A 60,280-nucleotide genomic window follows, 5' to 3' on the forward strand; every position below is an offset into this window, starting at 1 on the left:
CACTTAGCCTATATAAACTTTGCAATTTGGACGCCTGTCTAAGAGAGACAGATTCACACTGGGACTATTGTGTTGTGACACACTGTAGATGTTACATGTACCGGCTTTGTGCTACATTTATGTTGATTATGCAAGAGGATGTTGAAATTCGCCAAGCTATGTGAAAAACTACTATTTTTCACATTGTGAAATGTCTGTACCTGTAGGGCATAACTGGCTCCGGTTTAAAGTCTAAAGCCATGCAAGCTGCTCCGTGAGGCAGCAGAGCAGTGCTGTAAGCTAATGAAAATGCTAACATGTTGAGGTCAGCAGGTAATGTGTACATGGTCACCATCTCAGTTTAGTGTGTTGGAAGACTAGCATTTGCTAATTAGCATTAAACACAAGCTGAGGCTGATGGGAATGTTCATTAGTTTTACAGGTATTTTGTCATTAACCAAATTATTAGACAAATATAAAAGCTGCTAGTGGTGGTGAAGGAAAACTCAGGGGATCGCAAGTTATTAGGGTTCATCTGCTTGGCACCATTTATATCTGTAGCAAATGTTTGCCAAAGCTTATAGCAGATGTTCATTTGCTTGTGACCTGATGTTTTTGCTAGATGAAAAGGCAGGAGATCATTGAGTCAATGGCACTCATGAACATGAATGCCTGAACCAAATTTCATGGCTGTCATGAAAAAATAAGAGGCAGGTCTTTATAGGTACTGCACAGTTACACTGAATATAAATGTCCTTAGTATGGTATTCATTCTAGATTAATGTTGCAATGCAGAGTCAGCACCAGTTTGTTTAAAAAATCATGCTTTATGTGATCTTGAAGCCAACTGTTATGTGGGCATACTGTACACACTTCACCAGTGATTCACCTTACATGAGGTTGAGTAATACAAAACTTTTTCTGGGTAAATACATCTGAACATGCTTGACCCCTATACAAACGACCTCCCATTCCCATATTATCACACCATCTTTCTGATAGGCTGGCCTCTGCTCTTTTGTATTGCTAGCTGGAGGCTGAACAGATGATGGAGCAGCTGATCTACTGGGTTCAGGTGGACTCGTCAGGCCTGGGCAGGCCCCAGCTTCCTGGAGATCTTCCCACCAACAGCATGGCAGTTCCCATGATGCTGTTGTGTCTGGTCCAACAGCTAACTGAAGGCCGGGGGCAGGACGTGGTCCAGAAATATAGAGAGCTGGGCAGCTGGTGTGTACAGCAGATTCTACAACATATCCAGGTACGGACACATATAATACAACTGATGCGTTGTCGCTAATGTGAGTACAAGTATGGTTTCATGAAGTGATGGGATTAAGTGAAGTCAGTTTGTGGTGTACATTCAGCAAAAGCTGAGGTATGGCTAGGTCATGTTATGCTGTAGCATCAGCACTGTAGACAAAAAACACAGCTTGAAAGAATATTTTAGACAAAATGTATCTTTTGAATGTCAAATACTTCTCCAATGAAAGTCAGAAGGTGTGCCTGAAAAGCTTGTATCTTCTCTCAACTGTACTCAGCTTGGATTCAAAGCAGTTAGAGCCCGGTCACACCAGAAAATGGCACAGTTCATTGGCACGTCTTCACAAAACAGGTGGTGCTAGACTTGATGATGTAGTTACTCACAGGATTAGTTGGTGAACTACTGTATGTGTGAACATGGGAACATGATATCACAATAACTTTTCAAGCCGACATCATGGAAGTACTGTATTTAGCTCTGCTCGGGAGAAACAAGGAGAGCAAGCTCATTGTGCAAGCTATAAATTTTTAGCTTTGGTAAGGCAACTGCTTTGAAACACAGCAAACCAAACAATTCACCTTTCAAAGCACCTTGATCTATCTACCTATTGAACAAAAGCCAGAAGTTAAAATTTCACTCTTCCTCAGTACTTGAAAATTGCCCAGTAAGTGCAAGCTCTTTGCTATGATGAATGTACAACTTCCTATTTCTTCTCTTGTAACTTGACACAGAGAGACGGCACAGCTATCTTAGAGAATGTGTCACTGGAGGGAGCAGAGCTGCCGGGTTGCCAGGGCCGACTGCAGAACCCAGGTAAACTGCCTGCTGACCACAGCACAGTGAGCGCATGGGAAAGCTTGGGTTGAGCTCTTCTCCGGTTCTTTGTTGCCTACCTCAACATTTTCCATTTGACTTTGGTCTTCCCCACATGCTAACTCATGCTGACTCAGGCCATGCCCTGGAAGCAGGCTGGTTCCTGCTTCAGGTCAGTGCAGAGCAGGGAGATGAGGAGCTCCAGAGGACTGCCATTGACAAGTTTGTGGAGCTCCCTTTTCAGTACGGCTGGGATAAAGAACAGGGTGGCCTCTTCTACTTCCTGGATGTGGATGGTTACTGCCCCACACAGGTGAATCAGTCATATGCGTACACGTTGGTGTTTTCCTTGAGGCAGTAGATGCTGTTGCATTTTGATTGTAATGGTAGATATTGTGTGTATTTGGTTCATCACTAAGTTTTATACAATCATCAGATCAGGCTGTCTGATCCTGCCTGTGTGTTTGAGCAGTTGGAGTGGAGTATGAAGCTGTGGTGGCCTCACTGTGAGGCTCTCATCGCTTTCCTGATGGCCTACAGTCACACAAAGAGGCCAGAGCAGCTGGAGAGATTCTTTCAAGTTTATGAATACATCTTTAGTCATGTGAGTTTACACTACAGTGCCAACAAGGCACATTTTTCATTGCTTATTTTAAGGAATCGTTCAACATTTTGGGAAATACATGTATTCTCTTTCTTTTCGTGGTAAACCTAGCATAGAGTAATGACTGGAAGTGATGGGAAAACAGTTAGCCTGGCCATAGTTAAAAAATACACCCACCAACACCTATGATTGTGCCTTGTTTGTTTAATCCAAACACAAGCAAAAATTTAAAAAACACAGTTTGTGGGTTTGAGTTGTTTGAGATTAAACAAAACAGGATTCATCCACTCATTTCACTCTGAGAATTAACTATTCCTTTAACCATCCACAGTCATACAAACCAGCTCACTTCAAGACATTCAAAGATCACATATACTGTACTTTATGCAGGTGACTCACAGTAGATAGAACCTTGAAAGCTTGCTAAATTTTGGTTTTGTGAATATGCAAAACATATATATATATATATATGTGTGTGTATTTCAGTACACTAATATACTGTGCATGTGGCTCTGTGCAGTTTCCTGATGCTAAGAGTGGTGAGTGGTTTGGCTATTTGACACAAGAAGGGAAAGTGGCATTGGATTTTAAAGGAGGCCCCTTTAAAGGTAAGACCATGATTGAGATGCAGAATTGACTGAATGCTAAAACAACAGAAGAACAAATTACCACAAAGTTGTTCCCTCACGGTGAACATAGAGCCTAGCTTTGCTGGTAGGATAATTGTTTCTCTTCTCCTCTGCAGGGTTCTTCCATGTGCCTCGCTGCCTGTACATGTGTGAGCGTATGCTGGATAATCTGCTGGTAAACAAGGACTGAGCATTCTTCTCTGAATGTTATAGTAATGGGATATAATCTGATTTGTGGGTCTGTTCATTAAAGAAATTCAAAATAATCAGGTTATAAAGCGAAATTGCACACATTCCCACAAATGCATTGCTGTAAAGTTACCTGTGCCATCTCATGACATACATCCAGTCACTTAATCATGTTTTTCATACTTTGTATCCACCTGATGTTCGGGATGGGCCATAAAGAAATTTCTGTCATTGTTATGGTGATGTATTTTATCATGGTATTTCAAAAATAAAAGGGACTCTACTCAATATATTATTTTGCTTCTTTTCACTCTATTAACAATGTAAGGCAACTCATCTTAGGAAAAAAAAAAATATTTCAAAAAATGGATGTGTAGGCCAACCAAACAATTTTATTTAAGTTCAACACTCAGTGTACCACAAGCATGTCTATCAAGTGCATTTACATCCAGGAGTAACATATACACATACCCACACAGCACACACCAGAGGGGCTTTCCTCTAGAAAACAAAACCAGCAGAGCCTGTGTTACATTATGAAGTGTGGAGACAATATTAGCTCTGTCTATGTGAGAAAACACATATATCAGAATCAGAATCAGAATTCCTTTATTGATCCCTGAAGGGAAATTGTTTTTGTTGCAGGTGCTCCTTACAAGGATAGAATTAGAATAAAATTAGAAAAGATAGAAAAGAGAAAGAAAAAAAAAATATATATATAAAGCAAATATCCATCCATCCATCCATTATCTATACCGCCTATCCCTTTCGGGGTTGCGGGGGGCTGGAGCCTATCCCAGCTACAATGGGCGAGAGGCGGGGTACACCCTGAACCGGTCGCCAGCCGATTGCAGGGCCACATGCAAAGACAGACAAACATTCACACTCACACTCACACCTACGGACAATTTTTTAGAGTCATCAATTAACCTAATGAGCATGTTTTTGGTCTGTGGGAGGAAGCCGGAGTACCCGGAGAGAACCCACGCATGCACGGGAAGAACATGCAAACTTCACACAGAAAGGCCCCGCCTGACCCGGGGATCGAACCGGCAACCTTCTTGCTGTGAGGCACGCGCACTACCTGCTGCGCCACCGTGCAGCCCCTAAAGCAAATATGAAAAACAAAATATTTATATTGAGAATAGATATATATATATAAAACAAAATATATATACTGAGAAAAAATAAACAGAGTGTATACAGAAGGATGTGCAAAGTTGAATTTGGTCAAATATGTATCAGTATAAGTGAAAAGTCCAAGGGCCATTCAGAGGGAGGAGTTGTACAGGTTGATGGCCACAAGAAGGAATGATTTCCTGTGGCGTTCAGTGTTGAGTTTGGGTGGGATGAGTCTCTCACTGAACGTACTCCTGTGCCTGACCAGCACATCATGAAGTGGGTGTGAGACGTTGTCCAAGATGGTCCGTAGCTTAGTCAGCATCCTCCTCTCTGACACCACCGTCAGAGAGTCACACTCCATCCCCACAATGTCACTGGCCTTGTGGATCAGTTTGTTGAGTCTGTTGGCGTCTGCCATCCTCAGCCTGCTGCCCCAGCACGCAACAGCGTAGAGAATAGCACTTGCCACCACAGACTGATAGAAAATCCTGAGCATGGTCCGGCAGATGTTGAAGGACCTCAGTCACCTCAGAAAATAGAAACGACTCTTCCTGTAGAGAGCGTCAGTGTTCTTTGCCCAGTTCAGTTTAATTTCAATATGTAACTCCAGGTACTTGTAATCCCCCAGAATGTCCACACTGACCCCCTGGATTGAAACGGGTCACCGGTGCCTTGGTTCTCCTCAGGTCCACTACCAGCTCCTTAGTCTCTGCCACATTTAGCTGCAGATGGTTCTGCTCACACCACGTGACAAAGTTGTCCACAGCAGCCCTGTACTCATCCTCATCACCCAGATTCAGTTCATTGGCCCTGTCAATGCTGCCTTCAACTCCTCTGCTGTTGGTCATTCTGAAGCCAGTGATGGTCCTCATACCACTCCAGACCTCTCTCAAGTTGTTCTGCTTCAGTTCCTGTTCCTTCAGTACATGTAACCTTCAGTCCTCTGTATCGATATAAAATGTGTATAAACAGTTTCTCACATCCATCCTACTGTGCTGACTATTTAATTGGCTTCAAATGAGGCTTAATGATCACAGCTTCTCTTCACTGTCCCTCAGTATTAAATATGCCAACATTGCTCCAGCATGTGGGTCTACTATACTATTACTTTCATTATTACTAGCCACACTACCTGTATGCTATCACAGCCACTAGTAAAGGAGATTATGTTTCATATTCTAACACTTTTACCACATTAATGACAGTATTGAAAAATCCATCTCTTTGCAGAATGTAACACTGGTGATGGTGACGAAACTGGTGTACCACCCACCTCTACCCAACGTCTTGTGAGATGAGAAGATATCCTACCATCCATTCATTCATAGAGTTCACATTATTAACCATCTTCCCATAATGAATTAATCTGTTCAGTTACTGAAATCTCCACATAACGGGAAAAAAGTCCAGAATACTTAATATGACAGTCTTGCATCAGGGCTAACAGTTGGACATTTACACTCACACTGACACCTGTTGACAATTTATATCTCCCACTTTACCTGGCTGGATGTCTGCAGATGGTGAACGGAAACCCATGCAGGCACAGGGAGAACCTATAAACCCTGCCTCATAAAAAGACATTAACACAAACAAGCAATATTTTATGTCAAGATGTGCATTCTGCATGCATACTGAACTTCTGGGCCAGATGTTTTAAGTGCATATATCTTTACATCCTATTCATTCCAGTTTAGTTAAGTTTAGCAGAGTAGCTAAAGCAGCTTACTAGTTAGTGTTCTAACATACTGGTGAACAACAATGTGTATTACAGATCAATTCAAGCTACAATATCACTTCTTCTTTTTGCCCTACCTGTCTTACGACTTCCACAGTGGATTTACCAACTTTTGTTACTGTCTGTGGACTGGTACCTTTGCCTTAATCCTATACTATCCTATATATAATCCTATAACTCTAAAGCTACCTGGTCCTGACAGTAGTATAGCCCAATTCCTTCATGAAGCTTTGATTGTGGACTTTCTTTTCTAGTGAGTGACGGCTCTCTCACCTGGCTAGCTTAGCTAGTGCTAGGATTGTTTTTAGTCTGGTTTGCTTATTGCTATTGCTAGTTGGGCTCTGAAATAGCCAAACGTCCTCATGGCTCTTTAAGATTAAGATTAAGATAAGATTAATCTTAATCTTAGCCAAACGTCCTCATGGCTCTTTGTGGACACTGCCTGCTGGCATGCTCACATTTACAAGATGACAGTCTGTTTGAGGAGGATCTCAACGTTTCCTTGCAACTGTTCAAGCCTAACACCTCTACACATTGGGCTCCTCCTGCAGCAGCAACAGAGGCGCCAACCATTCATTGAGTGCTCAGCCTCTGTTGCACCCAACAATGTCACTCTTCCCTGGTCTGGTCCTGCCACCACTGGAGGGGATCCAATCCTTTCAGTGATGTCCTGGCTTCGGGTGACGACACATGTCCCCTTCTTGCAGATAAACCCAAGTCTCAAGCCTGCTCCACTCCCTGCAACTTGGAGATGTGGGTCCTGGTCAGTGGCAGGGGTTGTCCTAAACACTCCCTCCTACCATTTTCATCTGAATCTCTTCAGCTAAACAATAAATTCCAAGGACAACAGGGATGGACTGCACTCTCCGTCGTCGTTTGGCCCGGCTCCTTCAACCAGAGTGCTGCTCTGTCTACACTGCCTGACTGCCACTCATTTGAACCATCTGGAGGAGTCTGTGCTTGGCTTGGCTCCTGCTGTTTGTCAGGACTCCACTGCTACTGCTCCACCTGGTTGCCTGCCCTCTGCCATCACCTCAGCTTCCTGCAGTGCTCATAGTTGGTACATCTATGGTCCAGCATGTAGTGGTATCTGAAGAAAGAATGTAGACATGTAGAAAGAATTACAGTACTCCCCAGATTTAAGCCTGGTGGCCAAATCTTCTGCTATCCAGGTGTCTGCATGAAATACATTACATCCACCCACAGTTTTGGGGTCAGTATCTTGCCCAAGGACACTTCGGCATGTGGAAACAGAGGCCAGGGATCCAACCGCTGACCTCTGGATTGGCAGACTACCGCTCTACCTCCTGAGCCACAGCCACTCCCTGCCCTTTGTTTTAATGAAGTTCAGTCACTTATACGAGCTCCACGTCTGGAGGGCTACTGCAGGAACAGAAATATCCCCCTTGTTGACAATTTTGCTTTTTTTTTTAAACAGGACTAGATGGACTCCACTCCTCCCCGGAAGGTTCATGCCCCTTATTAACCAATGTTGAATTGACTTTGCACTCCTGTTACGTTTTTACACCCTGACCTGCATTGATTCCACCTCATTTTATCTCCCTGACTTCATACAGTATTCCTGTTACGATGATGCCTAGATGTAATAACCACTACCCTATACATTCTGTGTTCTCAACTACTGGTCAGGGAATCTGATCAGTCTGCTGTAGTAATTTCAGTCCACCTAAGACCCTTTGTTAGAGCTATTTTTTCTATTGTATTATTTTCTATGTGTGTTATCTTTGGTATTTACCCCTGTTGCCCAGTAGGTGGTATGTGGAGTAGGGGAATGTTCAAATAGGTGATGCACTAATCACAATCAGGTGTGTTGGTAGCCGGTAGAGGCAAACAGTTTTTTGACCGTCGTCTGTGTTAGCATCACCTGTGTGAGCGTCGCCATTTTAATAGTTTTGGTTTAAATGCAAGTTATCACGTGTATAAGTGCATTATCGCTGTCTGCGAATGGCTCTTTGGAGTATAAATACACTTTAAGTATGGCTGTACACACGTTTGGACTGTGAATTATTCACCTTACACGCTGCCAAAGGAGACATGTCAATTTGGCAAGTACCGGTATATCAGCTCCTCCGTGGCTTGTAGGTTTCATATTTTTGTCACTGCACCCTTATTCCAGTTGCTCTTTTAAAAATCTCAGTATGTGTCTAATAAATCTTTCATCCTCAATGATCTAATTACATTCTATAACCCAGACTTCCTATTCCTTACTGAGATGTGGCTTAAATCTGGGGAGTGCAGTCTGGCTTTCATTACATGTACAGTACTGAGACACAGTCCTTTACTGAGAATAATCATTATGCCTGTAGAGAAAGGTGAATACACTGATCATGCCATTTTACTTGATAAGTGTGTAACTGTGTTCTGGAACAGCTTTAAAATTGTTTCATTCCTATTTGACAAAACACCAATTACGTGTCCTCCTCTGCTGTGGTTTCCCTCGGGGTCAGTCCATGGACTAGTTCTTCTTTCACTGTACATGCTTCCTCTGGGTCATTTCTTCAGCCCCTTTCAGGACGTGTCATATCACTGTTATGCTGATGATACACACATCTATTTCTCAGCTTAACCCAATAACCTGAATGAACTGTCCTCCCTAAATCCTGGCAAAACTGATTTTTTTTAACTGGTCCTGATAACTTTTCCTCTGCAGCTCATCAGTTTTTTGGTCCATTTCACTCAAATATCAAATCTACCGTTAAAAATTTTGGTATTATATTTGATCAGTATACTTTTGACCAACATTTTACTAAATTTGTTCAGTCAGCTTTTCTTCAGCTAAAAAAATTTGCAACAATCAGATGTATGTTGTTTCTACAGACTATACTAATATCCTCCTGAGACCCAGCCTATTCATTTGTGTCCTCTGTAGTGGACATTTGTTTTTGGTCTATATCTTTTGACTCATTTGAGCTACCCTACTAAGTCCTGGTGTGCTCAGTAGAGCACATCCTGGCCTTTCCAATGATATAAGTTTACTTTCATGCTGAGACGAAATGGAGACTGCAGCAAAACACAAATGGCAGGAAAAGAGAAATGGCAAGTCAAATATTGTTAAGATATTGTTGTTGTTGTTTTTTGTTTACTATGGTAATCATATTTATATTTATATATTTATTTATATGATATATATTTATATTTTCTTGTATATGAATATGTCAGGAATAAATCAAATAAATAAATAAATTGGAGTCAGAGTTCAGTTAAACTTTTTGTAAGGAAAAATAATAGCAATTGTATGAATGTTTAATAATGCCAATTTTGTTCAGCAGTTCAACAAAAGATAGAGGCCCGTTCAGTTTCATTTAAAAAATGGATTGACAGATTGGAAATGGATTGTTTTCTTGTCAGCCTATTATGATTTTGTTGTGTTATGGTAAAATCGTTTTGTTGTCCACTACAGTGGACATGCTGGAAAATCTAAAATAAAAATATTTTTTATAAAATTCTAAATTGTGAGTTGTTGTTTTAGCACCAAAGAGGAAGGAAATCACACAAAAAAATTTAATTGAAAGATATTTTTTTCCCTTGGTTCTCAGGAGGATACATGAATTCACACTTCATTTTCTCCCACTTGGATCACTGTAATTCTTTCTACGTGTTCCACTTCTTGGCCCCTCCAATCCCTTAATCTCTGCCTTTTATTCATCCCCTGCTCTAACTGCAGAACAAAAGGTGAGTATGCTTTTGCTGTTTTAGCCCCAGACCTCATCTTCCCCCATCTTCCAGATTTATCGAATCTTTGGACCATTTCAAGCAGTTTCTAAAAACAAATTTTATAGGCAAGCCCTTTTATAGATCTCCATTCTGGGGCTTTTCTTTTTCTTGGGGTTTTTATTGTCTGTTCTGTCGCTCTGCTGTATTTTATATGGTATTATAATTGTAACATCTTTGTCCATTCATTTATATTTTTTGGTGTGTGGAAAGCACTTTGCAACTGTGTTTTAAGTGCTGTAGAAATAAAATTCTATGTACTGATATGACATACATACAGAGTTTTTTGTGGGGATCTACAGTTTTCCTCTCTTTTTCCTATTGTGTCTGTCGTATGTTTCAGTGTAGCACTTGGCTGACAGATTTGATCTGGCCTCTCCTCTCCTGAGCACAGCTGCTCACTATCAGACAATCAAGACTCACCTGCTCACTTGCTGTTTCCACCCAGTATTGGGGTGCATTTCATTACATAAATTGGTCTCCTCGTCTCCTCCACTCGCTTCCTCTCCTCGCGTCTTAGCTCCGCCCAGCGAGGACATGAAAGAGGGATGCGAGGAAGGGACGTGAGGACGGAGGAGACGAAACACCGAAATGAAAAATCCTTGCTCCACAGCATCAGTCCGAAGCGACGTCAATTACTGATGACGTTTGCACAGCTGTAAAAGCTGTAAAACGTGATATTATGGTCAGATCTGCAGTCAGACTGTTCTACTCCTGATTGCCAGGAGGTTTCAATTATATGCCGTTAGAGGCATAACAGAGGACGGCTGTGTGGTAGATTAAACCAACAGCCTTGTAGCCTTGCTTTAAAAAAAAAACGTAAATATATACCAAGAATTTTCATTAATTTCTTGGTGACAGATACAATTGTTAAAAGGACACAGTTGAAACAAGAATCAAGATTACATTTGTGAAGACCTGCTCCCGCCATGATTCAAACGTGTGCCACATACGACACGCCCCTTAAATAATAAAAGACTTCCGCGTAGGCTACACCGGTGTATCCTCACTCTGATCTCCTTCAGAAGCCTCCTCTCTCCTCGCTCCTCGTCTCCTTCAGGTGCATTTAAACAATTGGAAGATCCTTCATCATGGCGGAGGGGAAACGACTTCCGGGTCGACGAAGGAGAGAGGAGACGAGGAGGCACAATTAAATGTAATGAAAAGCACCCTTGGAATTGGAGGGTCTTTCGATTACAGCAGGTAGTGCGCATGCCTCAGAGCAAGAAGGTTGCCGGTTCGATCCCCGGGTCGGGCAGGGCTTTGTGTGAAGTGTGCATGTGGTTTGCATGTTCTTCCCGTGCATGCGTGGGTTCTCTCTGGGCATCCCAGCTTCCTCCCACAGACCAAAAAATATGCTCATTAGGATAATTGGTGACTGTAAAATTGTCCTTAGGTGTGAGTGTGAGCATGAATTGTTTGTCGGTAGATTGTCGGTATATTGCCCAGGGTTTACCCCGCCTGCAGCCCCCCCGCAGCCCCGGAAAGGGATAGTCAGGTATAGACGATGGATTGATTGATCAGGGGATAAAAAAAAAATACCTGGGGAGGGTGCAGAGGGAAATCGTGAACTGAAAATGCGAACAAAACAATGTCACAACAATAGGGGGAGATTAACCGATGAACGAAACCACTTTTTACAGCGGAAACAGAACATGTAATGTTTTGGCGGATGTTAGAGGAAAAGAGCATTCACAACATTAATGGTTCTAGAGCACCGGGGTTTGACAACACTACTGTATGCATATCGTATGGCGTTCCGTGGAAATAGACGCCGGGAAAAAATGACAATTATGTTGACCCAAAATAAACAGTTTGTGCGTAAAATACGCACTAATCGGCGATCTTAACTTCAAAACAAAACAGAAATTGATTTGCTACGTTGAACGCAGCCTCTGTAACAGACCGGAAGTTTGCTGTAACAGATGGGATGCAGAAACGGAAGCCCAGAGGTGAAACGCTGGAAGAGAATTGTGGGGTGAAAATTGAGCTCGTGCGAATAAAACGGTATTTTCTTGTGTTAGTTGATGAATGACCATGGCGAGGCAGCCCCTTTATACTCAATATCAGGAAGCAACGTCGAAAATAACTCGCGTATTTTCACGTACCAGTAACGTTAACTCTTCATGACATGGCTTCATGTAAACATAGTTAACATTAGCGCGTTCCAGGAATTATTCTTCCTGTGTTTCATTGAAGTTGCTGTCTTCGTTTCATTGAACTGCTGGTTGTGAACATTACGAGCCAAGTTTCACGTGTTTTCCCGAGCGATGTATCCAGCAATGAAAGAAATGGATGCGGTCCAAAGGTACAGTAACACGGAAGTTAAATTACACGTTACACTCCAAAGTTAAACTAAGCCGCTGGGAAACAGGTCGGGTAGAAGGTACCATTCATAGTCATAGTTATTGTCAAGAGTTGGAAACTTTCATTGTTTTTCCTGATCCAAATTCAGTAAAGTAACCACGAGTCAGGACAGCATCATGAATAACACACATAGTTATTGTCGGTCTGTGGTGTAAAACTAACTTAAATCTCTTCCATAATCATGGTTCACAATAAAACAGTCCTTATGACATGGCTAAGAGTAGAAAATCAGCAGTTACTATCAGCTGTGATTGCAATACGGTGCTTCTGATGAGAAGTTATGTGTTTATGCTTATTTGAGTTGGAGGTTAGGACAGCTCAACTCAGCTCAGCAGGTTAGCTTCATGCTAAACAAGCATGCCCATGTCCAGACTCCTGCTCTGTGAGTTTCAGAGCAGACATTTAGCCTCTGTTTACACATAGCAGGGTATTTGGAAAACGAATATTTTGGCCCCTCCGTTTTCAAAAATGTTGTCGTTTACATGAACCCTGATAAATTCGCCGTCGAGCGCCATCATAACTATGCTAAACCTATAGGCGCGAGTGTAAACATAGGTCGCTCACATGACATTAAGTATTCAGTCGCATGTTGTGACTTTTTGGAACCTAAAACGCCGTTTAACCCAGTTTACACGCCAGCACATAACCGGCGTTTTCAGAAATCTCCACTTTGGCCTGAGTTTTAAAAAATGATCGTTTTCCGTAAAAAAAAAACAAAAAACTCCGTGTAAAGGCCAAACCGCATGAAAACATATGCGCTGTCCCTAAGTGTAAACGTAGCCTTAGGCTCCTCATAGAAGGACAAGCAAAGCTGTTACTAACGATCATCATCAAGGTCTCTGTTGGAGCAGATGTAGCACTTGAAGCAGTTCAGCATATTTGATTAAGTTGCTGATTATTCCAGACTTGTGGCTTTGGATAAAAACATCAGCTAACTGATTATATAATGACAGTGTGACAGTGAGTCAACATGCACGACACCAGAATCCCGAAACAGGCCGCACATTCACTTTATTTACACCTGTGTTTTTCCTACTGAAAAAAAGACAAATAAGCTTCTTTCTCAAACTGCTGAACTAAAACCTGTTCTAAAAGATCTAGATCTCTATTGTTTGGGAATGTTGCCATTTGACATGTTAATTGATAAAATTTTTGTCAATTTGGACAGAAGAGTCTGCTAAATTAATTCATATAAATGCATTATGTAAGTATCACTAAATCTTTGCTTTTTAATCTTTATCGTTCATGACTAAAATGTGTTGTTTTTCCTCACAGTGGGACTGGTGTCTTCTACCAGGCAATGCCTGCTGTTGGAGCCGATGGCAAGAACATCATGAAACTGATTCCTGTACAAATGGTCAATGGACAGTTTGTCCAAACTCAGACCAGCAAACCTAAAATGGATCCTATACAACAGAAAACTGTAACCATAAATATTGGCTCAGCACCTGTTCAGATGGGGGAAAAGACAACTTTGAATCCTTCTGCCTCTCAGCAAGTTGTCATGAAGCAGGTTTCCCTTGTGAATGCCTTGCCTAATCAAGCGGGCTTGGATCTTCGTAATTCATTAAGCAAGCGTCCACTACTGCAACAGGCTGTAAATTTAATGACCAAAGTACCTCTGAAGGCAACACCTGCAACAAACCATGAGAAACCAGGAAGATTTCCAGGGCAGCTGCCAGTGACAGTGAAATCTCCAGCACTCCCCCGAGGACAGTACCTTCAGATTCCTCCGAATGCCCAAGTCCGAACAGTCCCAGCGTCTGAACTCCCTCCGGGTATCAAGAAACAGATTTTCACCTCATCAGCCAACTCCCCTCCAGGCTCCGGCTTACCCAGTGTGGTCTATGTGTCACCTATCACGACCGTCAATCAAGGCATCACTCCACCAAGTGATTCTGCACTTCCCTCGCTCAAACTGCTTTCCAAGACATCAAATACAACTTCATGCGGGCTCCCATCTGAAGGATCAAAACCACATTTAAAATTGATTCCAAAGGTTTCGCAAAGGCCTAACAGCCCCATAAAGTGGACCATTGAAGAAGAGTACAGCACTATGGCTCAGAGTCTCGATCCTCTGAATTCCCCCTCTGTTACATCAGAGATTCTTCGGACCGTGGCAGAGAGAGAAAATGCTGGCAAGCGTTGTGACGTCATTACAAAACCAGTTTCTCAGTTGAGTGAGGGCAAAAGCGAACAAGGACAGGAAAATGCCTTGGTCATGTGCAACGGGAAGGTGTTTTTTGTAGCCAAAAAGTGCAGCCTGCCAACTAAAATGGGAAACTCACCAAGAGCAGCAACAAAAAGTTATGAATTCAACAAAGTTATGGTGCCCTCATCCCAATTAGCACATGAGTCTGAAATACGGCCGGACCTCAGAATTATCACTCAAAATGAGTCAAACGAAGTGATTGACCTTTGTGATGATGATGCTCAGGAGGACTTGTCCCAGCAAGCAGCATCAGGCAGTATGTCAGCGGTCACTCATCTGGATGAAGACAACGTAATATTTGTGTCATATATTCCACCTAAATCTGACCCTGGTTCAGGACAGGATTTGATACTAAAAAGACAAAAGGAACTTGTGAAGGAAACAGACCAGATGTGCGCAAGCAGCTCAAACAGTGTGACAAAACGAAAGAGCCTGGATAGTGCAAGTGTCAGTGATGACAGAGATGAAAGTGCTCCTCTTAGAGGTAAAAAACCAGGCCAGACCATGTTAGTCAGCACAGTCCAAAATCTCACACGTGTCAGTGGTTCAGCAGTGATGAACAGTCAGCAGGGAACCTCTACCCAACAGCCAGAGAGCATGCAAGTTTCTGTTTCTGAAACAGAGCGCAACACCTCTGACAGCAGCAGTGGAACATGCTGTCGAATAGAGAAGGACACCCACAAAATGAAGGTGAGCTCACTTCTATGCTTCATTACCTTGGAATACTTTTCAGCGTTCTCGCTAAAAAATGTTTTCAAGCAGGGAATCATGTCGCAATATTAATATCTAGTGTAACTTTCACTGCATATCATCACACAAGATCTTTACATCTGTGCACACTAAATTTTATGATCTCAACAGGTAAAAATCTGATATCCCAAAGGCATGGAAACAATATACTTCCATCCTTCCATCACAATATTTACTGTGTTTCACATTCTCCTCTGTTGAAACCAGCATGGCAGATACATTCATGCATGCGTCTTCTGTTCAGGTGCAGTCTCCTATCAGCCGACTCTGATGGACTTGCAGGTCAGAGTCGATGTGCTCAGTCAGCCAGCAGAAACACTGATGCGCTGTGTTTGGAAATAGAGAAGTGGTCGTTTAGTGGGTTACCACACTAACACACTGCTTAAAGTCTGTGATTGCTATGATCAGTACTTATTTATTGCTCACATTGGACATGTGACATCACGTCCTTCGAGTGCAGGGAAATTTCATTGACTGGAAGTGTAATGTGACCACTCAGAGCACTTTACAACACATGCCACATTTACCCATGCTCTCACTCACACACACACACACACACACACACACACACACACACACACACACACACACACACACACACATTCACACATTCACACACTCACAGACTGGCAGCACATTGAGCGCAAATAAAGGTTCAGCATCTTGGCCAAAGACACTTCAGCACTGACTGGAGCTGCTCCAAGATGTTAAACATGTTAATTTGTTGATTTCCATCATGAAACTGTCGATTGAAGCCTGCACTCTGAATATAAGGACTAATTTGTTGCTAAATGTGCTCATGCATTGAACAAGACCTATAATTTGGCCGAGCTTGATGCATTGGCTGATATTAATTTAATGCATATATATATTTTTTTTAACGTATTTTTATTTTAAAAGAAAATCATCCATACACAATACAAACTTACTGATACTCGGGCTTACAGTTTGTGATTTTCCTTTGAGCACTCTTCCCACCCCCCACCCCTAAAGGGATAAACCAACAAAACACACACATAAGTATCGAACCAAAAACATATAATATAAATGAAAAAATCTAAATGGAAAAAAAGGAAGAAAATAGAAGTAATAATAATAATAATAATAATAATAATAATAATACTAATAATATGGGGCAGTAGTATAAGCATAGGCATAGTGATGCCGACAGTAGCATAAATGACAGTGCTAAGACAGCATTCAGCATTTGGCGTACAAACTTTCTCCATACCCAAGAGTCAGGGGCACCAAAATTCATTAAAGAGAAAGCCACAATTATATTTCTCCAAAGTCAGGTTTTCTAAGGGTAAAAAAGAAGACAGCTGATCAAGGAAAATCTTAAAAGATGGAGGGGAATCATTCTTCCAAAATAAAAGTATGCATTTCTTTGCGAAGAAAGTGATCAAAATTAGTATCCTGCATTTTTTCTGATCTAACTGTAAATTGTATGTGTCATTTAGTAAATATAAACTGCTGCTTAAATTGAACTGTATGTCCCTAATGCACATATATTGGTACTGTTTGCAGAAATAACAAAAGATTGCAGAACAGAAATGCCACACTAGGTTTGAGTTAATTTAGTAACAGTGTCACTGTTACACACCACCGCCACCTATATTATATTTCTGAATAATGTTGGTTTGAGTAGCAGTTTGCTTTGAGAGATTTCTCGCCCAGGAGAGACAGACATGCAGTGGATGTTGTGTACAGAATAAATCAACATTGCAAAAATGACTGTGGACAGTCAGGATAACAGAATTGTAAAATAGACAAAATAGATTGTAAACCTATACAAAGAATAGGGGGCTATGACTAAATATGTGCAAACATTAGGACATTCCCATCAGCCTCAGCTGCACTTTATGTCAGTGCTAATTAGTAAATGTCTCATTAAACGATGGTGGTGAACATGGTTAACATTACCTGCTAAACATCAGCATTTTAACGTTATTTTGAGCATGTTAGCATGCTGACAGTGGCATTTAGCTCAAAGCGTTACTTTGCCAGAGCTGTGAGCGTGGCTGTCGATTCATACTCTTATTTCTACATTGTTTGTATTTTAAAATGTGTTATTTTTCCTACTTGCAGACCTCTACGAATCCTGCAACATGTTGGACATCTTCACCTGCACCAAAATCCTGTGAGGGAAGGGCCGACCACGTGCTGAGACAGATATTTCAGATAACAGCTGATGTGAAAATTTGCCTGCAGAGGATTGATGAAGGCCCAGCAGGCTCTGAAAAGCTTCTCCAGAGTGAGTCCATAAGGTCAGTGGAGGATCATCGGGAACCAAAGAGTGCGTTGAAAGAGAAAGACCTTTTTATACAGGACTGTTACCATCCTCCAGAACCTGACATTGACAGTGATCTCAGCACTGTTAAACGAGTGAAAGTACTCACCGAACAGGAACCGTCAGCAGACCACACCGCTCGAAGATCTCACACACATACTGGACCTCTCAAATGTTCACACTTCAAACTGAACACAAGAAATGTCTCTGCTTTGAAGTGCAATTCAGGTCAAAGCTCACTCAGGGGAACATCATGTGATGTTGAAGCTGAGCCAGTGATTGGCTACGTGGAACCCATAGATGAGGATATTCTCAGCACAGATGAAAACGACATCCCCAACTCACAGGACACAGGTCCCCTGACACAAACTCTGACTTTTGTGGATCTGAATACAAACACAAGGAGGATGGGGAGAACAAGAAAGCGCACAATTTGTCCATGTTGCATCCCTGGAGCTCAAGCTTCTGCAGTGAAGTCCAGTGCAAGATCAGTAGAGCCAGAGAAGTGGGCATGGATGACAGAGCAGACGAGTAAAAAAGCTGGAAGGACAAAGGCTGTGAGAAAAGACGTGAAAATCCCTGGAAGGATCAGCTGTTTAACAGCCAATAACCAGCAGCACTGTAGGACTTATGAGGTTCCAGCCAATGACAGTTTAACCACTTCATCCATGGACTCTGATGAACTAAAACGACAGGAGGAGATCATAAGACTCAAAGAGCTTCTGAGAGAGAAAGAAGCAGCTTTAGAACTGATGAGAAACAGCGTGAGCTGATTAAAAATCCAGATTTTCTTGTAAAGTTAATGGATTTATTTTAGTGTTACTACTAGTGCTACTACTGTTTTTTGTAGGAATTAACAAAGATGAACACAAGTATCATATAGCTTCAGCACAGTGGATGTTGGAATATGACAGCCAATAGCAGCGCTTCTCAAAGCCCAGAACTCAGTGCACAAGCGGACAGAACGGCATGCTGTTCCAGAACCAGCCTATATCGTCAACTGGTGCCCTGTGGGTCACATCCAGCTTGACAAACGTCCCAGCCAGACCACAGAAGACAAAGAAATTCAGAAAATGTGCACATCTAATGTTACTCACCAGTTTGTAGTTCACCTGCTCTACAGAAACAGAACCACAAAGCTTGTCTATTAGATGCAAGAGGTGTCACTGGGGTTTATTTTAGTTGGCCAACTGTATTGAGTCTCAAACTGAGTATTTTTGTTTGCCTCCGGTTTTGTTAATTAATTGATTTAATGTTACTGTGTTATTTCTAATTTTTCTTGATGTCCGACCTTGAATCAAAATCTTTTACAGCAGTGTGTTACGGAGGTATGTGCAAACAGACAGAGCAGCAGCGGTGTGTCCAAAGCTGCCAGTAACAAGACTAAAAAGTTGGAATTGACAACAAACAACACTGAATTTGTTATATTTTTCTCTTATGTCAGGTGTCAGTATAATATTATGGGGACTGTCAGTCTGTGATGCTCTCCAAATGACGGGGACACTAGGCAGAATATTCGTGAGGCAGCCATACAGAATATGGTGTTGGCCTGTGCTACAGATCACACATACCACCATGGCTGCTTTATTGATGTGAAATTAGAAGGCTGTTGTCTTATGCCTATAAGGTCACATTGATTGAAAAGTCCACACTGGCTGTGACTTCCAGTTCAGGCTGTTGAGGTGCTGCTTCTCCTGCATACTGACTGATATTCTGACAATCCCCCACCCTTGTGTTTTTTCCCCTCCTTATGCTCTGAACCCTCCTGGTGGAAGTAGTAGTCTTGTATTTTGCTGATATTGTTGTCAACTGGCAGTTTTGGACTGTTCTTGGGAGCTCTGGATATGTTTATGTTTATTGTAAAAAATAAATAATAAACCAAAAAAGTGACTTTAATGCTCAAGTGGCTGGTTCTATGAATTTTCAGTCACTTACAGAGAAACTTAAAGAGAGGAGGTGAGGAAAGGAATTGAGGATTTATGAACATGAAAGTGTGACTACATTGTGGAGAGTTCTTCAACTGAAAATGAAAAGGAAATCAAATTTATTAAAACAGCTTTGCAGATTACAATAATCTGATGTGCTGTTTTTCAGTCTGTCGAAATCGAAAGTTAAGATGTTAAATAAGTGCAGGTTGTGTGCTACGTCAGAGCTGTGAGAGATGACTTAAGCCTTCAGAATAAAAGAGGGGAATTCTAATTTTACAAAGACTTCAGGTGATCTAATTGCAGGGCGGGGATGCACTTTGTTATTTACCTGTCACATCCACTAAATGATAATGACGATTAAGAAGTGGTTCCAGGTGTTGATGAAAGCGGTGCCATACTTACCTTGTTATCTGCAAAGGCTGCAAGCAACACGCTGGTCAGAGCAGTGCAGAAAGTAACTACTGTATAATTCCTGTTTGACTGCTAATAAACTGCTTGCATGTCATTATACACGTCCTGGTCTTTGCCTATCATAGCATGAATAAATTGAATAAATTGTTTGTGATTCGTGTTAAAATAAGCAAATCTAGGCTACTGTATAGCAGTTACATTATGAGACTTCAGTGTATGCAGCAGGATGAGTCTTGTAACATATAGTTAGTGCTCTAAAACCAGCATTTGGTTAGTTACTGATCAAAACTGTTACCTCTGCACAGTATGGCACGGACACTGACCATGCAGACAAAACAGATTATAGCTTCAAGATAAAGAACAAGCCAGGGTGACCATGACATTTGTGCATTATCAACAAAGAACTTGCAGTTGTCCTGCATACGAAAACGTGAAGACCCTTAGTTTTTCACTGCGGTCAAGCCAGCCGTCTTTTTGCGAAGTCAAGCCAGCCGCTCCAACATTTCAAGTGCTCCCGTATTGCAGACTTTACGGTAAATAGACGAACGCGGTTGAGAAAGTCAGCGCTAGGATGCTACAGCGTGAACCAACTTTCGGTTTTCAAATAAGATGTGGGTGATTGAAAGGCAATAAAAAGAGACGTGTCAGTGTGATCCTGCACTGGTTTTGAATCATGTCACATGACCTGGAAGCTTCTGACTAAAATTGATGATATATATCAAAAGTTGATGATCAAGAGTGTTAAAATGTAATAAAAAAGAGGTGCATCTCAACCAATAAGTTTGGTATTGTGACCCTGCACTGATTTTGAGTCATTAGGTCACATGACCTGGAAGCTATTTAGCTAAAACGTCAATATTTACATTAGAAAAAATAATCTAAAATATCAAGAGTGTTAAAATGGAATAAAAAGAGGTGTATCTCAACCATACAGTTTGGTACTATGACCCTGCACTGATTTTTTTTAATGAATTCTTTTAAATGTATTATCATTTTACCTCAATAGCTTCCAGGTCATATGACCAAATGACTCAAAATCAGTGCAGGATAACAGTACTACATGGGCTGGTTGAGATACACCTCTTTTTATTCCATTTTAACAATCTTGATGTTATAAATTTTTTAATGTAAATTCCTGATTATAGATATTTTAGCTATTAAGCTAATATATATATATATATATATATATATATATATATATATATATATATATTAGCTTAATAGCTTCCCGACTTAAAATCAGTGCAGGATCATAGTACCAAACTGTATGGTTGAGATATACCTCTTTTTATTCTTGGTGTTTTTTATGATTTTTTTTAACGTAAATATTAGCATTTTAGCTCAATAGCTTCAAAGTCATGCCACCTGATGACTCAAAATCAGTGCAGGGTCACAGTACCAAACTTATTGATTGAGATGCATATTACATTTTAACACTCTTGATCATCAACTTTTGATATATATCATCAATTTTAGTCAAAAGCGTCCAGGTCATGTGACATAATCATTCAAAACCAGTGCAGGGTCGCACTGACACGTCTCTTTTTATTGCCTTTCAATCACCCATATCTTATTTTGAAAACCGGAATTTGGTTCACGCTGTAGCATCCTAGCGCTGACTTTTTCAACCGCGTTCGTCTATTTACCGTAAAGTCTGCTGGCTTGACTTCGCAAAAAGGAGAGACGGCTGGCTTGACCGCAGTTTTTTTTTGTTGTTGTTGTTGTTTTTTTCAGATGCTACTGACTAAATGATCGTATGTAAATAAAATGCAAGACATGCAATTTCTGCACAATGCGAGATTTTTGTTTAGATGACAGTTTAATTCTGAAGAGTACAGCCCGGAAGTACTGATGGTTTACGGCGAAATGTAAGTAACACCGGAGCACAGCAGGGATCTGAGAAGGACGAGAGTTTCAGGCAGGTATGAGCAGAAATGTGTAGTTTTTTGGACTGAAGTTTGGCTGGTATTGTTAGAGCGCCCGTGTATGTTTGCAAAAGAAACCGCACCTTCAGTGTTACGCGTCGTTGGTAGTTTATGTGAAGTAACGTTAGTTTCTAAAGCTCGTCCAATGGGCTTTATGCACAGCTCCACTACTTCCTGAAGTTAAACCAGCTCTTTTCCTGTCTTTCATTATTGGACACACTGCTTAATCCAGGTGTGCCTGACTGCAATAGTAGCAACAAGAAGTAGCAGACATCCCTGGATTCATCATTGTGTTCATTATTGAAAGACAGGAAATAAAGGAGTTGGCTTAAGTTCAGAAAGTAGTGGAGCTGTGCATAAAGCCCATTGACTTATACGAGTCATCGCGTGTGACACACCATCCAGGTGTTCACGATGATGAGGCGACGTTGCGTTATCTGCCGAGGTGCCTCGGTTTGCTTCGTGGATGAACGATTAGTCAGTGGGTACTTTTCATTCGGTAAAGTCTCCTTGTCTCCTCCACTCGCTTCCTCTCCTCGCGTCTTAGCTCCGCCCAGGGAGGACATGAAAGAGGGATGCGAGGAAGAGACGTGAGGACGGAGGAAACGAAACTGAGAAATGAAAATCCTCGCTCCACAGCGTCAGTCCGAAGCGACGTCAATTACTGATGACGTTTACCTGCTCCCGCCATGATTCATGCGTGTGTCACATACGTCACGCCCCTTAAATAATAAAAGACTTCCGCGTAGGCTACACCGGTGTATCCTCACTCTGATCTCCTTCAGAAGCCTCCTCTCTCCTCGCTCTTCGTCTCCTTCAGGTGCATTTAAGCAATTGGAAGATCCTTCATCATGGCGGAGGGGAAACGACTTCCGGGTTGACGAAGGAGAGAGGAGACGAGGAGACACAATTCAGCGTAATGAAAAGCACCCAGTGTGTCTCAGTCCTGGTCCTGGGGACGCCCTGCCCTGCGTATCACATGTGACATGTTTCCCTCTTCCATCACACCTGATTCAGGTGATCAGCACGATATCAAGCTGTACGGAAGCCTGCTGATGAGCCTTCATTTGAATCTGACCTGTTGGAACAGGGAACCATTGAAAGCATGCAGGGCAGGGCGTCCCTATGACCAGGACCTTGGTGTGGTGGTTGGACGAAACTTCTGGATCTGAACCTTGAGGGGCGGTGTCTTCCATCCTGCTGTGTGCGCGTTCTCCTCACTTTTTGTATATCCTAGTAATCTTGAAGGTTATATGTTTACCTAACCTTTGTTTTAACCTCAACATCAAACCTACAGGACACGAATGGTAGCTTCAGACAGAGCTGATTCTTTTGTGATCTTTCCAGTCCTCGGGCCCCACTGCCCCGCATGTTTTAGATGTTTCTCTCCTCCATCACACCTGATTCAAATGATCAGCTCGTCATCAAGCTCTGCAGTGGCCTGATAACGAGCCACTCATTTGAATCAGGTGTGTTGGAGCAGGAAACATCTAAAACATGCAGGGCAGGGGGCCCGAGGACTGGAATTGAGAAACACTGGTTTATGGAGTTCCTCTCAGTATTCCTGCTGTTGTTGTTGTGATCCTTTTATTTCTGGTGCTAAAGCACCTCCCATAAGACTCCCTCTCCTTCTCCCTCACAGAAGAAGCAGAAAGGCTGAATGCCGTCTCAGCAGACTTTGAAAAGGCCCTGGGCTCATGGAGATTTCCACCATGTGACCTTAGAGATCTGCTGGGATCGTAAACTGACTGCATTTGTGAAATGTATCATGGAGCCAGACCAGCAAGTGCTTTGAAAACTAAGAGGACGGTTTTGAATTGTTTTCTGGAAGCAACAGTTAGCCAATGAAGGATTCAGCGAACTGGTGTTTTGTGGTCTGATTTTTTTTGGTCCTGGTTAGTACACATGCGGCTGAGCTCCGAGCTCTCTGATAAATTGTAATCTATGTTCTGACTTGTTTGCTAGACCCATAAACGAGTTCCACGAGTACAACCTGCTCATGCATGCATGAGCTCATGAGAAAGAAAGCCTCTGATTTTAGGAATGTTTCTCCGTAGGAGATGCCATTTATACCATCATTATAAGCGAATTCCCAGTTATTGGTTACTGCAAGGTTTATTATCTGTTCACTTGTTTTTGATGATTTGGACCCCAGGTACTCATAGACCAGCTGTTTCTTTAGTTTGCCATCATCCAGTGGTTATTTCCTTCCAAGCAGCCAGCAGAAGAGCATGCTTGCTTGCATACTGCAACATGCGACCAAAGGAGGACATCTGCTATAACGCTAAGCAAAAAGATGCCTGTTCAAAAGTAATGCACGACATTTCTTCTGATTACTGCAGGGGACTCACAGCTGTTATTGTCTACATTCACGACGCTCTTCTGCTTAGGTGGAGCAGCAGGCCCTGTCAGTAAGCCAGGCCAGCACGCTGCAGAGCAACTTGAATCAGTTTCATTGATGTGCTTTTTATTACACTGATATGTAAATGCTGGAAATTTTCACCAGATGTACTAAAGATCATAGCCATAATTTTAGAAGTACTGAGTCCTACATGCAGAATAAATGCATGGCCATATAAATCACAGGATATGAAATATTGAAATTGAGGGCTACATTTCAAAATAAAAGTTATTGTAGTCAGTGATTAATACTCTGGTAGATTATTTCCACTTTTAGTTTCCACCAAACTGAATGACACACAAAGTAACAGCTTATAAAAACTCACACAATCCTTAAAATACCAAGGACATGACATAGAATGAGCGCTAACAACAACCCTGCTCTAGCTCTGCAACTGTATTATTGATTTGTCTTTTTTCAAGTAATCCACGCAGCACAGTGGCGCAGCAGGTAGTGTGCACGTCAAGAAGATTGCCAGTTCGAGCCCCAGGTTGGGCTTTCTGTGTGAAGTTTGCATGTAGTTTGCATGTGTGAAGTTTGTATGTTCTTTGTTGTGTGAGTGTACGAGGTATGAGTGTGAGCATGAATGGTTGTTTGTGTATATATGTTGCCCTGCGATCGGCTCAGGGTGTACCCCGCCTCTGGCCCGTTGACAGCTGGGATAGGCTCCCCCGCAACCCCAAAAGGGATAGTCGGTATAGACAATGGATGGATGGAATAGCAATCCACCAAAAAACCCAGAACAATTACAGTAACATCAGACTTTTCATTTTGTCTGAAAAAGTAGTATTACGATTTAAAACAAGGAAATCGCAAATATTCACATTAGAAAGATGATTGATAGAAGCCTGAGATAGTGAAAATTGTCCAATGAAACCATGTACCCATTATCAAAACTAGCTGGACCAGCTGATAAGTTTAGCCAACTAATGTCATATGCGAGTAGGGGGAATTATGGTCCCATTCCAGGACATCAGTGTTGAGCTGGGAGGACATAATGGGAACTGGTGATGTTATTAATGTTGTCTGTGAGGATCAGTTTTTATAAATCTACCTGTTGTGGAGCCTAACTGATAAACTCTTCATGTGTTCACAGGGAATACACAGAGCATGGATCTTTTAGAAAGTCTGGAAATCTACATCCCAGTGGAGGCTGAAGTGAAAAGCATCGCTCTGAGGAGTTTACCAAACTCAGTGGTCAGACGAATGAGCCTCCCCCTGTTTGACACTGATGGGTCTAGGATGGACACAGATTCTCAAGAGGGCACATGGATTTGTCCAGTAGTCCTACGGAAGAAAGGCCAGAAGCCAGCCTCCCATGCAGGGAACGGCACGATGGAAAACATGTCGTCACTGATGGACAGGGAGTTTCGGTCTGCACGGGGTCCCCTCCGAATATCTTTTGTGTCTTCCAACCACGCCGCTTACAGAGTGCTGAAGGACACCTTACCAGGGAAAAAGGTCTCTGCACACACATCTCACAGCTCCCTGTTACCTACGGGCTCGGCACCAAGGACCTACCAAGATGCTGTCATCATCTACCGTGGGTGCATTTACCTGTCCATCAGGAAGCCCAGGGAAGGCAGGAGTAAACGAAAGAAATGTGAACCACAGCCATCCAACATGTCAACTAAAAGCCAGAAGGTATCATATGAGATTTCACTCACTGATCGCTGAGACCTGATTACGTGTGTGTGTGTGTGTGTGTGTGTGTGTGTGTGTGTGTGTGTGTGTGTGTGTGTGTGTGTGTGTGTGTGTGTGTGTGTGTGTGTGTGTGTGTGTGTGTGTGTGTGTGTGTGTGTGTGTATTAATGTATTTAGGATGTAACAGTTAAAAACAAATAAAAAGTTATGACCCGATGGTGGCGCAAGATGAGAAGTAAGAGGATCACCAGTGTCGTTATAACACATTCTGAAGGGGAGTGTGTTAAAATGGACAGACAGGGTTTGAATACTCAAGAGCCAAGCTACCTTTTGCCACCAATGTGATTATTGAGTTAGATGTTAGCATGGGTTAGAACTGTTTATTCACAGACAGGAAACATATGATTGTCAAAAGGCAGTCCATTCACAATAACCAATAAATACCTGACAGAGATGAAACCCTGTGCCAACAATACAGCAGTTCTTAGCCTCTTCTGTGGACTGTGGATTTTTGGTTTATCATGTACCATTTCTATGAAAGTGAACATGAGCCATATTTCAAACTACTTTGTGTGTCCTTTAGGAGCTGCTAAATGACAACAGTCCCAAGAAGAAACACACCACATGTAAAGTGCCCCATAGTGAAAATAGAAAGGATTCTACATACAAGGGAAGAGATGTATCCTCGTCCAAGACTGCGCAATCTGTCCCTCAGTCCACTGACAGTGTGCCTAACCTGCTCAGCCATTGTTCTACGGATACTAGAGAAGAGCAGGCTGCAGAGGAAGCAGCAGGTCCAGAACCAGTTTGGTTTCAGCCCCAGATGGAGTGGGAGGAGGCGACCCACAGTGACGGTGAGATACAGCACCTGGGCAGTGACGAAGCTGAGAGCACCAATCAAAACAGTGATATGGACAGTAATGTAAAGATTGACAGTGGTGAACCTGACAACATTGTTGGTGTTGTAGAGCAAAGCAGCAACCAGAGCTGGACCAGGAGAGAGTCTGAGGGTGCAGCTTGTGTTTCCACATCACTACAGCAGGAGGTTGACTTCAAGGAGCTGGCACACGAGGAGAAGATTGCTCAAATGAAGGCCAAGCTCAGACGGAGTGAAGCAATTCTCAGGAACCTGCACTCCTCATGACAGCTCAGTCACAGTGAACAACAGTAATGATGTCCATTAAGTTCTATAGAAAGCTTTTAAAATTGGGTTCACAGTAATGGTTGCCGTAATGGGAACATTTCATACAAAGTAATGTAACATTTTTGCTCCGTCTACTTGTTCCCATTATTGGTTGACTGCTGTCCTTATGTTTTTATGTACATGTGTTGTTTGATGATGTTTGCTCACCTGTTGCATTGGTGACTCGACCAGGAGACTTTCACATCTATCCAAACCTCTTCTGATGTGAAAACATGGTTGGGACTTCTGAAAGCCTAGATGCCTGATGAAGCTTCCCCTTCATTCCTGCATGTCCAGCCTGTGACTTTGTTTCAATGGACTGCTTAAATACAGATCGTTTTCTGCCTCATATGTACTTGTGCCTCTGATCAAATATCATTTTTCTGGTTTAACATAGATATGCTCACCTTTGGCCAAGTGTTTCTTTTTGACTTTTTTAAACAGCATTTCTTAGGATATATTTCTGTCACTGGAAATATGTACACAGTAAAGAAAACAGTGTGAACAGGATTGCGAGTTTGTGCTCATTTAAAGAAGCATTCAGCAACTTGGATTATCTCTCAGATGATGTGCTGCTGCTACTCATCTACAGTGTGTGAAAGTCACTGTACTGTGTGGAATCTAGTCACAGTTCCATTTAGTAGCTGTTATGGAGCTTTCAGTAATATCACATGTAGATACTCCAATTTCCATTTCTGAGCATTTTCAGGACCATGTTGGCATAAAACTGCCAACAAAGTTCATTCTTGATATTGGAAACAAACAGTCTCACTGCAAGATCTGTAGCTGATCAGGATCATGTGACAGGATCACATGACGTGCATCCATTCAGGGATATTTAGAACTATTACAGCAGCCTGCTTTCCACTGCATGGTGCAACTCACTGGACTTGACTCACTGTTAACTTTTCTTGTTTTTGTTCTCCACTGCAGATATTACCTCATAGTGTAGGAGGAAACTATGGTGATCGTCATAGCAACGCCATGTGAAACAGCTGTGACATCATCTTCAATGCGACACAAACAGAGGAGTAATGTTCTTGATTCTCAGTATGTAGCTGTTTGTCAAAGCAAGGAGACAAACTTTGTTTCAGAAAAGGCTGATGGCACCAAGACACTGACAGCTCTAGTTGCAGTGAGTCCACTCCCAATTCTTGTATCAGCTCAGCTCACTTGGAACCTCAACCAAGGTGATACCAAAAAAAAGTACCAAGTACCAGTTACTCACCGCAGTTTTTGCATCTGGAAAACTAAGAAAAAGAATGGTTCCAAAAAAGCTGAGCTGAGCCGAGCTGTACCATGCAATGGAAATGAGGCAATTGAGTCTGAATGAGAGGTTTCCACCATATCAAGCACTGTAAGAGGAATTTAAAACTGAAATGCATGATTTAAAAAAAAACGTCCACTGTAGCTCCTACAAGATCCCGTCAAATTTATCCCAAGGCTTGAAACGTTTTCAGCTCATACTGGTGTGTCTTCACTGCTCATGTCCTGGGTGAATATTCGTGACAATAAGCAGTCTACTATTTATGCGACTTCTGCAAGTCACATACATTTCTCTCTCTTTTTTGTTTGCATCTGTAACATTGAGGCGAATGATCTCAGGCAGAACAATAGTGATCTTCTCCTCAGACATTCATCGCAGTTGATGAAGATTAAACTTAAAAAAAATGGAGGGAGGGAAAAAGGTGAAATTTCACGACACACCACATTATTGGAATCACTACAGAATTTACAGACAATTCTTTGTTACCAAAATGTATCAAGACAAAAACTGAACATTCTAACCCTTGTGAGGGAAGGATTTATTGTAGTATTTGTATTAGGTTTTCGGTGGACCTTAAAACTAGTGTCTGCACTCATTAAAAGTCGGTTCCAGCCTTCAAAAATGGATATAATGTTTATGACTATGATAAATCTCCTGTTACAAACATAGAAGGAACACAGCAGAACAAGTTCATCCTCAGCAGGAGTTTGTTAAATCTTCTGATATGAGCTTCTCATGAGATCTGACTGACAGTGAGGGGTGGAGGGAGGAAACCTTGGTGCTGTGGTCCTCCCCTCCTGCTGCCTCACTATAAGACTGCAGGTCTCCTTGAAATCAGTCCACACAGACAGGATGCACTCCTCGTGTTGCCCTTCTGCCAGACCACAGACACTGAAGGTAACACTTGCTTTCCATTTGTTGATTTCTCTGAACTTGGACTGACATTAATGCAGCAATTGCTGACGCAGTGTGCAGGCAACTACTTCTCATCATAGAAACAAATTTGTTGTTAGTAATGGAACCAGTTGGCTTCTGCTGAAGATTTCTGCTCTTCTCCATGTCCTCTCTTCTAATCTCTAGCAGTTCCTATCTGTAAATTCACAGGAAGGTTCTTGGTTGGGAATATGGAGAAAAATTGAATTGGGATACTTGTTTTACTAATGCACTGCAGGTCAGCTGTGCATATTTTGTCTGCAGTCAAAAATACAGTTCAATGCATATGTAGACTAAAGTTTCCAACAATAAATGAATAATGAATGGATATTTAATTTAAACGTAGTGGTTCTTTCAACCCAGAGAACTATCTCAGAACTTTGTCTCTATTTTGCTTTATGCCAAAAAAAATAGTTCTGTCCTGGAAACTTATGAGGAAATTATGAAGAAACGATTGAGCCCTAAAGCAAAGCAGTGCTTCATCTCTCTGTAAACTGAGCAGTTTTGGATTTTGGACTGTTTTTCAGACAATGTAAGCAGTTTTAGGACCTGACTTAAGTTTTGGAAAATTCTTCTGGACTTTTTCTGGACTTTCTTTTGATGATTGATTACCAAAATGACGTGAACCCACCTGGGGTCACTTTGTATGCTGATGGGGGAGTGGGACACATTAGAAAATTAATTATGGCAGCCTCCATCAAGTTTCATACTTATAAATTAACAGAATAATAATAATGCTCACTTGTTATATTTCACATCAACAAAAGGTCTTCCTTCAGTCCTCTGAGACCTCCCTCCCTGCTCTTAAAATAGATAACAATAATATATAATATAATTCATAATCTCATTTACAACTTGACAACAGCCTTGTTGCCCCTAAACCTCATGGGCAGCAACAGGACAGAAAAAAGTGCATTGGCTGATGAAAAAAGAGTGAGTTACAGAACTATTTCTTAAGTGTCGCTGATGTACAGTGTACAGTATATACTGCATAACTAATCACATTATTGTAAGAAATCAGGAAATACATATTCATAGTGTACCCATTGCTCCAGTTAGCACAACAATGCTTCACTTTCTGAACCTTAAACAAAACCCCAAAAATGATCATTGATCTTCATGCCACTAATAAGGAGCAGGGCCACAGCCAGGATTTTAGAAATACTGAGGTCAGTGTCCCCCAGTGAAATTTTTGCAAATAATAAGCTACTCCTGGCAAACATCTGTGTTTTAAATGTAAGACTTTGGCCTGAAAATTGAATGGTTTGAGGACATGTCAGGTTTTAGAATATTGTTCAGAATTACTTCTTTTTTATGTTGTCATTGTAATTTATTATTTTATTATTAGATTTTTTTTTATTTTAATAATCTTATATGACAGAAAATTCTGTGTCACAATCAGGATTAAAGAAAGTCTTTGATACAAGACAAAGCAAATGACCTGAGTGCTCTGAGTTGTCGCAAGGTCACTGACTCTATACTCTACAATAATAACAGGGATGGCAAGAGACTGTGACAGTCACTTGTTCATTACAGGTTAAGTGAAGAAAATGCTAGAGGAAAGTCATTCTGAATTTTCAGAGGCTTTTCAGCTTTTTTGGCCTTTATTACACAGTAGAGAGATGACAGGAAATGAAGAGAGAGAGAGAGAGAGAGAGAGAGAGAGAGAGAGAGAGAGAGAGAGAGAGAGAGAGAGAGAGAGATTGCATTCTACATAAAATGCAATTGTGTTTTGACCAATGGAGCCCTTTTATGCATTATACGCTTTGAGTTCAAGTTATGTATTCACAGTTTCTCTCCTCGTCTTCAGGTGTTGTGTGTTTGGATGGGTGTGTTCTACATTGCCATGTGTCTGGCAGGCTGGCCGCTCACCTCAGAGGCAGCCCAGCTCCGCTGTGGATCTGATCTCCTCAGTGATCTCATATTTGTGTGCGGGGATCGTGGAATCTATCTAGGTAAGTCTCTATTTTTGATATCCACTTCTTTTTGCATAAATATCTGATGTGACCCAAGGAGCTGCTTATGAGGTAAAGAATTACTTGTATACATGTGGAAACTGTAGCCTCATTGTGGCAGTAATGGAAAAGTCAGGAAATCACCAACATCATTGTCTGGAAATGGAAAGCAAGTGAATACAAATACATCCTTTAGATATAAACAGCTAATGTGCTCTGCCCAGACAGAGCCAGGCCTGTCATTGGAAAGTTCAAAAAGTTCCACTGACACATAAAACACACAGGCAATCATCTTCATGTGCATTTTCTTTTCAGTGACACTGACTTTAAGGACCTGACTTAAAAATGCAGCAATGCAAGAGTCATACACACTTCAAACCAATTTTATCTTATCTGTGTCTCTTCCCACTGCAAGCACAACCTTTTATTTTATTATTATTATTTTTTTAATTATGCAACATGGTCCAATAAGATATATAGCTGTCATGCATGTTTTTTTTGATAAAGTGTTCTACAGATAACGTTCTTCTGTCTCTGCTGCTGGCAAAGGAAGAAAAAGATGGTTGAAAACAGGTTAGATCGGCCGGGGTCTCTCTGTGTTGAGTCTGTGTGTGCTCCCTGTGCCGATGGGTTTTCTCTGCTTGCTCCTGCAGTGTAGGTCAATTGGTGACTTTAATGTCATTTACAAGGGTACATTTAACCCGTATAGACCATATTTCAAGTAAAAGAGCATCAGTTGTATTGTAACTAGGGATGTCCCGATCACGTTTTTTTGTTGCCCCAGAGTCCGAGTCATTTGATTTTGAGTATCTGCTGACCGAGTCCCGATCCGATACTTCTATAAAACAATATGAAACGAACTAAGAGCAAAGAATAAGATCCAGGATGTCCCTTTTATTTATTTATTTATTTATTTATTTATTTATTTATTTATTTATTTATTTATTAATTTTTTACCAATGGCTCTTATATTAACACAATGCACAATTGTGCATGCATGCAGTGCAGGTTCCCATGGACAGTGGCTGAATCTGGATTGTGGATTTCAGCTGCGTCTCCTGCCTTGGCCCTGCCTGACATCCACTGCAACTGCTACTGCTGTTATTACATCCACTGTCACTGTTACTGTGACTGCATGTCTGTCTCTCTGTCTCTGTCTCTCTCTCTCTCTCTCTCTCTCTCTCTCTCTCTGACTGTATTTCTGTCTGTCTATCTGTCTGTCTGTCTGACTCTCCCTCTCTTGCTCTTCCTCTCTCACCCAACCGGTCGAGGCAGATGGCCGCCCACCCAGAGTCTGGTTCTGCTCGAGGTTTCTGCCTGTTAAAAGGAAGTTTTTCCTCGCCACTGTCGCCAAGTGCTTGCTCATGGGGGAATTGTTGGTTTCTTTGTAGATAAAAGAGCTCGGTCTGTACCAGCTCTATATGGAAAGTGTCCCGAGACAACTTCTGTTGTGATTTGGCGCTATACAAATAAAATTGAATTGAATTGAATTGTAAACTTCTATGAGGTAGCTTGAATTACAATCTCAAGTCAGAACAGAACACAGAAGTAAAATACAATTTTCTTCAAATTAGGAATAGTGCAACATTAAGTAAGGGATAATGCCTGATGTGTCCATTATCAGAAATGAATGGATTTCGCTTTCATTTCTGATAATGGACACCTCGAAGGGCATTATCCCGCTTATACCATGTTCACTTACGAAAGAAATAAATATTAAATCAATTATTAATACATTCATGTTTTGGGTTTTTTTTCCGGTAAAATCATAAGTTTTTCACAAGAAGCGGCTGAGTGGACTATTTAATATCTCTCACTGTGACGCGTTGCCAAGGTAACCGGCTCTGGCCACAGAACCTGTCAGACACAGACACCTGGCCTGTAAACGTTGGTAGTTACTATTTTATTCTCAAAAAATTGAGAATCACTAGCTCATATATTGTAAATAAATATACATATGTATATATATTATTTATCCAATACCTGATCGAGACATAACGTCCGATCCAATCAGTCTGCAGTCATGTGATTGGCCCCGATTTCTGATCACGTGATCGGATCGGGATAACCCTAATTGTAACAGTATTGTAACAGGTTCAGTGTAAAAACAGTAAACCTGACATGTTGGTGGGTCATCTTTACAGCAATATTGTGGCATCTCTGTTTAAAACTGGCCTCTGTATAAGCCCTGTGATTGACTGGTGACCTGTCCAGGGTCCAGCTCTACCTGTCAGCAGGGCCCCTCTAAGCAGGTAAAGCTGATGGATGGATCTTGTTATGATAGAAATACAGATTGATTGCATTTCTTCTGACGTAGATTTTATTACACATAAAAAATTGATAGGACCAAATTCTCCCAAGGTTATTCTCCCCTGTGTTTTAACTCTTACACTTGCAGAGGTGCATAACACAGATATGGCCATGGTCATCATGGACACATGAAAACACTGCAGCAAGTTATCAACTCCACAACAAAACGTGTCCTATTCTTGTATTTACATGAAGACTAGTCACAACACTCCTCTTCTGACCTGTAGGTGTCAACAGCAGATGGGGCAAACTCTTTTAATGCAATATAAAGTCTTATGATTGGTATTTTTTTCTGTCAAAATTTCATTTCATTGTTTTACACAGCAATAGATCATCACTAGATAAAAAAAAAAAAAGCTGACTTGTACAGTGTGTGGATGGGGCCAAACACACAGTGAACCTTATACTGTAAGGAACAGTGCAGCATTTAATTTGAAAACTTGATAAAGTATGATAAGAATTACTCACAAGCTCTTTCACTTCATTACCTTTCCTCTGCTCTGACCAAGGCCAACTTCTTCATCTGCTATCAGAATGGTGGGTAGCAATCCTCCAAAATGCTAGTGCACACACCAGGACACTTTGCCTCAGTGTGTGATAGCTTTATTATTAAAACACTTGTTATCTGAGACAGCACAGTTTTCACAGTAAAGGCAAAGAAAGGTGCAGAAAGGGAGAAACAGCAGAGATGGAAACTGTTAAATGAAAATCATTCAGAAGACAGTGATAGATTCACTGTCTCTCTCTCAGCAAAACAGGCAATTCATAGTGGATCAGCCTGCTTTGCATTTGATGGTGTTCTGTATGATTATGGCCCATTTCATAACAATTTTAAACAAGAGAATCGAAAGTATTAATATAGGCACGCTGTCACATTGATAACATGCTGATGTTTAGCTGGTGTAATATTTTCAACTTTCACCACCCTAGTTTGGTGTGATAGCATGTTAAGGTTTGCTAATTCACACTAAACTCAAAGTACAGCTGAAGCTGATAGGAATGTCATTATCTTAGCAGATATTTGGTCAATATCTAAAGTATTGGACACACAGAAATTTTCATGTCAACTCATTTAATATGTGTCCAGATATTTCAGTCTGGAACAGAGCAGGTGTGTCAACTAACCATCCAAATCCATACAGCCCCCTGCTAGCATGACTAAAAATCAAGCCTATGATATGAAAAGCCTATGGCATAGGTACAATCTCGTATAAGCAGGGTCATCATTTTGCAACAGGTTTTTACAGTAACAAACAATGTCAATGTTTGCCATCCTGATACTTTTGTCTCTAGGAAGATATCTTGTCAACTACTATCCAGATTGACATGAAATTGTCCATGAAAAGCCAAACAAAGGAAGAGTTCTCATGATTTTGATAAGCTTATGAACTGTCCTTTACCTTTCACCATCATGAATACATTTTCCCCTGGACCATGACAATGTAATATCTAATATAGTGGCCGGATTGTAATTAAATGCGTTGAGCATTCATACTCCCCAGATGATCACAGTGTCTCTCCTCTAGCACCATTCTCAGGACGGACTTTGTACTTGAAATGACTATTGCTACAGGTAGAGATACTTTTTTCTAATATGTTGCTACCATGCATGTTGTCACTTAAGTCACCTCCTGAGGACATTCAAGCTGGCCCGTAAGTAAGGAAGGGTGTCTATGGCAGCTATGGGAAGGGGAGGGGCAAGCACCAAAAGAACGCCAAGAATCTCATGGTTGACATTACTCTCTCTCCAGGCAAAGGTACATGGTCTGGTTATGGTGCTCGGCCCAGAGGGAAGGGGATAGTGGACCAGTGCTGTCGTCCAACTGGCTGTGAACTTCAGCATCTGGAGATGTACTGTGCTAAACCAAAGAGCCCACAGCATCCCACAGCTTACCCAGCCACAACCACAGCATCTCCTACCACTCCACAGCAAGACATGGTATGACCTCTACCACTTTGAACTTCCTTCTTCACCTCTGGAATAGTTGGACAAGATAGTTTCATTTACTAGCTTTTTCCAGCATTGTCAAATGCATCTCATGGTCCTCAGCAGTGACTGGGCCTGTCTCAGGGGCTGGGGGTTGGGAGATAGAGGTCCTCGTAGGTGTTAAAATTTTGCTCTTTCAAAATTTTGGATTTGAAACAGACCCATGGAAATCCTAGCTAAACCAGACATGCATACATTAATTTTCAAATAAAGGGAGACCAAATCTGAGAGGGAATTGAGGACAGTCAGAAGTGGACGCTTACCAACCTGAGTCTAACTTGGGAGCAGCCCAAATTGGGGGCTTCCTTCATCCAAGTCTACATTACAATCTTCGCTAAATTGTTATCGCATGACATAATGATGGCTAAAGCAAACTCTTGAGTAAAGGACATTTTGTCAAGATTTACTGCTGTCTGACTGAAAATACAATGCAGAGTTCACTCTGACTTCCAGCTAGCATAATGCAACCACCACCACCACAGGAAACAAAAATCTGATATAGTTTGAGAAAGGTCTTAATTTAAACATTGGTGTTAGAATGTCATTCCACTGAAATAGGTATGGCAGGAAGGTGCTGATATAGTACAGACTGGAATCAATCTGTCAGAAAAACTGGCTTGCACACAATATGACAAACAAATATGAAGGGGAATGTGAGAATAATGACTTCAATAATTGAAGCAAAAGTACTGACTTTGAAATCTGTAATAAATCCAAGATGATCAGCGCAGACCCTGAACAGGGCCAATGATACCTGCTTCAGTCAAGCTACATGTCCTTGAATCGACTCCTTATTCTTATCTTTGTCTTGCAGGCACAACACTTCCAAGCAGTTTTTCAGAAGAGACTTTTGGAGCACCTGGGGCCTCCCAACAGCTCAAAGAGGGAGGCTTATAGAAAGAAAACACAGCCTTCACTTCGGCGGAAAAGCAAACTTTCATCATCACGCAGGAAGATTAACACACAGAACACAACTAGCAGGCCTCCTTCAGCCTTGAGAAGTCCCCCTCAAAGAATTACAAGTATGGAATCATGACCTTTGACCCTGTTAAAAGCTACATATTTGTAGTTACTGGATTGAACCCAGCAACTTTGAAAGACCACAATGGATCACAGTGGCTGAAAGTCACAAACAGAATTGGAGAGAAACCGTGTTGCCAGGTGACATAACACACTCACTGGAAGCCACATTGGAGAAAAGAGTCAACTGAAGTTCTGACACCCCCTCTGGACTAGCTGCTGCTACACTATCCTTCAGAACTCAATGAAAACTCTCACTGAGCCTTATTCTATCTATCTTATATATCCACACACACACACACACACACACACACACACACACACACACACACACACACACACACACACACCCTTTCCGAAGGTCATCTAATGTCACACATCTGTCAGTCATGTCTGGACGAGAAAGGTTGGCAGGTCCATTCAAGTCCATTCATTAGATGTTTAATCCATGATAGTTTTGGGCTTGTGGGAAATGGTGTTTGTTAGAGGCTGCTAAATGTTAAACAAACATCAATATAACATTGTTTACCATCCCTGTCTGGGCAAATGGAGTGTATCACATGACATACGATGTTTTGTCATTTGCCTTGCTACAAATGCCAGTGTGATTGTATACGAGGTGTTCTTCTGGAACAGAACCCGATCCCGGTTTCTGTCGGGCTCTTTATTAGTCCGGCTACACTGCAGCATCTTATCAACCCAAAGCTTGCAGTAATCTGAACTTTGAAGACCCTGGTGGTTTTAGTACTGGCTTCTTCTTTGTGTTTCCATTGTATGTAAAGCAGTCCTAATTATTTATTTTTCTTTCTTTCTTTTCTTTTCTTTTCTTTTTTTTTTTTTTTTAATTATCACCTTGTTAAGTTGATGTGTTGAATGTATGAGCAAACAGTGACATATTAATCAGTTATGTACAAACATTAGACATTTGGAGTGGTGTTTGTGTTCACTTGACAAATTCATCTCCAATATTCATTGTGTTTTACAGTAGCTCTGTTTTTGGTCTCTATCAGTTCCTCAGAAAAATATCTGTCTCTTTACAATTACAATTAGCTGCTAAATGCTCGACTACATTCACCAGCTAGTCGCTAACATTGCCTGTCACATATATGTGACACCTGCAGAGTCTGTGTATTGTGTAATATAGATGAACTGATGTAATAAGGTCTGTCTACTTATTTTTGTCTGAGATTATCAAGTTTTTATTTCAGATTTTGCTGTTGACATATTTTATGTAAAAGACTTTCAATGCACTCATTATTTATTTCACTATGAGAACAAATCGCTATAAAAAATGTTCAAACTTTCGAAACATTTGCGATGTTCATGTTGTTATGACTTGATTTGAAGGAGAAAAAGAAAAGACACTGATAAAGTTATTTGAGGTTTCTTCTTCATGCGTTTTTCACTCACCGCGTTGCTCATGGATATTTTAGATTTTATAACAATATAACATTTGATATAAAGTGACTTTTTATTTTGACGTTTAGCTTCAGTGAAGTGACTTTTTTTTACTTTGACATGACTGAAGTTATCATGTCTTTCCAACGGTTCTGAAGGCCATGTCAGGCCTCTTTGTACAGCAGGCAGATAAAACAAATCGCTCTTCTGTGCTTCACAAGTATTTTTCTGTGATTAGTTTTGATTTAGTATTTGCCTTTATTTGTGATTAGTCTTCACATGTACAATTTGATGAGTTGGAACTAAAGACAATACAAACTAGAAATTAAAGAGCGATACTCTCAGGGCTCACCATCTATGAGCCAAAATCACACTGTAAGGTAGAGTCACATTACACTTCTGTTCTCTGAATATTTGGTGTCCAATTCACTTCACTTGAAGCTGTACAAATAACCAACTTAAAGATGTGTTTTCTCCCTGGGTGTTGCAGACTCACAGGTCAGAGTTCTCCTTTGCATGCTGTGGCCAGACTATCTCAAGCACATAAACCTATGTGTGTGTGTGTGTGTGTGTGTGTGTGTGTGTGTGTGTGTGTGTGTGTGTGTGTGTGTGTGTGTGTGTGTGTGTGTGTGTGTGTGTGGAGAGAGAGAGTAGACATTATCTTGCTGGCAGTGTACAGAGACAGATCCAGGCTGCAGACAGAAGTAGACAAGCCACCATCACTTGTTAACCTGTGTGTAACACTGTAATGTATGCACAAGGATTTCACTTTTAAAGTGTTTTTGCCAATAAATCTGTGCAGCAGATCCTGTAAAACCAATTAAATGTTGAAAATATACTAATCAAATGCTATTAAAGTCAAAGAATCATTGAATTTGATGATTTAAATCATAAGCTATCTAATAATTCGTGCTGGGCTTAGTTACCTACTCTACATGGCATGTTCACATCCACACTATGGAGGTCTGAGAGAAACTACTGTAATGTTATTTTTCCCCACAGTCTGGCTGATTATTTCAAGCTAGAGACTGAACAACTACTACATTCACACAGACTGCTGTCATCTGACAACAATAGCTGACCATGATGAACCCAAATAACTTCAATATCAAATAGCTTCCACAGTCTCTGTGTTCATGTGGAGAATCACTGTCACTGCAGTACTGGTGCTTGAGAGCACAACACATAAAGCCACCGGATTCATCTGTACTAAATACTGGTATGCAAAGATAAAGTTTTACATTGTTTAACAAAAGTAATCCTAAATCCAGATGAACTTTCAAGCTGTGTTGTTCTGAAGATTTCAACGGCACCCCATGATCTGTCTCAGTGGATGAAAGTTTCCACAGTATGGAAGTATGGTAGCAATCAGGAGAGACAAGTGAGTGAAGTAAAGCTCATTGTTTATTATGACAGATGATACATGAAAATTAAGTCTTAAAAGAAAGTCTTTGGTGCTTAGACTCCACGGGGAGATTTTGTAATCGGGGGGCATCACCCGTCGTATATGGAGGACATTGACAACCCCTGCCTCTGCTCAAAGACGAGCTCTGATGTCAGGTATGAAAATTCCAGTTGTTCCCTGGTTGATGACCTTTGACCCTGTCCAGTCAATGCTGTGAACTTTGTATAAATGTATGAAAGTGTAAAAACAACAGGTTGTTGTTCTGCAGGGGCTTCTGTGCGGACCAATTCTTTGCTACGAGTTGCCTGGCAACATTACGGTGACAGCAACATTCAGAAAGTCAGTGGTCCCAGTTAAAAAAACAAAACACAAAACAGCACATAAACCCCTTGTTAAACCATGTAACATCTTTACACTTTGGCTTTGGTTGGTGGATTTTTGCCGTTGGACAGAGCCAAGCTAGCTGTTTCCTCCTATATAAAGTATACAAACATCAACTGGGAGTTACATGTTTGACTATTTCTTACCTGAGAACTAGTTCATAATCAACAATCCACAGCTTGATGCAGATAGCATCTTTGTACTAAATCAAAATATCTGAAAGTTCACTGATTTGGAGGAAAATGCTGTTTCAGTACTAAATTTGCACCTCATTCTGGCCAGACATGTACTGAATTTTTTGAGAGGGTACCTGAGTTCAGAGGTACTTTATTTTGTTGTCTGATGTGAGCAGTTAACTCATATCTCTTGCTGGAATGTAACAGCACTGCCAACCAGCTGGCCAAAGCCTGCCCAGAGCTATGCTGGTGCAGAGCAGATTTAAGACAGGATATTGGGTGGATTTTCAGAGACACAGCTTGGACTGCAGGACAGTGGTGGCACAGCTGATTCATCAGGCTGCACCATAAGACAACTGCAGATACCTGCTTTAAAAAAATAAAAAAATAAAAAACTGTCTTGCCTGAGGCTTGTGAGGCTGCCTTTAAAGAACCACTTAATATTTTGGGAAATATGCTCTTTCTGAGAATCAGATGTTCAGATAGATATCAGCCTGTGTTTACAGTACAGAGCTACTGTTGGGATGTTGTTAGCTTAGCTTTGCACAAAGGCTGAAGCAGGGGTAAGCAGCAAGCCTGGCCCTGTCCAAAGGTCAAAAATACATCTACCAGAACTTCTAAAGCTTACTGATTAACATGTTATGTCTTGGCCAAACGTCCTACCTGGGAAGCCAGGAGATCTTACACGTGTCACTCATTGTGGCTGGAGAAAGGAAAGAGGTGCCACAGTTTCCATGGTAGATAGTTGTTCTACAAGTCTCTGATTTTTCCTGCAACATAACAGCTTCCACTGAGTTTCCCATACAAAAACACTGAAGAAGGCACATCGGTCCATCAACACTCGAAACAGTTCAGCAGTGAACACAGTGAGCACAAACATGTTGCTCTGATCACTGATTACTGTGCTGACTATTTGGTAGGTGCCAGTCCAGAAGTTACAGTAGCCAGTGCATAAGATATAAGAGCAAAAGCATGAACTATAAAATATAATATGTATTACATATGAATGAATTTTGAAAAAAAATAAAAAAATAAAAAATCATTCTGGCCTACCATAGCTCATGCATGTGAGGGTCAAAGCCATGGAAAATGGCTCCAGCAATTTCTACACATACATTCCAATACAAGGCCCACCAAGCTGCTGTAGCATTTATCTGTTCCCTGATCATCCATTGGATGATCTGTGTGGGAGAGGGAGTGGTGGGAGTTGGAAGAGATTATGAATTAGTTACGAATTAGTGCAGCTTTGAATAAAAACCAATTTAAAGCACAATGTTCTTAATAAAACAAATGAGAGCTTACTACCTGAGCAAAAGTTTCATCTTTTGTCTTCAGCACATATAGAAAAAGAAGATGATTGTGGTTTAACAAGCAGCCTGCCCTCCAGCATGGACGATTTACTGGCCATCAACAGCTATCTTAGCTTCTGTGACTCAACACAGCCCTGCAGGAGTCCTGACCTCAGCTGCACCCTTCTACTCCAAACAAACTAGGGGATTCCTCAGTACAGACTTACTTCAGCAAGCCAGTCAATACACAACATGTGGATCAACTTTGCAATCGCCAGAAGTTGCATTCCTCTTCTTTTGGTAGAGGCCAACCACCTGCCTCCACCTCCAGCCTCTGCAGCAAGCCAACACACCCCCTACCCCTCTCCACTGAACGTGAGAGTGACCATTCCTGGTAAAACACAAAAAAAGCTGACACCCAAATGCCAAAGTACTGGGATTAGTAATTGCAATGTAATTACTGAATTTCAAATTGTTATCTTTCACTGAAAAATGTGCTGCAAAGTAATGCATTACTGCCCAGCACTGATCACAGCTGTGACGTTCAGCAGATTCAGTGCACATCAAACTTGACAAACTCTTTAACAGTCATTTCTCAGACAGGAAGGTGTTTTTGGCCTATTGACTCCACAACAAAGTAACAGCTGTTCACATTTGCCTTGATAACACAAGTGGAGAGAGCTTTCTCTTTGAGGCTGCTTGCGTCACAGCCAGATAGTGTTATGCACTCCCATCTCTTCCCATGCAGAGCTAATCTAATGAAGCCCCCATTCACATGTGACTCTCATGGTCAGGAGTGAACTGTTGTTTCAGTCCAAAAGGGCGAATGTTTGACTGGTAACATTTCAAACACTTTATATTTTTGACAAGCTTAACAAATCTGTGATGAAGGAATACTGTTACTTTCTTCTGTGGCACCGTCAGGCAGAAACGGTTGACTTACACTATGGACAGCAACATAGTATAAGTATGGAAAGCCCTCACCCTTTTTGGTTTCTGTTCCAAATATTTCCAGCAAGTCCTGTATAATATGTACAAACATGCCTTTCATGCAAACTTCAAGGTCTGCAGTAAATGACCTGTGTCCTGACCAAAATGCAGTGCTTTTCACCCTTATCATTGCACAATGACAATAAGGACACAATGAGCAAGTCTGTTATTATATAGTCAGTACATCTTGTATCTTGCAGAGGACCCCTGTGCTCATGTTGTGCATATTTCTATATTCCTGAAAACTTGACAGTGTACATATGTGATGCACACAGGGTTAGAGGTGGGTGGTATGGTGGAGTAGAGGGTGGGGGTGCAATGGGCATCGAACTCAGGGCCCTCCATAATGCTCAGTGCAGCAACTTGCTGTGCAGTTTGATGTCACTCACTGAGGTAAGTGTGTCAATATTTCAATGACAGCGTGTTTGACAGGGAAAAAGAAAAATATCAAAAAGAAGTTGTGATAGCCAAAAAAAGCTGCCATGCAGTCTGCTGTGTAGTGCACTTCATGGCAACTCAGATATTACAGCGTACATACTACACACTAAAATATGACACTAAAATACTACGCTAATATTGTACAGACAGTGGATTCAGTCGAAGTCTGTACAAAATGTCTCCATAGATCCAGAGGAGTTTTCAGTCTTGCCATGAACAGATGCTGTAGCACTACTCAGCTCAACAGTTAATATACTGACAAACTGCATCATATTTATCATCAGACACCATCTTTAACCAGGAGGAGCACACAGCCCTCCACCAAGGCCAATAGTCCTCTTGCAGATTGCAGATCCAAAAATCCAACCATTTTCAGAATCTAAGATGTTTAGCTAATAAATCACCAAATACAGCAGCAAGTTTTTTAAAGTTAACTTAGAACAACAACCTCAACCTCATACTCAGACGATCTTGGAGGTGAACATACTGGATGTGGAGGTCCTGGGCTGGTGTGGTTACACGTGGTCTGCGGTTGTAAGGCTGGTTGGATGTACTGCCAAATTGTCTGAAACACCTTTGGAGAAGGCCTATGGTAGAGAAATGAACATTCAGTTCACAGGCAACAGCTCTGGTGGACATTCCTGCAGGTAGCATACCAACTGCACACTCCCTCAAAACTTGTGACATCTGTGGCATTGTGCTGTGATAAAACAGTTCAGAGTGGCCTTTTATTGTGGCCAGCCTGAGGCACACCTGCGCAATAATCATGCTGTCTAATCTTCTTGATATGCCACACCTGTGAGGTGGGATGGATCATCTCTGCAAAGGAGAAGCGCTCACTAACACAGTGAACAATATTTGAGAGAAATGTTTTTTTTGTGTGTGTATATGGAAAATGTTTTATATCTTTGAGCTCAGCTCATGAAAAATGGGAGGAAGAACAAAAGTGTTGCGTTTATATTTTTGTTCAGTGTAGTTTACCTGGGCCTCAGAGGTTATAAAAGCAGGACTCAGCTGCCATCCAACCTGCATGGATGTCAGCTGAGTCCGCTCGAGTAAATCTCTTGCATGGATCTCACATTCCCTGAGCCAGTTTGTGACAAAAAAAAACAAAAAAACCCCAACAGGCTGATATTATTTCACACATTGTTCCTGATCGTGTGGCTGCAGTGCACTCAGTCCCTCTGTCATGTCTGTAGTGCTGGACTGAGAGTCCTTATCTGTAGTGTTCATGCTTGACTCAGCTAGTGGGAAAAAACTGGCCTTCAACCACCAACCACCTGTTCAGCTTTGTTGCCTTCTCATTAAACCTGCACCAGCATAAACACATGCCAGTGTGTGTCTGGCTATGTGTTTCATCAGGTGCTTGTGGATACATTATTATGTTGTGGTTCAAGTATGAAAAATATGGTAAATTTGAAGGATGAACATATTCCCCAGTGTGTTCCTTCAGGTTTTATACTTCAGTATCTTGACTGACTGCCTCAGCTAAAAGTTAAGGGGAGCTGCTCAACATAAGAGGCCAAAGCAAAAATGGCACAAGAAATAAATAGCATATTTCTACACTTAAAATACTCCAAAATACACCAAACCAGCCATATGGGCTTTATGGAAGTTGGCTACATCCCCAGCACATTGATGCTGAAATCACACTGATTCTTACTCAGTAAAGATTTTTACTGTAAATCCAATGTTTTCTTAATTTGTTGAGACTGAATCTCTGGGCTCCATTTCAAGCGACAGTACACTGAGGTGACTGTGTTTAGTACCTCTGTGACTCCCATGTGCCAAAAAGGCATGATATGATTGTTTGGGTTCATTTTTATAGTAGTGTTCCCGCAAACAAAACCATTATTTTTCAAATCTAATTTTATTTGTGGATCCGTCATTCATCACTATAGTGGCATTTAACAGCATGTGGTTATTGTAAGGATCATTGTGATGATAAATAAAATCAGGCATGGAAAACATGGTTTCCTTTCCACAGGATTCCCAGACAGTGTAAGTGTGTCATGACAGAGACAGCCCTGTGTTTGCACCGAGACATGCCAACCATAGAATTACCGAAAGTGTGTTTGATGCCTTCATGGTGCACTGGGCAGCGCACATCTAAATTTGATCTGCATCATTAATGTCATGTTGAATAAAACACCACAAAATAATCAGCCTGCACATATTAAGCCTGTATGTTCAGGATTTTTTTTCTTTTCAGCTTTAACTCAGTCAGCAACAGCTGAGTGTGCTATCAATTGGGGCTCTAAACTGACATCAGCTGTTCTCATCGGCTGGTCTCTTCAATAGCAGAGCGACAGGACGGTAATCTTGCTGCTGTCTTTTTAAATATGATCCTCTCTCACCACCCTCTCTCTGCAGATCGTTTAGCTTCATTCATTCATTAGCAAGCCAGGCAGTTGCTTGGAGCCCCTGGCCACTTATTTACAACGACGATTATTGATAGGCCTGGGCTTTCAGGGACCTCTGTTGGTCCCTGGACCTCACTTTGAGAACCACTCATTTATTTTTTCAGCATTCATCTTAAATGCCCCAGAAATTTTGCATTTATGTGTGCAAAAAACATTTTTTTGCAGCGTACACAGGTGGGGTGGGGGCGCCAGGGATTTCTTGCTTGGAGCCCCAAGAGACTCTAGTAACGCCACTGGTCAGGGATTGTGGTGGGGGCTCCAATGCCGAATGAATGCCCAGAGAACATTTCATGTTGTATTCCAGATTTGGATAAGATTTGGTGAAAGTGGTGGTGAAATCAGAAGCATGTGGGCCTGTTTCTGAGACAAAGGGGATCTTGGGGAGGACGCTTGACTGGATAGTCTTAACTTTACGTCCTGAGGATTGAAGAGAAGTGGTGAGGGTGCGTGCATTCTGTGGCTGGATGGGATGGTGCACTGCACAAGTTGCAATTCAGAGAAGAGTGGGCAATGAAAACACAATAGAGCTCAGGATCTAGAGTTCGAGAGTATGTCCATTGTATTGCTGCAGGTGTCTTGTCACTTGGGATGCAAAGATAATGTGGTGTGTATAAAATCTGTTACTGCCAAACCACAAGGCCTGATCAAGTAGTCATCCAGCTCTGTGGTGGGGGAAAGCTAGACAAATGATATCACTGTACAAAGAAAAAGCAAATTCAACTGTGAGTTCTTCGGGGCAGGATTGTCTGTTTGAAGTCAAAGGGCCGCGGGCAGTTTGCAATTCCCATCGGATATGTGGATTACATGTAGATGGATGAATCAATTGAGTAAGGTCAGCATAGTTACTGGCAAGGATCTGACACCTGAGCATGGGTGACACGGGGGATGGTCGGATTGATATGAGTGGGCACACTGGAGGCAAAGCAGTGGCTTAAGTGAAGCTCTTAGGCAGAGGAAGGCACTGGGACCATCTTCTAGTAGAGCTGTGGGTAGAAGGGCTGCATTTAAGGTTAGAAGTGTAACACTGGATACATGAGTGGTAGGGTTAGGGGAGGAGAGGGATAAGGAAACAGGAGGAAGCAGATGGTTTTGGTTAGTGACACCAGCTGAGCAGCTGTGCTGACCAGTATAGAGACAGAAGGTGCTGAGGTGGCTGAAGAAGATGGGATAGGAAAAGCAGAAGCAAGAGAAGAAAAAAAGATGCTGGGATGGAGGGATGCGGGTGCTCAGGTTGTTGAGGGGGAAAGATGAGACATTTCTGAAACAGGGAGAGCTAGAGAAGGGTTTGGTATGAGCTGGCGCTGTGAGAGGGCTGATGTGGAAGGCTGCTTTTCTTCAGCTGTGGGATGCGCACTGGCATCATTGTCACTGTGCTGATGCTGGGAACCTGGACGTGCTCCAGATGCTTGGGAAGGGAGAGTTTTGATGATGTTTTGCTGGGACTCCTTGAGATGTTTGGGTGTTTTGCTGTCTACTGTCCATGCAGATATGTTGATAAGCTGGGGGACGGTTAGAGCATTGCCAAGGTGGGTGTGCATGGCAGTGGCTTCACCTGTCTCTCAAGCACCTGGACCTGGACAGTGTTGGAGAGTGGCGTCTGGGAGGGACGGTTACAAAGCATCCCTGTGCCTGTCTGGGCTTTATGGCAGGAAAAGACGAAAAAAGTCTGGTGAGGATGACTGCAGTAGTGAGAATGTTTTAGTTTGGAGTGTAGCAACCAAACAGGAGACAGGGTGATGGAAAGTGGAAACTTAGCAAAAGAGTGGGGCACCTGGTACATGTTGAGGGTTGAGAGGGGAGGAAAGGAGGCTTGGTGACAACACTGTGTATAGGATGAATGTCTGCTGCACCATTTGTGGATTCACTGCAGAGGATGCCATGGATACCAGGAAATGGAAACAAAACCTTACAGTAAATATCAAAATGCATAACTGAGATAGAACAGATCTACTTGTGCGAGAGGGCATTAAAACTGACAACACATTGTGCCCATCACCAGTGATTGCTGTTGTGTGTTGTGATGATATTGCTGATGATATTTAAGAAGAAACTATAATATAAGAATGTTAGCATTCTTCTGCTTTGCTGTAGCAGTTGTACTCGCTTTCTGATGACTGTATATAGTTACATAACTAGCTCATATAAAATAACTAATTTGAACAGTGAATCATTTTGAATTTGTAGTGTCTGAATGTTTTACCTTAGTGAGTCATCTGTGGTCTGTGACCGCAGAACAATGTTAGTATGTACAGTATGACTTCAGTTAACCCCAACAATGAACAATTATATAGCAGTGAATAGCTTGAAGTAAAGTTTTACTTATCAAGCTATTCATTGTCTTCTACAGTGGCATAGGGTAGTTATGACACGCCCCAGTGCACACCAGTTACTAAATCACACATGTATTGTCTCATTACATGATCAAATAGACTTGACATTGGACAACATCAACATACACGTTACCCAGCAATCATCACTGAATATCTGTATGTAACAAAAATACCATAGAAGAAAAGAATTTATTTATTTATTTATTTGAATATTTTTTAAATACTTTTTCATATGTGTTTGTATGTCTGTATGCACAGACTTTTGGTAGTTTGTGTACAATATGCAAATTATTTTGTTATTGATTGTTAATGACTGTTAGAGACATTTTTTTGTGTTTGTATTTATGTGCAATGATTTGTGGGTCACTGGTTTCCACAGGGTGCTTTTCATTACATTTAATTGTGCCTCCTCGTCTCCTCTCTCCTTCGTCGACCCGGAAGTCGTTTCCCCTCCGCCATGATGAAGGATCTTCCAATTGCTTAAATGCACCTGAAGGAGACGAGGAGCGAGGAGAGAGGAGGCTTCTGAAGGAGATCAGAGTGAGGATACACCGGTGTATCCTACGCGGAAGTCTTTTATTATTTAAGGGGCGTGTCGTATGTGGCACACGAATCATGGTGGGAGCAGGTCTTCACAAATGTAATCTTGATTCTTGTTTCAACTGTGTCCTTTTAACAATTGTATCTGTCACCAAGAAATTAATGAAAATTCTTGGTATATATTTACGTTTTTTTTTTTAAAGCAAGGCTACAAGGCTGTTGGTTTAATCTACCACACAGCCGTCCTCTGTTATGCCTCTAACGGCATATAATTGAAGCCTCCTGGCAATCAGGAGTAGAACAGAACATAATATCACATTTTACAGCTTTTACAGCTGTGCAAACGTCATCAGTAATTGACGTCGCTTCGGACTGACGCTGTGGAGCGAGGATTTTTCATTTCGGAGTTTCGTCTCCTCCGTCCTCACGTCCCTTCCTCGCATCCCTCTTTCATGTCCTCGCTGGGCGGAGCTAAGACGCGAGGAGAGGAAGCGAGTGGAGGAGACGAGGAGACCAATTTATGGAATGAAAAGCACCCACAGTAGGTGGCGTGTGTACAATGGTGTCTGCAGGTAAACCTACCAATAGAGGAAGAGTTAATTACTCTAGAGGGGTGCTGCTTACAGGGGAGAAGCACACAGTTTTTTGACCTCTGTTTAGTGGCTAAACTTTGAGCCTTTTGTTTGTCTTTGCATATAAGTTATTGGTGTAGATCGACAAGGCTATGCGAACCATTTATTGCAATAATTTGCCTGCGTTTGAGCACAACCGCATGGACGTTGATTCATTCATTAGAGCGCCCACAGACGACGCGTCAACTGTTAATTCCCGGTAGCAGCCCCTCAGTGGCTTGAGTATGGTGGCTGACAAGGGCAAACGCGCCGCAAACAGCAAAACGCTGCAAATACAGGAATGATAAGCCAGAAACACACAAACACATAAAACAAATGCAACAGAAAAACGCTGCAAGAGAAAAACGCTGCAATCACAGAAACAAAGCAGAAGCAAAAAGTTACAAACACACAAAACAAATGCAAAAGAAAAATGCTGCAAATATCAAAACACACACAACCCCAAAACAACTGCAAGAGAGAAACGCTGCAAATTCACTCCACAAAACGGAAGTGCGCCAGGCCACTAGGAGGACTCGACCTGAGGGATGGACCGGTCCTGCAGGACCAGACCATCGACCGCTACTGCCTATCGGCACTGACGAGCCGTGGGGCCGCCATCATGGACCGGTCACCCACTCCACTCAGTGCTGTTTGGCAGACGCAAAGAAGTGTCAGCGCATTTAATTCACGTTTTTGGTTGGTTTTTTTGCCGCAAATAAATATAGAATATATATATAGAAATATAATGTGTTCATTAGCCAGTATTTTGTTTATATATGTAAATATTTATATATAGCCTAATCATATATTGTCTCTTCAAATTATTAAAATAGTTGACTTTAGTGTCACTATCTGCTTCTCTATCATATATTAGTGTGTGTGTATGTGTGTGTGTGTGTGTATGTGTGTGTGTGTGTGTTTACAGTCTAGGCTACATCAGAATATTCTATTACTGTTAATCCCATATGAATATTAAAATACGCCGAACCATTTGTTTTGTATCATAGCTACATGTATGACGTTTGCAGCAAAAAAAAAAACCCTGCGTGAAAATCAGTTTAGTATTCAGAGAGTTACAATGGATTCCTCTTTGTGCCTGCCAAGCAGCACTGAGTGGAGCGGGTGACCGGTCCAAGATGGCGGCCCCACGGCTCGTCAGTGCCAATAGGCAGAAGCGGTCGATGCAGCATCTACTCTTTATATCTCTATGGTCTGGTCCTACAGGACCGGTCCATCCCTCAGGTCGAGTCCTCCTAGTGGCCTGGCGCACTTCCGTTTTGTGGAGTGAATTTGCAGCGTTTCTCTCTTGCAGTTGTTTTGGGGTTGTGTGTGTTTTGATATTTGCGGCATTTTTCTTTCGCATTTGTTTTGTGTGTTTGTAACTTTTTGCTTCTGCTTTGTTTCTGTGATTGCAGCATTTTTCTCTTGCAGCGTTTTTCTGTTGCATTTGTTTTATGTGTTTGTGTGTTTTTGGCTTTGCATCATTCCTGTGTTTGCAGCGTTTTGCCATTTGCGGTGCGTTTGCCCTTGTCAGCCACCGTACTTAGGGTTTTGTTTTGAAGAAAATCAAGTCACTACACTGACTGTTTTACCCAAAAAAGAAAAGAAAGAAAATGAAAGACAGAAACGCATTCTGGAGGTGGGTTCTGCCTTTTCAAGGGCATATGTAGCATATGGCACCACTTTTAATGCAACGTGAGTCCTTTTTTTAAGACATTTCAGAGGTGTGAATCTCTCACAAGAGCCCATTTTATGTGTTACAGTGGATAGTGATAAGTGTGTGGGGGCACACTGTTAAGATTAGTGAGGACATAAATACACAGATAAAGTATAACAAGGAAAAGTGTATCATCTTCATAAACATCTTTTTATTCAGCACTTTGTCACTTAGTCTCTTGACCTTTCATTTATTCCTTTGTCTGACCAATATCTCCATAAAATAAAATAAAATGGAATTGAAAGTTAAATGTTCATGTAAGAAAAAGTCCTGCTGTCAGACACGAGCACATGAAAACATCACAGAGCCATGCTGTGACAGAAATAAAGAGGGAATGGTTTGATAGAAGTTAAAAGCCAAGACGCATTTTGCTAAAGCAAAGCAGTCCATGACTTAAGAGGGAGGTAATCAAGGTGACATTATAGAGAAACATGCCATTACAGGTGAAGTTACACCGTCAGTCTATGTGGTTTGATGGAAGATCACATGGACTGCAATGCACAAAAAGACATTTCCCAATAAACACACAGCCATGATGGGCAGCACACTGATACAGTCAACTGAACTTTCAATTTCGGCTTTAATTTAATAACATTTTTCAACTCATTTAAACTTCAAAGTCATGCAGAATGAGGAATCACAGTTCTTAGGTCAAACTAGTAATTTCCCCTTGTGGAGAAAAGCCAACTGCCTGTACATGACTCGTTACTGAATGTTAAATTGTCATTAAATCACAAAATACATTGAAAATACCTGTATTGGTGACACTATGTGTAATTCTAAACGGCATTTAGAAACTACATATTTTGTTATTTAATTTGGAGGACTTGTACCAACACCAGGAATTAAGATTGTTAAGACACTAAATCATAGAGAACATATCTTTGAGTGGCAAAAACAGACTGCAGTGATGCAGAGTGATAACAGAGTGTGGAAAAAGAGCAAACTCTCTGCTCATGCAGGAGCTGCTCTGCTGCCTGATGGCATCTGAAGTTTGAACGTCAACGAGCATTATGTGATTTATCTTGACATGCTTTCAGACAAGAGACATGATGAAACACTAACATGTGGGACAAGGACTTTGTGATTAGTTCATGTCTAACATGTCCAGACTGTGTGGCTCTGAGTGACGTCCTGCTCCAATCTATCCATTATCACATTTCTAGCTCAGGATGAGTGGCGGGCACGAAAGTATCATTCTGTAGAGATATGACACTGACATAATCACATTATTTACATTTTTTCCCCTTCTACCTCCATATGTGTTACTTTCACAACTTGTTTGTGAAACTGATGATATCATCCAACAGATGTTTTTTGGATAAAGTAAGCAAATAAAACCATTCATAAAATGATCACTTTCATAACACTTTACGCTGCACGGTGGCGCAGCAGGTAGTGTGCGTGCCTCACAGCAAGAAGGTCGCCGGTTCGATTCCTTGGGCGGGGCCTCTCTGTGTGAAGTTTGCATGTTCTTCCCGTGCATGCGTGGGTTCTCTCCGGGTACTCCGGCTTCCTCCCACAGACCAAAAACATGCTCATTAGGTTGATTGGTGACTCTAAAATTGCCCCTAGGTGTGAGTGTGAGTGTGAATGGCTGTCTGTGTCTATATATGTTGCCCTGCGATCGACTGGCGACCGGTTCAGGGTGTACCCCGCCTCTCACCCGTTGACAGCTGGGATAGGCTCCAGCCCCCCCGCAACCCCGAAAGAGATAGGCTGTATAGAAAATGGATGGATGGATAACACTTTACAAAAACTCATAACATCTGCACTGATACAGCCTATCTAACACATATTATGTTCTAGTTTTCCACTTGAATGAAATACAGAGACACAACAGTGTTTGACAAATTAGCTTGCATGTTTGGAGGTGTAGCACAATATGTAAGCATAATTAATTAAGACAATAAGCTCATCTTACTTCAAACACACAAACTCACGCAACCAGGTTCTTTACAAATTAAATATTTACTAAACTACTAACTACACACAACATACAAAGTAGTGAATAAATGCAACCATGAATAAACGCAGTGAATACTGCTATAAACAATGAATTAAAGCATGAGTGAATCCATGAATACAGCGATAGACAACTGATGGCTGAATTAGGACATTGTAGACCATCTAAAGCAGTGAATGAGAGCCATTGATGCATGAAATCATCTTAATGCACAGGTCAGCAGCTGAGAGGTTGTTGGGGAGCGCAGGTGAAACATTTTAAGCAATTCCACATTATTACCAGATTGATGAGAGATCCGACTTTCTCAATAGTTCAGAGCATCAACCCACAGCAGTGTCTATCACTGTTTGGTACAATATGGAAGATTTTCCTCCTTGTGTGAAAAACAAAATATTACCAACCTTATAGATATAACAATGATAGAAGCAGGCATAAAATGTACAAGGACAGGCAGAGGAAAGATGATGATGTACAGAATGTGACATGATACACACAAAAACAACAAACAAGACTGAAATTGTAGTCATAATAATGATAACAATAATAACATCATGGAGTTGCTATGATTTCAATTAATGTAATAATTAGTGTTTTGGGAAAATCTGTTGAAAATGTATGTGAATGATTGTGTGTACATAATGTGACCCTAATTCTTGTTGTTGTTGTTGTTGTTGTTAATTTTAATAAGAAGAAGAGGAAGCGGAAGAAGAAGAGGAAGAAGAAGAATAGTATTGAAAACACATTAATAAATGGCTGGAGCCCTCAGGACACTTGCAGCTGTACTATCATACTGAAGGTCTGTCAGCGTCCTTGAGTTTGAAAAATAAGTAGTATCAAACAGGAAATTGATATCAGGCTTGTCATTATGTAACCTGCTGTAGATTAAAGATGATATGGTTGATGTGACCTACTCCAGTTTGTGAGGCTTATCAGAAAGGACATGATGGGTTTGTATGACTGAACTGATGGAGTGAAATGACAGACTCACTGTTCAGACTATGCAGATTTAGATATGATCGAGTCCAAAGTCCACAGTTACAGACCAGATATGAAAGAAAACTATGTCAGCTTTGAAAAATATTGGCAATGTTTGCTGTGAACCTGTGTGTTTTCAATATATTGATGAACAGTCTTTCAGTGTGGATCTCCTTCTCTGTGTGCATCAGGAATTTCACCAGAAAAGATGCTTGCATCTATCAATCAGCATGCCATATAAAGATAGCACTACATCAGCTGAAATAATAAAGGTTCTGAAACTGAGCTCCTTTACAACTCAAGGCACAAAGGTAATAATGTTGGCTAACCGCTAACTGACAAACCTCCTGTACCATACACTACCATACACACTGCAGGTGGCTGCAGGCTATCTACCTGCTCTAATCTCATCATGAAGGTGAATGAGCAGGCTGAAGTTTAAAAAGGAGGAAATGCTCAGAAATATGGCACAATTAATATAACAAGTTCAGCTTACCAAACTCAGACTTTAACTTTAAAGCTCATGCTCATCTTTTTCCCTGCTGGGTACTCAGATACCAAGAAGATTAGTTCCCGCATTTCTTACTGCAGCCAGTAAATAGTGCTCTATGCAGTAAATAGGGAGTGATTTCAGACAAAGAATATCTAAACTTTACTGAACAGCATCCACTGTGGCCACAAGTGGGACTTTCATGATAAGAGCACACTAAATTTCCCTTCATTTCCCAAGATTCTCTTGACTCACGTACTTAAAAGACAGGGCACCTGCTACTTTATTGATAAAATTTTATCAGTGATGTGCTAACTCATGGTGTGACAGCGTCTACTGTGTTGTTTCTTTTTATCTGTCTGTTGCTATTTATATGCGATAAGAAGCCACATAAGCAAACAGAGACCAAATAATGTCTCACTTTAGTTTCTCTTCCTCTCATGCTCGTTCTCACATTTATCCATTGCCACTCTCTCTTTCTGTCTCTTGCTCTTTCTCAAAACTAACTAAATATAAAAGACTGCATTTATATTACAAGTATTCAAGTTTGCTCACAATGAAGCCATGATAGTGACATCATGTGACAGTGGTGTCAGTAATGATTCAGTCCCTCACCTGCAGTCCGTCTTTAAGCAAATGATTCATCACTGAATATTCAGTTCACCAGGTCACGAATAAAAGGAACGTAATCTGTCAGTGACAGCTTAATCCACTAGGGGGCCCCAATGTGCACCATTGTCCACTCAGAGCTTTCTGTACATATTTAAAATTGCTTCGTAAGGTATCAAAGGGCTTTTATTGAATGATATTACAGGCTGTATAAAGCAGCAGGACAAGGGGCAGCATATGCTTAAGTGCTATTTTGACAAGAGCTTCAGAAATAACCCTAATGTTGGATTACATGGCTTTGCAGCCAAAGTTTTCTAAAATCACTGTAGTCTTATTGACAGTCATATAACCACAATTGCCATTAAGCTTGCAGTGATTTTAGGGGAAAAAAACATAAAGAGTTATGTACCATGAGAGTATAATATTAATTAACATCACAGTAGAGGTAAAATCTGATGTAGACCCCTTTAAGACTAAATCAAAAAGCCTAACCATTCCCAAGGCCTGCGATGTATCACCTAAAGGCCCTGAAAACCTAGTTTTCCAAGAAGCCTTTCACTGTGCTGATGCACTCCTACCTCACCCATTGTTTTCTGAAAGAGTTAGAACAGTTTTAGTTATGGCACATTCAAGATTTCTGTGTGTCTCATTTCTCCGTGCTTGTCTCACTAGTTTGAAGTCAGCTCGGTTGGAAAAACGTAATGCCACGCAGGCCCGTGCGCCACTGAGCAATATTTGAATCAAAATCTGAGGACAGTTGTTGTGTTGATGATGAATCAAATCTGATCAAACCACACTGATTGGTTGCAAATTTCCACACATGAAAAAACTTGATCACAGCAGCTGCTTCGCTTTTCAATAACAGCATACATTAAAGGAGTTGGTGGTGGCTATCATACATGTTTTTGTCCACATTAAAAACTAAACTATACTTATGGGCAACAGGACAACTCAATAATTCACTGTATTATCAGCATACATTTCTTGTCTTTGTTCACAATTTTAATTTTTAAATAGTGACATTAATCATCAATCATTTTGTCATGTCTCATCTAAAGCATGAATAAAAACATAATCATATCACATTAAAGCATTGCCAGTGTAAGATACACTATCTTTTCCTCATCATAACAACGTCTGGAACTGTCTTATAATAACATCACACCAACGTATCACATTATTTTGAGAAAAGTGTCTTGTTTAAATGAGATAAGTCAGTACGTTGTAAACATTTCTTGTTTAAAGATGCATTAGTTCTGGGTAATAATAAGCACGTTCTTGATAGAAGACAAATCGTTTAGATCATTCAGTCATTGACTGCGTACCTGCACTGCCTCCTGTGCTAAAAAAGACAGCCCGGACAAATAACCAAGAGTGCCAGTGGCTTGAACAAGAGGATTTGGCTGCCTGTGTTGGTGAGATGGTGTAATGCATTATTGATATCCACGTTGTCCTTTTAAGACTTAATGGGGTTCCCTCACTTTCAGCTGATTGTGTGCCAGTGGAGGCTCTTAGTGCAGTGTTCCACTGGTCTCATGCTCACTTTGACCTGTTCTCCCAGAGCCTACGCAGTCTCTCCTGTTCCTTTGGCTTGTCCTCGGAGAGTCTCCCCTCCTTACGCATCATTGCCCCATGATTTTTAAATACATTTTTTTACCCATTAAAAATGGCTTCATTGTCTTTGTGGTTAAAACATAGATTTTTAAAATGATGGATTTTTTTGTTTGTTTTTGCAGTGCCTGCAGGATGTTGTACACATTTAACCCAATTTAAAACGTGGAATGGAAAGGAATGAAAAAGGCATCATCCTCCCTGATGCTACACTGAAGTCAGTGTACCATTAAAATGATTTTGAACCGGTTATTTTAAGGAGAGATAGTTACATAATGTTGCTTTAATGGAAACATGTACTGTTGTGAATTTGTCAGTCATGTGAAAAGCGGCCTAAAAATTGAATTCTTAAACTTTATTCAATTCAATATTCAATTCAATTCAATATTCCTTTATTAGTCCCACGAGGGGAAATTCCAATATACAGCAGCATCAATAAAGTGTATAAAGTATTAGAACAAGTGCAATGCAAATTCAAAACAAGTATATATACAAGAGTGGGATAAAAGAATAACGTCATCCTAAGAAATTGTAGATAGTATTTACATGTTATGCAATGATGTTTACATGTTTACATGTTATGCATTGATTATTGCACATAGAAACATAGAAACATACTTGTTTTGCTTTTATATTTGGCACAATAATGTCATTCATTATATAGTTTGTGGAAAAATACAAAAATATGTTTACTGAATGTGCATGACTGAGAGTGTTTGACACAGTATTTGCAAATATTAGCAGTTGATTTATGTTTATCAACATTTCAATAGGATCCATTGTAACTGTTGTTCAGATACCGCGTGAAGTGGAATCAACACTTCATTGTACATTGGCCTCTCTCCTGCTTGAACATTAATACCTAGAGCTTTGGATATGTCTTCCAGGGTGGATCGTGGAGGATGGATGGATTGGATTTTTCTCCACCTTTGAAGACAATGAGCATTTCTCCTCTCAGGAGTAAATCTGCCAAGATGTTTCTTTGGATGCCTGCAACACTGGCCCTAGCAAATCCATGTTATTTTTCTTAACTGATGCCACCAGACTTTCTTTTGAAGCCCAAATCTGTGCAGCTCTTCTTTTCTTCAGCAATATAAAGGATCCTTTAAAAAGACTCCCTGTCAGCAGCCCTGTCTCTTCTGGTCCAATGCCCAGCTACACTACTGGCCTTCAGCTCTGTTTGCTGACCTCTGTTGTGATCTAGCAACACAGCTGACAGCCAAACCAGCTCAGGAAGCACTGACTGTTCGCCACGCAGACTGCAGCTCGACTCTGAGTCCAGGTTCTCAACATGTTCTGTCCAACTTGAGCGAGGTCAATAAAAAGAAAAACAAAACAGTCCCTGTGTAAATGGAGAATTTGTGTTCTGTCCTGCAAATGTCTTTTGTTCCTCACACATAGAAAACATTAGCAACTGGGATATTCTATCCAAGGACTCCCCAAAATCCAGATCCTCATTTTATAACTAGATTACAATACGTTAAGAAGTGTTATAATGTTTTCTCATTTGAAATACATTTTGTCTGTTGAAGTCTGACATATAGAAATCTCTCTGATGAAAATAATTCCCTTGTTAGACATGAAAACACACTGTTTTCCCCTCTGCTGTCCATCCTCCCACTCACTCTCTCCTGATACTTCCTCATCCAACTTAAGGGATTTTTTTGACCAAGCCAGAGTCGGTGGTGATTATTGGAACAGTGGAGAGACGAGTCTTATTTTGTCTCTGTCGAGTTTGAATGACATGTCTTTTACAATGATAAAATTACTGTTTCTGTAACTCCCTCGGACATGTAAAAAACATCAATGTCTGCATCACATTTTTGCAGTGGTTACAATGATTTGCAGAAGGGCATCTCCTAAAACTAATTAATGGCAGTTTAGGGAAGATGAGACTGAGTATGGCATCACTCTCAATAATAACCTAATTCCTGTTTAGAATCCATTTACTGTTTTCTGCCTCTGTACTGTTGTGACAAATACTCTATATTTTTTGGGTGGGATTTTTTGTTGCAGAGTTTGTCTGTCCAGGTGCTTGGCTCCAGTGTCTACTTTTTGCAGCAGTGGTGTTCTATATCCCTGTTCCTGAAAACTTGACACAATTTCCTTCAATTCGGCCAAAGACTTTCTTGGTCACAGCCATTAGACATGTTCTTTCCTAGCCATTTGGGATCTCAGCTCCTGGCATGTAGTATAGTAAATTACATAATCTAAATATAGATTATGCAAAGTCCTTTGATTGTCTTTAAAGACTGCTAGATATACCAAATGCATGCTCTCCTCGTTGTAATCTAAAGACAGCTTGATGTTAGGGTTAGTACTAAAGAGATGGAAAGCTTGTAGCTCTGCCTCTGACACAAACCAAAACAAGCAGACATATCAATGTCCCCACCATATAATATGCTGAAAAATGCTTTTAGTCCATTCTGTCAGTGACAATGAGGGGGCATTTCAGGTCCTGGTTGAGCACTTTTAAAGTACTGCAAGGCTGTTTGAGCAAAATCAATGTTTGCCATTTTTTTCCCCATCATTTGGATCATTTGGAGCCCAGATCATTTGGCATCTGTTGTGCAGTATGTGCTCATACACAAACCCACTTAATAGCTGCAAAACAGCTCCTGATTTGCATGTGCAAGCTTGCAAGTTCATGTGCTCTCCCAACAGATCTAAATATGAGTGAAAAGTCTTATCTTTCACAATACTCCTACTGGCCATGATCCTCACACCATCATCTACCACATATAAAAACAAGAGATATAAAAAAACCCACAGAACCTCAAACTCAGTAAAGGAGAGGAAGTCGTTGAGTCTTTCACAGGGAGGAGTGAACACACAGTGGTAGTATTATTTCCGTAAGCTTTCACAAATGTCCCTCCCTTGAGTAGAAGCATGTCTAGTTAGTCACGTAGCACTGTCTGGTAGTGTCGTATAAGCTTCATTGCATTGTTTGGTTCAGTTAAAACTTTAGAGATTGAACGGTGGCCATCCACACCCTCTCCAGCAGTGCCACAGGCCCGGATCATGGCGTGATCATGGCCACTGCTGTGCATCCTGCCAAGTCCTCCCCTTAAAACAAGGCTCTTCTCCATAGCCAGGAAACAATTCTCTTTGTCCTACACTGTCTGAAAGAGCTGGGCCTCTTCCACTCATTTACATTTTCATGCATCTTGGGTGGATCAAATAGCTATCATAAGCCAAGCCAAGTGTAACTCCAACTGGGAAGCATTGGGAAACATTCCTGCCAAATGCTGAGAAGGTGGAGGTTCATGCATGTATCCATCACTCCAAATCATATCATATGTAACTGTTACAATACCACCGACTGTATCAGTGAGTGGTCTGTGCAAGCAGTCACCAATGGGTCTCACCTCTCTGTACTGATGGCAGCAAAAGTTGCTCTGAAATTAGCTGTCTTTATCTCTGTCATTAAAGAGGAATAAGTGATAAAAATGGACAACCAAAACTTTTCTGCAGGGACTTCTTCAAGTTTGGTATTTACAGGGTCTGCACTGATATCAACTTTTCCCAGGAAATGGCTGCAGCCCTTCACATAAGTCTGACATTAACCAAACACATCACCCCCTCCTGCCAACTCGCTATTCCCAATTGAGATGGAGGCTTTACAGCAAGCTCCATATAATGTGAACACTTCAATCACCTCAAATTCACTCATTCATGTACTATACACTTGACAGTAGAATCTTTGTTATTTGGGGAAAATAATACACAATTATCATAGTAAATCAACTAAAACACAATGATTTCATAACATATCAGTTAAATATAACCTTCAACTAAACCTTTTGGATGGATAATTGTTTTTCGTTGCAGTTTCACTCATTATTAACACATCCTGTTAGTGTGCCCTGCACCCTTGTGGCCTATAAGGTGCTCAACACCCAATACTACTCAATATTTGGAGCTCCAACATGGTACCAAGCCGACATAACACTCAAATTAGTCTGCAATGTTGTAGCGCTCATCTGATCCTTGGTCACTGCAACTACTGTATGATTTGTGTGAGTAAAAGTGGCTTCCCATGGATGAGCAAAACAGCATAAAACACCCTCTGTCTTTAGACCTTTGATTCAGAGATAGAAAAACTCCCCAAAAACCCTAAGAGCAACAGAGGAGGGATCCCTTTCCCACAACAGACTGACACGCATGTCGTGTGTGTGTAGAGAAGAGACCAACGTAATGAAATTATAGTATTATAATCATGACAGCAAAATTATTAATGGATTGAAGAACAGATCTGTGAGGACGCTGAGCAAGTGTT

The 60,280-nt window shown here is 41.2% G+C and overlaps 4 protein-coding genes across 5 annotated transcripts in view; all 4 read left to right on the forward strand.

The window, feature by feature from the left end:
- Nucleotides 1–3,766, forward strand: part of renbp (renin binding protein) — an 11,397-nt gene extending 7,631 nt beyond the window's left edge. The window contains exons 6-11 of the mRNA XM_070968436.1: nucleotides 1,010–1,237; nucleotides 1,972–2,053; nucleotides 2,191–2,366; nucleotides 2,526–2,657; nucleotides 3,178–3,265; nucleotides 3,403–3,766. Coding sequence (XP_070824537.1) covers nucleotides 1,010–1,237; nucleotides 1,972–2,053; nucleotides 2,191–2,366; nucleotides 2,526–2,657; nucleotides 3,178–3,265; nucleotides 3,403–3,476 — 780 coding nt within the window. The 3' untranslated portion in view covers nucleotides 3,477–3,766. The remainder of the gene's footprint in view (nucleotides 1–1,009; nucleotides 1,238–1,971; nucleotides 2,054–2,190; nucleotides 2,367–2,525; nucleotides 2,658–3,177; nucleotides 3,266–3,402) is intronic.
- Nucleotides 3,767–11,982: 8,216 nt separating this feature from the next.
- On the forward strand, nucleotides 11,983–19,587 carry lrif1 (ligand dependent nuclear receptor interacting factor 1). Its single transcript, XM_070969556.1, has 3 exons — nucleotides 11,983–12,375; nucleotides 13,710–15,336; nucleotides 17,485–19,587. The coding sequence occupies exons 1-3, from the start codon at nucleotides 12,338–12,340 to the stop codon at nucleotides 18,457–18,459; spliced, it is 2,640 nt and encodes an 879-aa protein (XP_070825657.1). The 5' UTR covers nucleotides 11,983–12,337; the 3' UTR covers nucleotides 18,460–19,587.
- A 2,285-nt stretch (nucleotides 19,588–21,872) lies between these two features.
- On the forward strand, nucleotides 21,873–27,686 carry LOC139335376 (uncharacterized). Of its 2 annotated transcripts, XM_070968944.1 has the most exons (4): nucleotides 21,873–21,947; nucleotides 25,448–25,995; nucleotides 26,578–26,848; nucleotides 26,963–27,685. In XM_070968944.1, exons 2-4 carry the CDS (start codon nucleotides 25,462–25,464, stop codon nucleotides 27,136–27,138), a joined length of 981 nt encoding a protein of 326 aa, XP_070825045.1. In that variant the 5' UTR covers nucleotides 21,873–21,947; nucleotides 25,448–25,461; the 3' UTR covers nucleotides 27,139–27,685. The 2 variants fall into 2 exon arrangements, with proteins under 2 accessions (XP_070825045.1, XP_070825044.1); XM_070968943.1 differs by having other exon boundaries at nucleotides 21,884–21,947; nucleotides 26,578–27,686.
- Nucleotides 27,687–28,138: 452 nt separating this feature from the next.
- Nucleotides 28,139–36,859, forward strand: LOC139335620 (insulin-like growth factor 1). Its single transcript, XM_070969322.1, has 5 exons — nucleotides 28,139–28,367; nucleotides 29,202–29,341; nucleotides 31,188–31,332; nucleotides 35,394–35,581; nucleotides 36,444–36,859. The coding sequence occupies exons 1-5, from the start codon at nucleotides 28,139–28,141 to the stop codon at nucleotides 36,663–36,665; spliced, it is 924 nt and encodes a 307-aa protein (XP_070825423.1). The 3' UTR covers nucleotides 36,666–36,859.
- Nucleotides 36,860–60,280: the final 23,421 nt, after the last annotated feature.

This window comes from Chaetodon trifascialis, chromosome 8 (genome assembly GCF_039877785.1).
Source record: "Chaetodon trifascialis isolate fChaTrf1 chromosome 8, fChaTrf1.hap1, whole genome shotgun sequence".
Classification (NCBI taxonomy): domain Eukaryota; kingdom Metazoa; phylum Chordata; class Actinopteri; order Chaetodontiformes; family Chaetodontidae; genus Chaetodon; species Chaetodon trifascialis.

Bases quoted from the DNA above. Each gene is read 5' to 3' on its own strand.
- LOC139335620 (XM_070969322.1), top strand. From the start codon at position 28,139: ATGGTGATCGTCATAGCAACGCCATGTGAAACAGCTGTGACATCATCT. The intron at 29,342-31,187 runs GTAACACTTGCT...CCTCGTCTTCAG, and splicing joins CCAGACCACAGACACTGAAG to GTGTTGTGTGTTTGGATGGG. The intron at 31,333-35,393 runs GTAAGTCTCTAT...CTCTCTCTCCAG, and splicing joins GGATCGTGGAATCTATCTAG to GCAAAGGTACATGGTCTGGT.
- lrif1 (XM_070969556.1), top strand. From the start codon at position 12,338: ATGTATCCAGCAATGAAAGAAATGGATGCGGTCCAAAG. The intron at 12,376-13,709 runs GTACAGTAACAC...TTTTCCTCACAG, and splicing joins GAAATGGATGCGGTCCAAAG to TGGGACTGGTGTCTTCTACC. The intron at 15,337-17,484 runs GTGAGCTCACTT...TCCTACTTGCAG, and splicing joins AGGACACCCACAAAATGAAG to ACCTCTACGAATCCTGCAAC.
- LOC139335376 (XM_070968943.1), top strand. From the start codon at position 25,462: ATGGATCTTTTAGAAAGTCTGGAAATCTACATCCCAGTGGAGGCTGAA. The intron at 25,996-26,577 runs GTATCATATGAG...TGTGTCCTTTAG, and splicing joins TGTCAACTAAAAGCCAGAAG to GAGCTGCTAAATGACAACAG.